We start from the raw sequence: 64,730 nt of genomic DNA, 5'->3' as shown, positions 1-64,730 counted from the left end.
TAAAATATATCAGATTTGATATAGAAATATTCCTATAAATTAGCAATGTCTTTTGGCCTTTTTTATCTTGTACCTTTTTCCTTGAAACCCCCAAATGCTGTGGTCTTGACCATGTTGTTTGCCCAGGAGTCTTGGATTCCCTACAAGGTTGCACTGCTAAATTCCTCTGCTATTTGAGGAATGGAAGAAACAGTGGTGTGTGTTTGTGCTAGAGACAGGATGGGAGGCAAATGTATCCTGACACCAAGTACTGTACGTGGCATATTATTTTTTTCTGCTATTTTTCTAATATGCAAGATGATTAATATTATTTTTTAAATTTATTTTATTTTTGTACTTGTTTTTAGGAGGGGTGTCACACATGCAAAGACATCCTGATTACATGAAGACCCACTCTTTGGTGTTTCTCTCATGACCAACACACTCCTTTTAGGCTGAAATGCCTTCAGTTTAGGTAGTGCCTGTAAACAGTTTATCTTCTGAAGATTTGGACAGAAACTTGGCAACCAACATTTGATAGGACAAAAAAAGGAAAACAACTCAAGCATCACTTCCCATTAGGAAGTAAACCATTGTTTGATGGGATGAAGCACAAGATTCCCAGAAGTCACCCTACAGATAGAGTAAATCTGCATCTAGGGTTATTTTAGACACTTAATGAAAAAGATGTGTGCTCTTTTTTTTTTGTTTTATAAACTAACCCAAAGCGCAGTAACCCATCTGCCCAGCCTGGCCGCCCCAGTGCTGCCTGCCTGGGAGCAGCTGTGACCTGAGCAAACCATGAGGGTGAGCAGCAGCTGAGGCCACCGGGCAGGATCTGAGCTCCTGAGCTGTGCACTGAGGCCTGGATGCACTGGGCACAGGGGGAGGGTCTGCAAGACCAGGGAAGGAGCTGCTGTTCTGGCATTGAGCAATGAAGCACACTATAAAGAGAAGAAGTGCAGAACATCTGGGAATGTTCCTACAGCTGTTAGTACCAGTCATTATTAGCAGCCCAGGGCTTTAGTCTTAGAGAACCAGAACTAACACTCGTCTAGTCTTTTTTCCTGGTGTTCCAGTTCAAGACCAGGACTTTTGATGAGCAACTGAAAAAAACATCCCCTGTGCACAGGTACAAACAGCAAGTTCTGTTTGTTTGTAGCTTGGTGCTCTTAACTTGCAGCAAACACTTCTCCAGATCTATTCCATAGTACTATGCCTATAAATTAGACTTAGTTGATGAAAAATGTAAAGGTGGGTGCAGGCAGCAGAAGAAACAGAGGATCAGCAGAAGGCCTATGGGCAGCTTGCAGCAAGAGCTGAAGTGGTGGTAGGATTAACTTACTGAAGTGAGGGGGCTGAACTAGGCCATGGAGCAACACCCATCCTGGTGGTCTCACTTGTGGCTGCTAAAACATGGTCAGGCTTCAGTGTAAGACCAGGGGAAGGGCACAGAGGGCACAGGAGCAGGCTGGGCACGGTAAAGCTGTGTAAGGGAAAACAGCAGAGCTGCAGCCTGGGACATACAACTGCAGGAGCTGCTGCATTATGGTCAAACATATCTGGTTCTAGTGAAAATGCTGCCAAAATATTGCTTTCATAAATTCATCAAGTTCTAAAGGGATACCATTGAGTTCAGAAGGGGAAGGCAGGTTTGCAACTTTAAAAGTTTCCAGTAGGAATAGGGCTAAAAATAATGGCTGTGCCTGAGAGAATAATAGGGACCAAAACATTGGGAAGGGGTGCTCTCAGCATGCAGAACTTTGTTCTATATCTGAGCATTATGTGGGAATGATAACTGACCTCAGCAAACAACTTATTCTTCCATTATTGTTTTGCTATAAATACTGCAGGAAAATAGCATTCAAGTGGGAAGAGCATATAAAAATCAAGTAAGTAAATTTTAGAATTAAGTGGTAGCTGTTGATGTAGACCTTGAAAATTGTTAGAAAAACTTTCAGCTGAAGACACAATGACTATAAAGTGCAACAGATATAGAACTGAAGATGTTTTATTCATATTTGTAGAAGAATGTACACATAAATATGCGGGAAATAAGCATTACTGGCTGACAGGTAGAGGGCCAGGTCTGTGTGTAGCACAGAGGATGGTCCATAGGAATCAAAAGAAAGAAACCCAACCTTACTCTCACCTCTCATGTCCTGATCCACTTATCCATCATGTCCTTCAACAGAGACATTTTAAGCATTAAAGGTAACCCTCATCCTACTGAACTCTTAGGAATTTTTGCTGGGAATTATGTTCCAGTGTGTTTGAGGGTTTGGACCTGAGCCTTGCAGATGAAAGTACAAAAACACTGCAACCAAATAGCATAATTAGCTAATGTTTCCATATTCTGAACTCTAATTTAACAACTGTCTCCAAACATTTGATATTGATTTATTTAATGCAGGTATCTATCTATCTGCCAATTCAAGCAACTTTAGTTGGATATTAAGGGTCTAGCCTTCCTCTAAGTTCTTTGCCAGTGATGGAGCTGTAAATATGCTAATCTGTGCACCATGAAATCCAAAACGTTGTGCTACTGTTCCCCATCCTACCCTCTCCTTCCTGCTAGCCCTCACTGCTTCTGCTTTCTAGACTGCAAAAGGCCACTAGTCCTTTAATGCTAGGCCTAGTAGACACCTCTTGGTTTGAGCTTGGTGTTTTCCTGAAGTTCAGGTTCTTCCTTTCTCCTGAAGCAACTTAATGTATCTCAGGGATGGGGAGCAGGGGGAAAGAAAGAGCAAGGTCCCACTCCTCTGTTTTCTCCAGGCAACAGCCTCAGTCCTGTCTGACTCCAAGGAAAAAGGCTCACACAATGCTCTTAGGAGGTCTATGGCAACATATCTTTTCCCAGAAATAGGTGAGCAAAACTGTTGGGAGAGAATGTAATAAAAAAGGCAAGGAGTGTCTCAGAGACAGGTTTGGGAGGCGGTGACTGGGGAGTGGGAAGGGAGACCTTGTTTTTCAAAATTGTAATTTCAAGCTCTTTGTGGACTATGGCAGTGAATATCCTGATTGCCTTTGAACTGCTATTCTAAGGACTAGAAATCACTAAAAGCCAGATCACCCAGGATTGGGAAGTGATCATGGAGGGGCCACAGTTAAAACATGATTTCCTACCACTGCCACTGCAAAATCTGCCTATAAGGAGGATCCAGGTTTGAGGACAAAAGCTGTCCCCAAAGAAAAAGCAACCTCTGCTTTGGAGATTCAGAACACATTTCAAGGCACCCTTTCTGCTGAAGGGGAGAGTGCATGCTCTTCCTCCTAGGACAGCAGCACCCAGGAGGCCAAAGAGCAGAGGTTTCACATTAAGGCATAACCCTTCTCATGGTTACAGTGCTTTAGGTTACACGAGAGAGTGCTGGAGTAAAGGAAAAGAAGATAAATTCAGGCTGTCAAAATATGTTCTGTGCTGCAGGTAAGGTATTAAAAATTGTTATCCCAAAGGTGAAATCCTTTCCCCATTCTTCATGTGCTTTAAATTAAAAAACTCAACAGACCGACACAAAAACTCAACCACCACCAACCCTATTACCAAAATCACTGCTTTAGCTTTTCTGCTTCAGTAACACAACTGGAAGTTATCTTCTTATGCATCCAGTGACCTCACACCACACAGGCACTCTTAATCAAGCTCTTATTTGCCTTAAGTCTAAGCAATGTATTCACTAAATATTTAAGGAGTTTGTGGAACTGTTCCCAAAACTCAGTTTTGTCAGTCTTAAAAGCTTATAACACTGCTCATGACAGTGTGATTCCACACTCAGTGTTTAAGATTTCTTAAATAGTCTCGAACTGAAATGCTTCTCATTTCTCTTATCCAGAAGCAATGTTTAAAAAGCCACTGTACTGGCTTTGGAGCCTTGGGGTCCTGGTAGGCACCAAGTTGAACATGAAATTTTTTTTTTTTTTTTGGTCCAAACCCGTCTTAAAATGGCTTATGAGACCTTAAAGTCATTTCTCTCCCTCCTCAGTTCAGTGGCTAGGAGAGAGGTTTCCTCTCAGCTCCCTTAATACCTCTCCCCAGCTGTCACCTTATTTGTCTTTTGAGTGCTGGGCATCTCTCAGGTCACAGTGTAAGAGCTTTGCCCTCTGTCTGCAGGAGAGGTGGTTCTGCAGGGGGAAGAGCTCACAGCAGCATCAAACCAAATGCTGGCTTTAAAACCTTTCCTTCAAGCCCTCAGAGAAAGCATCCATATATTTACAAGAAGTTTTATGCAGGGTAGCAAAACTGTAACCATGATAAAGGAGTGATTAGTGGATGTCAGCCACCAGCAGCCACTGTCAGGGTTACTGAGGCCACAGAGACAGGAAAGCATCTGAGCTCTTACAGGAATTAAATAAATGGGGTACAAATTGTTGTTAAAGAAGGGCTGCTGGGCCCTTAACAAACACAGTGGCTGCAGCAGTGCTTGGCTGGGAAAGCAAGGCTTGCAGCAATGCTCTGAATGAACAGCAATAAGAATGGAGGTCCTTGGATCCACACCTGACCTTACTTTCACCAGAGCCAACACCTGCATGGAAATAAATTAAAAAAAAAATCCACAAAACCCTGTACTGAAAAATCCACAAAAATCAGCAATCCAATTCAATCACAAAGATTTAAGTTAACATAAAACTATTTCTTGAGGACATAAATATTCTCCCTTTCTTGTGCAGTCTATTAACAGCCCAGCTCTGCTATTACAAAAAGGGCTAATACAACAAACTACTGTAAAGCAACAGCACTAGGACTGCTTGTATGCTTCTCACTCCGTTACCAATTCCTATAGACAACAGGCTACAGAAAGATCTTACACAATTCAAATGGATTCATCTCTATGCACCAGAGGCTTCTAGGAATAACAGATAAAAACATGATTTATTACGCTGTACAAAACTGGATTCGGAACAAGCAAGTGCAGAATTTGGTACATGATTTATTTTTTCTTACATTACATATTGTTAAATTTCATTGACAAATCCAAAACTTCCACAATTTTTCCTTTACCTGCTTAAGCCAAGCAATTTTGTTCTACAGGATAGAAAAAAAAATAGCTTCCTGGAGAATTTATCATCTGATTAACTTGGCAGAAGGTGCTCCAGCTCAGACTGACTTTCAGTGTTTCCCATAGCTTGTCAGGTTACAACCTCAGTTGGTAGCATAGTGTTCTGCCACTGTACCAGTCTAGGAACAAGCAACTCCATCCTCATGAAATTTCAATAGTGTCTTCTTCTTAGAAGATGAAATTAATACAGTTGCACTTCTAGACATTCCAAACAGTATAAATGAAGGCTGTAGCTACCATCAGAAAGATTTCCAGTAGCCCCAGATTGGTCTCATGAGTTTTGCAAGATGTGCTAAGACAGGTTAAATGTTTAATAAAGTCCTTAAGAAAAATAAATATTTTTTGCATAATGTATGTACAAAAATTGGTCGATTTCCTTCATTCATATAGGTTCAACAGCAGATATAACCACAGTTATATTTTACTCACTAGCTCCTAATAATGAATGCCACCTTCATAATGATGTAGTAAGAGTCTAAGAGAATATTGGCCTATCCTTTATAATAGTGCAAATTATATGGAGGTGTTTTGAAAACCATGGCTTATAGAAAGAAGGATTAACAAAAAAAACCCTCCTTTGGTCCCTGCAAGAGTAGTTTAATTCTTCCATGAAACTTTCAAAACTCCCCTACATAATTTTAACCAACTATTAAGGCGTCAAAAGCATAGATTTAAAGTTGAGATTAAAGTGGTCTTTCTTGGACTTGAAAAAAAGTCCACTGGAGATTTCCTGACAACGAAATTTTCTTAATGTTTCTCCTTTCCTCCTTGCTATTCTGCACAAAAGCAATATGCCAAATGAACCTCTCTGATAATCTCCCCCATGTATTTATTTAAACTACAATAAAACATTACACTTAAATATATTGCACAAAAAGCGTAACATATCCTGCCTGACTCTTCACAAAAATGGCCACAAACACAGGAGAACAGCTACTGAACATCTCAAAATTTGAAGAGATCAATAAAATGCTGAGGAGATACTGGCATGAGACAGGTGTTTGGATCACTGGCTGTGCAGGGGTGTCCTGTATCCTGAAAAAAGGAGAAAAATAACTAAGTACTCTTTCCATATTCAGTCTCCCTTCACCTCCAAATTTAGGGTAAAAAACCCCAACAAAACAAAAAAAAAGCCTAATCCAAAACAATTCTCTCCTACCAGAACCTGAGCTGGAGCCCTTGAAAAAGTATCATCTTCCTTATTCATTATTTTTCAATAAGCATAACAAAAAGGCAAAAAGACAGCAGCTTTAACTGAACCTAAATTATCTATTTAATCAAAACCTGAAGTCAGCTATTGCTTTGGGGGAAAACGAGTCCCTTGCTTTGAAAATGATGGGCAGCAGATATTTCCTCAAAAAACCTGAACAGTGTGTTTGAATTCCTTAAAAGCTTTTCCACCCTGCTACATTTACCCCTCATCTTTCTTTTGTCTTTCATGCCTATCTTTTCCCCAAGTGAAATGAAAGCACTGCCTTAAAACAGCAGTTGGCACCTAGGCAAGGTAGGAATAGAGAAGTAAGACAAGGTGGAAAGGCTTTGCTATTACAAATTCACTAAGCCTGCAGTGCTTTCTTTCCTCTTACAGAAATTTGACCTCAGCAGACCGCTCTGATTATTTAAGATTCAAATTCTGCTTTGAACAAAAAGTTGTAGTTTGCATCTTATTAAAACTCCCTAAATAAGGGAAATGCAGAGGTGTAATGAGAAGGAGTTCCCAGACAGTTCAATGGAGAAGTTAAAAAAGCTTGTCAGTGTTGTTTTAAGGCTCAAAAGTCCTCACCAGGCTTTAAGGAGTTTCTGTCCCATTTCCACCAATGTTGGTGAATGCACCATGTGAGGCAAGAAAACTAGATAAATACATGACAAACAGGCTACTATGGTCCTCATTGCTTTTGTTTCCATAGGAAATGAAATTACATGCCATTCTGTTAACAGAAGGAAAGAATCTCTAAGTGTTTTTCTTTCCCCACTGCCACATTCCCACCCGAAGCCTTTTCAACACCAAAGTGCACCAGGTGAAATACATTCTAAATACTGCTCAGCTCTTCCAGTGAAAATTATTACTGAATAGATTTATTATCTGTGTTTTTTCATTAAGCCTATGGAGGACTACAAGAATACACCAGGTGGTATCACCACCTCATCCTCCCACTCTTTAATAATTGCTTTAACATCACCTGAGAAACAGTGGTTAGGTTCATGACACAGAGGGAAAAGACAAACAGACATAAAAAGACAGACCCAGGTAGAACTGCCTATTGGGGGAATCTGCAGATGAGAAAGAACAGATGACCAAGACCAAATCAGAAGTGTTAACACTTTCATCTTGAGATGACATCTGCAAGGAAGAGCTGCACCACTCCAGAAAACCCTCTTAAAGGAAGCTGCTAATGGACTATTATCTTCTCTACCCATTGCCATGTCAATGTCATGTCATTACTTTCCAGCCTCCAGGAAAAAATACCATTAGAATTACAGTTCTGTGAAACAAGGTAGGGTTTATCCTCTTTCTTATTTGTGCTCCTGAATATTCTGAGTTTGTAACATGCTGCTTTCTCTGCACATCATTATAAAGCATTTTTGAAAGTTCTAACCAGTCAGGAACTACAGGTGCAATAAAAATCTTAGGTATCAGTTATTGGTGGTTTTTAGTTATTAAAAAAAAAAAAATTTACAGTGAAAAAAATGATGAGGACTGAAAAGAAGAATCACAACTTTCTTGTAATTATGAGTATTCCTCATTTCAAGAGAAATACATTTTCTTGGGAATAATAAACTAAATGATAAAATAAAACCACTTAATAAAGTGTTAAAATCATTTGATTTCAAAGTTTCAAAGCTAAAGCAGACTTCTTTCAAAGCAAGAAGAGAATTCCCCAGGAGGAGTGTTTACTGGCAAATGTAGTTGTTTTCCTCAAAATCTAGCATAGCTAGACATTAAGAAGCTCTGTAAAAGTATTTCTTCATTCAGAAGGGAACAATATAATTGCTTCCCTTGACTATCTCAAGTCATATGCAGCCAGTTTTGGGGAATTTTTTTTCAGAGAAATTCTCCAGAAAAGTAAATACAACTACAGCATTCCAAGCGCAATAAAATCAATTTTAGTACCTTTGTATGGAAGTTATCTGAGGCACATGTTACTCTTCAGATTTAAGTACTAAATTAAATACACCAGGGAACGTAGGAAACAGTTTATAATAACACTGAGTGCAGAGAAACCTGTTTCTTAGCAAAATCTATCTGATCCTACTGACACCTATGCTCATTAGAAATTGAATTATGGCTCCTTTTTTAAATGGTATTAAGAGGGAATATGGCAATAATAAAAGACAAAATGATGAAAAGCTGAAATGGGAAGTCATCACTACCTTTATCTAAAAGGGAACAAGAAACAAGCTATTCCTGCTGTTGAACTGATATGCAGAAAGAAAAATCAAAACAAAGAGCATCAGACAATTAGAAAGGAACACATTAATCACTTTGACATTATGGAACAGTCAGCAATGAAAACAGATGAGACACAAGAAATACCTGGAGTAACAGAGCAAGGTGGTAGTCCTTTGAAATCGTGAAGAAGGAAGCAGGAAGGAGAGCCATAAAGTAAAAGAAGCAGAGTTAAGGTTTATTTAAGCAAAGGTTGATAAGCCATTTAGAAAAAGTCTTTTATTCTTGTGGCAAAGCACAAGCAGCTTTGTGAGAACCAAAATCAGCACAAGGGGCAAGAAGACTAAAACCAAGTGTTATGCAAAGTGATTACACTGTTTTCATAAAACCCTGGAAACTGAAAGAAGAAAAGATATATCAGCTTCTGTGGTCATGTCTGAGATAACTGAGAAGTGCTACTAATTAAGCTCAGGAAAAGAAAAGAACTTGCCACAATTGCAATGGTGCCTAGTGGAACAGAGAAAATAGTATACATGAAAGCACTCACAGAGGTATCACACAATAATTAGTCATTACTTCTGCACTATTGAAATTACGTGTTTTTTTTCAGTTTCATCATGGACAAATCCTTTAGCAAGAAGTCATTTTGAAAACAGATGTTCAATATGAAAATTTTCCTATGACTTCCTCCTAACACAGAAGAGTACAGAAGTCACTGTACTTCCAACAAAGAACTTGGGAGACTCCTATGTGCTATATGTAACTGACTTTGGTTACAGATTTTAGAAAAGTAAAGGAATACAAATGCCTCTTCCTGAAAAACTCCTAAAGACTTGTTTAAAAATCCACTATGATTACCATAGTATACTGAAAAAGTGAAAAATCATTTCCCTACTTCATCAGTTCAGTAGGTAATTCAATTCAGCAGCCATCAGTCCCTTCTTTTGCAAGGCCTTCTTTGAAAAGAACAGAAAACAGAGGGCTCCAAGAATTTCCTGCATGTAGCCCTCTCACGTTGCCAATTTCATAAATTGCTGAAAATTCTTCTCATCACTAGCTAGGCCTGTGCTTTTGGTCTGTTTGAGACCCTTGTGGCTTTGGCTCTTAGAAATTCCTAACTCAGCACACTTACTCAAAACTACAATTTACTTGCATCAAGGATGGGGCCATTAGTGTAAGTAGTTTCCCCAAGTAGTCTCATGCTTATGCACCACTTCTCTGTCTCCAAAAACAATTTATGGAGAGCAGTCACGTTCCTTGTTAGCACAACTGAGTTAAGAGAAATTAATCATTCCTAGACTTCTTCATGCCCTGATTGCTTTAGCACTTTTTTCTCTGCAACTATTCCAATGGTTCACTTTGCTCTTTAATGAGGAAAGAAAAACAAAAATAGATCCCTTATGAAGAAGAGTTCAGCTCTGCCTGAAGTTCTTCTGAATGACCTTGGAAGTAAAAGTTGCCTGACTTCTCAATCATACCATTAAACAAAGAAACAAAATTTTTACATATTATCAGCAATCTCAAGAATACAGGGCTTCCATTTGTTTCAAGATTCAAACACTTGTTACTTTTCCTCTGTAGTAATTGTGATTTCTCTTTTAAAATTTGGATTTGGTGGTAATGTTTTTGTTATTTTTTTACTTTGTTTATTTTTGATTTTTCTTGCCATGCATTACAGATATAATTGTATGTCAAGCACACATATACTCATATTTAACAATCTTTCTAATCAAGGATAATACTGAAACTTGAATAAATTTTCAAAGCCTGACAAAAGTTCTGATTAAGGAATGTTTTCACCTAGAACAGTATTTATCTAGAATTAATAAAGTAGCTCCTATCTCTTTGCCCCTCACCCCGCCTTATTTCTCAGCTCTCTTTAGCAAGCTTGGGAAAAGATACAGACAAAAGTGTCTGAAAAAAAGGCAGCACTATTTTTTTCCCCATATAACTGAGAGCCAGCACAACTTGACCCACACTGCCCTGTAAAAAAGAGGGACAGTATTTCAGATGAACAATTCACTTGTCCTTGCCAATAAGGGTGCCAATTATGCATAAATCAATTCATTTAACAATCCACTGCAGCCTGATCATCATTTATTTTAAGACAGAGACAAGGCTTAGATGCCAAGACTAGAGAAGGAATACTGCAATGTAGGCTCACAGAATGATCAGGCTGAGAGGCACCTCAGGTCTCTAGCACAGCCTCCTGCTCAAAGCAGGCTAAGCTGTGAGATCAGACCAGGCTGCTCTGAGCTTCATCTGGTCAGTTCCTGATCACATCCAAGGATGGGAACTGCATCAGCTTTATGGTCAAACTGCTCCCTTGCTTGGCTGTCCTTGTGGCAGGCTCTTATGTCCCCCTAAAGCAATCTCCCCCACCACTCCTCACATGGCCAGTCCTCCAGCCTCCCTGATTATATGACCCTCACCTGAACTTCACCCAGCTTATCAGTATCTCCCCTGTGTGGGGGCCTCATGGCTGCAGCATCCCAGATGGTCTAATGAGTGCTGCATGAAAAGGGATAATGGCTTTCCTCAACCTGCTGACTGTGCTCTTGTTGAAACAGCTGATCCCAAACACCTGCTCCAGTATTTTTGTGCAGAAGCACACAACCAATCTATAACTGCGCTGTCACTTTAAGACCTGCCCTTATCTCTAGGATGAGGCAGCACTGGAATGGTGATCTAGGAGGTACTGCCCATCAGTCCAAAGTAGCTTTAGCACTTCCTGTGCTGTGTTTCAAAGAATTTAAAAGTCCAAAATGAGCCCTATTATTCCAGCAATAGATTGGAACAGGTGTCTTGTCACCTTGACTGCTATAACCTACTACTGGAATACTACTGCAACCTGCACAGGTTCACTGCCTCTTACTGTCCCACCATCTCCAAAGTTAAACATTTAATTCCAAACACATTTAGAGTAATTCCTAATATTAGAAATTTGTACTTTTCAATTATACTAAGATCAAAATGAGAGATATTTAGTGCAGAAAGCATTAACTCTACAGTGTGATGGCAAGCAATCTAGAGAAATCTCATACCACAAATGCCCACCTAAATGCACCTGTGCACTTACCTTTGAAATTTCCCCTTTCAGAGGGAGGATATACTCTACATATTGAGCTACATGCTAAAGACTTATTCCATTGTAATGAAAGTTCTTAGTCATTCTTGACATGGATCTTTCAGAAAATGCCCAGGCTTTTCACAGTAGAAGCCAATTCTGGCTACCTGCTCTCCTACTATTAATTTTGCAAAACATTACTACCTGAAAGGGTTCCCATGATATCAAAAATACTCAGCTTCAAGATCACATCATTAAGGAACATGCTATTTCTAGCAGGATTTAGCTTATCCTGTTAAACAGCCTAGGTTTTTTTAAGAAAAATTAAAAAGCCTCACACTGACATACAAGGTCTCATAAAAATCACAGAAAGATGACACAAGAGCAACTAATTGTTGTTTAATTGTAATTAATGTAAGAAGAGAATGCCCTACTGAAATTAAAATCCTATAAGACAACATATGCTTCATGGCAAACCTCAAAAGCAGGGTAAAACACACTCTAGATGAAGTTTTAAACATTCCTCCAAGCTTCATATGGGACAGAAGCAAAAATATAAAAATATGGAGCTCTATGCCAATGTGGTAGGTAAAAATGTAGTAATTACTTCTCATTAGACATATATTGATTACCATGGCATCATTAAAAACACTAACTTCAGACTAGTCCCTCACAACTTTCCATAAGATCAAATTAATAGAAGAGTAACTCTTTTCACATGGCACTTTTCATTGCAATTCTAAGTACTGAGGTTATCAGATAGCAAGAAATAAGAAGGCAAGATTAAGAACAACTTTAGAATTTAACACAGGTTTTATATGGAAGTTTTATATATTATTTTAAAGTTAGATATTAGTTACCCAATCACCTGCCACATGAGAAAGCTGATAAGATGACTATATTATTTTTCCTTACAGATGATCACCAGTAGCTGTTTGAACCTATTTCTGATTATCTGTTCCAAAGCTCTTACCTTCCAAAACAGAATACTACAGTGTCGACAGAAATGCAAGGTGTCCCCGTACTGTTCCTTTATTGGGTAATATTTTTGAAGTGCAAAGTACATCAGCTTCCAGTCAATGTGACCTTTCTCTGATGGAATCAAATGCCTACAAAACTAGACATAAAATTAATATCTTCCTTTAAAATTGTTGTAGTCAATTCAGGCAAAGGACAGGGGAAGGTGGGGGGAAGGTAGTTAAAATGAAGTTTTGTAACTAGAATTCTTTGAAGTCAATATTATGACATCATGCACCTCTGCAAAGCAGTGACAGAGAGCTGGCCACAAAAAAGATGGAAGGCAAAGACTAAAAATAGGAGAGTGCATATTTGCCAAGAAAAACTAGGCCATACACAGCTGATCTAATTCTACTGTCTCAAAATTATTCTAATTATAGTCAAGAAGCATTTAACAAAACAGTATTTAGAGTTCTATGCAATTAATTTTATCCTTTTAAAAAATCTCAACCACCCAGGAATGAGATTTAAAAACATGATTGTGCATTACAGATAGTGGTTTTCTGTTAAAGCATTGTGGATTTAAATAAAGCTCTTTAATTTTAAAAGCATATATATGTTTATTTTTCACATTTGGTTGTGATCTTTCTAGAAGGATAGCAGCAATTAGAGATTAGGTCCTCAAGAAGTATATCAATCTGCATGCAAAGATTAGCTGCTGCACAACAGCTATTTCTCCCCAGCTTGAGAGACAGACAAGGTTTATTAAGTATGTATTATAAAAGACTTCTGTTCCCCTCAGTGTGGATTAATGCTAATACATTTAAGGCTTTCCTCATTCAGAAAACAATTCCTGAATGGGGAGAGAATAGAAATGCCTTTCTGATTTCAGCTATACTTTATTTTGTTTAATAATGGCTGTCATTTTTCTCTAAAAATGCTCTTCAGATATCAATTATGTTTTCATGGTTGTTTCAATGGCTCAACAAACACACTGCAGGGGACAGAAAAAACCAGCCTCATGTGATTCTGTGGCTTATCAAGCCTGTACACTTTTAATGAGAAGAAGCAGAATTTGATATGGGAATATCATTAGATAATAATTTAGTAAGAAGTTGAATGTGAGCATTCAGGAACACACTGGAAACACTCTGTATAACAGTACTTCATAGGGCACAGGGACAGCTAATTTCACTGAAACCCTTCAGGATCTTTCTCCCTGCATTACCCTAGTATAAGAAGTTCCTCTCTAACAAGTTTTGTCACTGTTCAATAGAGCTTACCTCATCTACCCTCAAAATCCACTCAACTGCTACATAAGCTTAAATTTGTTATCCTTGTAACTTGACCTTGAATTCTTCTAGGCTGCTTCTGAAGATGGGTTTTCAGTTTGCTTCTATTTTTTTCCACAGTTCATTCTAAAACCTTTCACATCTCACACACACACAAAAAAAAAAATCTTATTTGGGTCAATGGTGCATGGGTTAATTGAGCTTCAGTTCTGTCTTCCCCATTACAATAATACTTAATCTGGTAGTCAACAAGCAATTTCAACCTGCCAGATTAAAGAAGGGGTACTTTGGCTTCCTCCAGTACAGAATGTACTTGATTTCAAAAGTTCTTACTCCAGGTCTGATGAGGTGCCTTCCACTTTTTTAGGTTTATTTTCACCTAGTCTGATTTTTCCCAGCATTTATTAATGTCAGAAAATGAAGACAGTTCTGGAGTCATTCCTAGATTCACTTAATGCTCTTTATGAGGAAGTGACAGGAAAGTACTGCTTCTCTTTCTGTTATTAATTTCAAAGCATTTGTTCTCATCTTCTTAGCAAAGATTCAAGTTGGTTTCTCCAGAATTTTCATGTAGCTTATAAGTTTGAGAAACCTGTCTGCCTACCTTAGTTGGTAAAGCAAGCTCTACTTCAGAGGAACACTTTAGAGGTATCCTCTACAACACTGGCTTGGCAGTTTTTTAAAAAGCCCATCTTGCAATCATTGTGCAGTAATCATTAGTATTCTCTGTATTTGGGGCTTCATTCCTCCTAAACACTGCATTCTGTGAGTTTAAGATAACTACAGGCTGTTTCCTTGCATTCACTTTCAAAAATAATGCAAGGAAACAGCCCAATAGTTATCCTAAACTCACAGACATACTGAATTGAACATGTAGGAGGAATCAAGCCCCAAATACAGTGAATACTCACGATTGCTGCACAATGATACACTTTTATCTCAAAAAGAGCAAGTTCATGCTCCATTATTAGTATATGATATCAAAAAAGCTACATTTATACAAATAACAGAGTTTCTTACCTGCTTTTCTGCAAAGTGGTACTGGCAGAGCTTTTTCCACAACTGTCTGTCTTCACTAAGCATGTACAACGTTGGGGTCACTTGACCCAGAGTAATAATGTCCCAGCCATCAGAGAATCTGTATAAGATGTTATTCAGCATATGGAGAGGGAGATCACTAAGTGTAAGTCCATTGTTGACTTGCTGGAAATAAGAGTTGAAGGCTTTTAGCTACAAAAACATGACAGTATGAAGTACAAATAAGATTTGTTACTTTACAGGCATCTGAGGTCTTAGTTTAGTTTTTTCAAATCACTGAGCAACATCTATGATTAATGTCTGCCCACAATTGTTCTCTAACTGCTGTTGAAAATTAATTTAATGTACAGAAGAAGCAAAAAACTGTAAGCTTTATAATTCATAGCTTTCCCACTGTTAAAATAAACATATCCTAAATTCATTATTTAAATTTCAAATAACTTTTTGAAACACTTCTTTTCTCTCAAAATAATATAATGCAGTCTTGAAAACTAATATCTAATCTCTAAAAACTACAATCTAACTTGAAAACTATAATTCCATCTATAGTGTGCTGAAGGCTTAACTATAAGGAAGCCATGAACCAATTATTTCTAGCTTGTTGGATCACTATAGTTTCTCAATTTTTATTAACAAACAAAACACATATCAACTTGCCTTAAGCCAACTAGAGTACAGAATAGAATATAGAATACAAGACTGAAGACCAGAGATAAAAAATGAAAGCATTTTGGAAGTTCAGGGCAGAAGAGAATGGGATAATTTCTGAAGTCTAGAGAAAGGTCCCCCTCATTTATAAATGAGAAGATCTGCAGAGGGAACAGATGAGAGCACTGAGAATGTTTTCATTAAGACTATACACCTCTGTGAACTGCAATGGGGTAAGCAGCAGCACAGCTCCTACAGGATTAAAGCTGGAGCCCACAGTGCCAGGTGGCACAGGCCCAGCGGGCTGGAGGCCACGTCCCAGCTGGCAGGGAGGGAGCAGGAGCAGCTGCCAGCCCCAGGGAGCAGAGCTGCCCTGTCACAAGGTGGGAGCAGCACAGCAGCCCTGCAGCCATGGGCTCACTTTTCTGTCTGCTTCCATCCCAGCCATTCACCTCACTTATAGACCAGACATTCCGTGGAGTCATCTGGTACAAGCACTGCAGGAGCAGCAGCATTCCTCCTCTGAGGAATGACTCTGTGAGCACTACAGATGCAAGATTCCTCATGGGCTACTTCAGCCAGTGTAAAACAGCTGCAAGGGAAGTGTCATGCTGGAAAGGAACAAGCGCAGCAGTGCCCACACAGTCTCAGAAGTGTCTGTGCTGTGGCTGCCTGGTGCATGGAAACTGCTGAGACCAGGTTTCTCAGTTCTCCTTTCTATTCCAAAAGGAGCTGGATTATTCAGATAACCAGCTCACACAGAAAGGACAATTTCAAAATTTCACAGCTGGAAGCCAATAGATAAAACACTTGTATGAATTTATAGCGAGCATTATCTTACAGTATTTCTTCCAGAAGTAACCCAGTCAGATTAAAAAAGTTGTCTGCTTATCTTTAGAAGTTTCCACTATAAAACCCTGGAACAATGCATACCACATGCTTTGAACACAGTCACATGAGGAGAATCCAGATGCTGAAGTCATTTTTTTTTTTTTTTCTTTACAAAGCAACTGCGCTAATGAATAAATCTGTAAAATTGCTACTTGAGTTGATACACCTCCAAAATGTTTTTTAGATATTTCTTCAATAGTAGAAAATTTATTTTGGAACTAAAAATTGGGGCTTTTTCCCCATGTCTATCTGACAAACTAGAGACAATTTTTTTTATAACTTATTTGAGTGGGAAAACCGATTCTATCTATACATCTCTACTATAAAGCAGAAGTACAGACACTGTAGCAGTTTTCACTAGAGAAAAGCTAATAAAACATTAGAAAATTAAGATGATGTCAAAGAGCTAATTTCACATTACTTCTTCATGAAACAAAACAAGCAAAACTGTTTAAAATGTATTTGAAACTTGGTTCACTTACAAATCCTCATGCAACATTCAACACAATTCTCCTCCCCCAAATATTAATTAACATGATTTAATAATATACCTTGTTCATCTGAAGATTTTTTAGTTGTTGTTGCCACAGAAGGATAGTTTCTAACCGGCAAATCCAAATATTGATGTTGCCTACCAACACAGATTTTCCTACTCCCCTAATCAGTATACAGAGAGTAGAACTCAGATCCTGTAGAAGATCTTTGATCAGTCGTGGATTATATTGGTCTTCCATAACTGGAAAACAAAACAAACCAAATATAATTTTGGTTGACAGAGTTAACCAAGCTAACAGCTCAAGCTAATCAATGCTCCGTTTTTAGATGAATTAATTACAACTCAATTGTTTGTGCACAAATAACTGCCCTAATTCCCACCATGACATTCATTGGTGCTGTTCCTTATGTGCAAGATCAATAATGAACAATATCACAGGCAAATTCGATGCAAAAATTCATGCTATGCATTTAATAAGGTTAATGCTAAACAGGTAGGTATAAATCAAATTTCTTCAGTTCAAAGCATACAGTATAACATCTCCATTTAGTGTGGTTACCAGAAAAAAATAAAAATAATTATAATGTAATGGCTTTTTCTTAAAATAATCAAAATACATGTTTTTTGAGTCTCAGTACATCATGCATACTGAACCCCAAACATTTTATTAAGCTAAAAGCTTTTGCATTTTCTGAGGAGTATAACTTAACAGTAGCCAGTAGTTAAAAAACAGTAGTTTCTTTATAGAATCTAAATGTCACATAATTTCACCAACCTGTTTCAATAGACTTTATTCAATAACAAAGAGAAAATAACTTACTGCAATCATGGGATGGGAAATATGAAACATGGCATAATTAAGAATGCTATTACTATGTCTTACAATGTAAAAATGGTAATATGATTAAAAACAACAAGAAAAAAAAATCAGTTGATAGCTTCGTTACACAAACTAAATCTGAACAGTTAGATTACAAATCTTTAAGTCTTACCCTTCTGCACAATTTTGTCCAAAATGTTAAAGTAGTTCTTCTGTGCTGCACCACTCAGTGAAGTTAACTGGGATTTTGCAATTAACTGCAAAAGCTATGACAAAAAAATTAAAAGTCTGAAGAATGACAGAAGTGAAGGATGGTTTTAAATGCACATTTAGTGCATACACTCACCTACAATAGCCTGCATTGGCATTTTGTGAAAATATTACTACAGATTTCAGAAGACAAAGTAAGACATGGGGAAACCTTTGAGCATTCCCACTGGCATCCCATGAACAATTTCTGAAGGATGCACATTTTCAAAATACTGTACAAATGGCAAAGCACGTGACATACTTTATGAGCTTTAGTGAAGCGACAGAAAGTCTATTTTGGGGGCTCACAAATACAAATGTGAACTTGGATGTGGCTGGGTCCTGAAGTCCAGGAACATCACTCTGATACCAGCTACCAGAATTACAGCTTCTGAGTGAAAGTATCATACTGGTCAAACTGAAGCGTGATGGATTTAGTGTGCTACTTTCTACTCCTGGAGTGGAAATACCCTATGTTGCCTAAACTAGGCAAAACCAATTTCTGTATTATACCTACATTCAGGTCCCTGGTAGAATAAACCACAGGAATCTAATAATGAGCAGTGTACAAACCATATCAGTAACTTTCTCTAAAGTATTATAGTAAGGATCTCCTAGCTGTCTACACATCTGTCTCTGAAACCACTGTGAGCAAAAAAAAGTGAAATTAGGGCAAAATAATCACAACATCTTAAGTTCTTGCCTCCCATGAATGCCAAGCTATAGCTACTAGAGGTAGTCCTTGCTCCATTCTGGGACATTTGCTTTTCCATTTCAGATTAAGATTTGTAGGTGATAAGAACCATTAGCTCTTCAACAAAAAATGGTCCCTTATTATGAGAGACTTTGATGTTGTGACACCATTGCAATGTTTAGAGGTGTGGCACTGAGCTTTGCAATTTGCACTTTATAACAATGAGTTCAGAACAAGTGTTCTCAACACATGGAAAGGGAAAGCATGGAACAGAAAACAGCATTCCCTACAGAGTGTTCTGGTGCAAGGTAGCACCAAGTGTTGGCACAGAGGATGAAAAAGACTAAGCTTGCCAAAAATTATATTGTATCTTCATTTCTAAAACACCAATTTGACACTTCACTCAATGATAATCTTCCTTGGGAGGAAGAAAGAATACACCTGTTCTGTCCCTGATTTAATAATGTTACTTCTGGCTCCTCTGCACGATCTCTGACAAAATATTATGTGCTATGAAAGAAAGAAATAATTGTCCTGATGTATTTAAATACGAGCAATCTAGTCTCAAAAACCGTATAAATAGATACCAGGATATCTTTGTTGGCTTTTTCAAAGCCTATTAGCTTGATTAATAATTGAGAACATACCTAGAGGTCTCTGGCAGTCTGCCAGTCACCAAGTAGGTACATTTCTCTTGATTAAAAAAACCAAACAGTTATGTTGCTCAGTCTAAAGATGAAATTAAAGAAACAAATTCCACCTGATTGATTGTAATGAAGATTCCAATTTCAGTGAAAATTAATATGCAAGGATTCAGACAATTGTAGCAAAAGCAAAGTAGCAGAGTACTAGGATCTCACACACTGATACATGCAACATGGCTTGTGTTGTCTACTAGAGATTGTAACTTTGAATAGATCTCTGTTAACTCTGAAACATCGGGACAAAACCCACCCATATCAAATTCAGCATATCAGAATTTAACAGCTACAATGTTATCAATGCACTACAGCACCAACAAATACAAAAATCTAACTGATCCTACCTTCTCCCCCTCACTGCCCATCCTAGAGTCCTGGACAGACATCAATATTACTTTTAATAGTGAATGACATCTTTTTAGTTAGTTGGAGAATAATCTTGATGGTCTGGGATCAAAGGAGAGCTAGGGTAGAGTTTGGTCTTTAAAAATAGTATTCTTGCTATCAACAAACAACCACTGCCTCAGGGGAACTGATGCAAAGACATGATGAAAGTTTTGTATTTGCAAAACAATGCTAAATTTTAAAAATTCCGAATGAACTCTAAAACATTTAAAGGACTTGGAAAATCTATCTGCTATTTTAAATTCTCTTAGATTTCTTAGGGTCTGCTATTAGCAGAATAATGGTTTGGATTGCAAAGCCAAATTTCTGAATTTTCAAGTACTGCTCCTTCCGCAATGATCTTAAGCCTGGCTGACTAAACCAGCTTTTTATATTTCTTGGTGAACAGAAGAAAAACCAGTCAACATGCTTATACTGGACTTTGCACTTTGACTTGATCAACTGTTTTGAGCAACCCAGTTCAGGCACTGCAGTATCTAAAACAAATGCAAAATTCTAGACCTGCATTCCTTTTACCTGCTTGCTATTCCAGTGAGACACCCAAGGTTGACACCATTTATACCAAACCACCTTTTTTAAGTGCTTTGGTTTTCCTTCTTCCTACTGTTCAAGGCTGAAAAGTCTTGGGAAGGATCAAGGCTCTTGATTCTGCTCCCAAAACATCATTAGAAAGTCATGTTCTAAACCACAACACATACATATACCAAAAAACCCCCAAATCCTGCAGGGGAACAAACCAGGCAGGCACCCTAACCACTAGCCTGGAAGCAAATCCTTTTTGATTTGTTTCCACATCTCTTGTTTTTCTGAAAGTATAATACATTGCCTCATCTTCACAGGGATGGATAGAATGTGTTTTCTCTACAAATAGTCCACAGGCTAGTGGAAAGGATGTTATCCTGGTATGTTTATTTAATTTTTATTTGTGTCTTTCCAAGTTCAGGATGCATTCCAAGACATACAATATTTCTGAACAGTCTCACCATTGAACAGGTCTAGTCCTGATATGACTCAGATTTTGAGCTTCTCTAGGAGCTGGGACAAGCACTTTACTACCTCAAGTTAGATAATAAAATAATCCTGGGGCTAGAAAGAGATCAGTATCCCCAAAACAGGCATTTCCAAGTGGGCAGCTGCTGAGGCATTGAGGTAATTAAGGCTACAGTCTCAAGTTATGAGGAAGTTAAAGATAAATGCATAGATATCTTGTCCTTGATAAAAAAAACTGGAATGAATCACAGGACTGGTAAGAAGTTACAGAACATACAGAAATAGCAGAATACTTATACATCAAGTATTCTTCTGGAAACTTATTTGAAGCATATTTGAGATGCAGCAATGTATATTTAAGATTAATAACACTTTACTATTTTTGGTCGTATAGAAATTATTTTACCTTTAAAGAGAGTTAATTATCCAGACTGATGAACAACAACTGAAACTACCATCAATGGTAGGTACCCTTTTAAATGGCACAGCACACTGGCCATCACCATCCTCCTCAAGCTATGGGCTTTCAGAGAGCCATATAATGAGTTTTCACCAGAGAAAATTTACTCAGTTCGAAGTTGCTACTTGCATTAAAAATTACATACGATCAGGATATTTCTACAATTACCAATCATCATCTGTTCAGTGCAAAAATATTCCTTTTGTACATACAGGCACATCAGTAAGTGCATTTTTATAATATACATATAAAATGAAGAGCTTACTTTGACCACGTAATTGAACCTCCTGATGTCCTGAATCGCACTCGAGAAGTCCAAGCGGTTAAAGGCTTCTCCCAAGGTGCAATAGCCATGTCTCTGAGAAAGGTAAAAACACACTTTAAATGGAAGGAAACAAAGACAAAATTGAGCAAAGCATTCAGAAAAGCATTCTGACATGCAGCTGATGCTAATGGATACCACGCTCCCTGGAAATACAGTGCCTCGGACTGAAGAGTCATTTGTTCTACAAGAAATTAAATGAAACAAGATACACTATTTGTAACTATCAGGTATGTAGGCAAGGCCTTTCAATTCATACTAAATGTGTAATCTGGCATCACTGGTATTTGATTTCCCTGGGAATCTACTCTTGCATGGCCACAATGCTGGCACTCACTCATGGCTATCACAGTCCCCATTTGCCCTACACAAGGAAGGGCTTGCTTCTACAGCTGTCTGAGCCTAAATTATGAGAATTATCTGATTCACACTTGAGGGTGAGAACACAGTGAGTTGCTTCTGGGATCAGAAGAAAAAATGGTCTCAACATCTAGAATTTATTTTCCAGGTGCTAGAAGCTTAGGCACATTTTTTTTAACACCAAGAACAAAAGCAAGTACATTTTCCCTTGGTACTTCTCCACATCCTAAAGTGAAAATGGAAGTTTCAGAGGCTTTTGAGAACAATTTAAGGTGGTAGAAGCAGCCCAAAATGACATGGGATTATGTCAACTCAGTATATTTAGAGCCCACAAAGCCACACTGGAGCCAAGGACCAAATACACTGAGGCTAGGAAAATCTCTGACTGGTAAAAGAGTCTCGCAGAGCAGTGTGCTATCATGGTTTTATCAGCCCAGGGAAGAAGGATAAATAATTATTTAAAGCTCATTCCTAGACAGACTTCCTTGGTAAATTATGGGATGTTGACAAGTTTTGAAGCACAAATAATGTTCCTTTTTGTGTCCCAGTGAATCTTACCATGCCTGTACCCCAGTGGGATAGGACAGTTAAGAATTCACTGCAGAGTGGTGATAATTACTGCCTGTTGATTAATGACCAAATTAATTGCACTGCTTGCTCATTGAGCTGATGCACCTCAGACCCAAGAACACTGCACACTTCACAATATGCACACCTTGCTTGGCTAATAGCAATGAATTAACACATATGGTCAACAAAACTTTTACTGAAATTTTTGAAATTGTTTAAATATTTGCAGCTGTTCTCTGGCTAAACAGTTATCATTAGGTCATGCTTAAAACATTAACATAAGAGACATTTCCTTGAACAGACTGCTATGAAACTACAGTTCTACCTTTCCCAGTGTACCATCATGACAAAATTATTCAAAAAACATCTCCAATTTCATTTCAGCCACACTTGATTGGTTTTCTTTAATTTCAATGCTCTCCCATAGCATGTTTCATATGTTTCTTATCAAGACCTCCCTATCTTGTCATTTTGCCCTAAAAAAAAAAGTATCCAGCTTGGGAAGAAATGCTTCCTAGTTGCGAGACCATTATTTCAAAATCAAGAAAGATTATAACCTGGAAGAAAAACTAGAACCTCCAAATTATGCTTTAGATTAGCTTAAATTGCTGCTCTGGATTTTTCAGTTCATGTATTCTTATTCCTTGCTACTTTTTCAACTTACTACTCTCAGCTTTTAAATTTATACAGATAATTACTTGAAAAATAAGTGCTTAATTCTAACCATCTCTGGTTTATTTTTTTATACTAAAAACCCAAATAAGCCTGAAAGATGAATGGTCAAATATTAGAAGGTAACCAAAATATTTTTCTGCTCTCTCAATGGACAAGGAACAGAAGCAAATACTCACACATCACTAGTACAGCAACTTCTGCTGTAGGGGAAAAAATAATCCCTCTATATATGGGTTATGAAGGACATCAATGCATGATTTTAGGCTATTTGTATTTTGGCCTCAATTTACTTTTGAAACCTCAGCTTAACCTCATCATTCAAAGCCACGATGAGTGGTGACAGTCTGTTGTCCCCCTGCTCCTTCTCACTCTAATTTAAGACAGCACGAAGGGAAAAAGCACGTTTGAGACTTTTACAGACCAATCTAAATAACCTAATCTAGAAGATAAAGCAGAAAGAGGGCTGTGAATCTGGTGGAAGGCCTTAAAGTACCCTTCAGATGTAGACAGGCAGTGTCTTGGTCACTGGTCTAGAAGGTCTGCAAAGACTTGCAGAATGTCCTTTTATGTAAGCTCTCCTCCACAGCATGCCCTTCCTGAGTAAAAAGCTCTGTATTGTCTCTCTCAGCTCTAAAATGCAAAGCTCCTTCTACTTTTGCCTGCATGACTACAGTCATCAGTCTCACCTCCTTCCCCCTCTCCTGGCTGCCATCACCATGTGGATATAAAACCTCCTTACTGGTGTTCCAGTTCCACACATCCCAGATAGCCATGGCAATCATCAGCACAGGAATGAAACTCACACTTCAAGACAGTTTAATCTCTACATACAATGGATGTGTTTGAACTTTCCAAGAGGTCAGTCCAAGAGCTTTCATATTCCCTTTACAGTTTCATGATATAGTTTATATCCCAAACTGAAAGCATGTGGACTTTGTTGAAAATAACGATCCTCTTTGTAAAATTTGAAACTGATGTTTTACTTACTTCCATTCAAATTTACACCAAGATCCCAAAATAGGTGGCTGCCTGCAAGCAACTTCTTTGGAGATATTTCTCTGGTCTTGCAAATACTTTCCATTTTAGTTCAAAGAGACAGTAAAGATAGATGGGCTTGGATAAGTAGTGAAGAACTGTATGTCTATCCTTGCAAGCTCTCATACATCTACCACAAAGACCTACCAAGAAGTCACTTTGCCAGCAGCCTTTGCCTCACCATGTGCAGGAGTCCAGCAATGCCAATGAAGAGAGTTAAGTATAGCCCCTAAGACCACATGGCAAAATACTTTTTTCACTATACTGTCTGTCAATTAAGAACCACAAAGATTGTAGAAATTCACCCATGCCATGCAGACTTACTTCCTTGGTGCTTTCTTTATGAACATAAATCCACTTTTCACGGTAAAAACCTAAAATAAAATCAAAATATAATAATTTTAGGCTTCCACATTAGTTAATGCATTCCAGAAACTCAACTAAAGATACAACTTTCAATAAAATGCTTTGTAAGATAGTACAACAGTTTTAATGGAGAAAGTTTATAAACGATGAAAAAGATAACTAAAATTGTCACAAGATATGGACTTCATGAAATTAAAAAGTTATATTAATGCTTTTTTAAAACCACAAGAGCTGGCACACAATTGGGAGATGAATAACAACTTCTGTCAGCTGTGACCAATCACTAACATAATAGTGGTCCTACATAACTCCTGACTTTTTTTTAATACAACAGGCTCCTTAGTGTTTGAAAGTACAGCAGATATAGACAACACTTTTGTTCCTGACAACTCCACCCCTCTAATCCATTTTCTTCCATACAGGTGCCCGTTCTACATTGACTTGGTTCAACTAACTGCAGAGGACTGCAGGGAAGGCAAGCATACAAGACTAATAAAGGCAATCAGGCTGACCTTCAGCTTTTACAAGTCTTTCATGTTGTCAAATGAGACATACAAGCCCTTGAATCTTCTGAAATACCTGAAACTCAGACAAACCTGGAGAAGCTTTCTGGAACACCATCTCTCTAACAATTCTGGGGTGGGGATATACAAATAACAGATCATTCCAAGATCAAAGCATTAGAAATGCCAAGTAGCTGCTAACCAACTTACCTTTTTCAATGTAGTCTACCAAATTCTCTGCATCAGTAATTTACTTGCTGTCATACACATTTGCAGTCCAAAGTACAAGAATCTTTTGCAAATGAGAACTGATAAAATGGCTGTCATATCTTAATTTTTTAAAAGGGACTTGTCTCCAAGAAATTCAGGACTGATAAAATCTTTATCAAGAGATATGGATATTATGACAAAATATATTTATTTATGATTCTGGAGTTGGTTGACTAATTAGAACTTGAAACAAACAAAATAAACCATCTGCTTTGGGAAACAGAAGCTCCCATAAGCATCCAGAAGAATTTAATCTAAAACTAGTCCACAAAACAGAACAGTGGTTAGTATCAGAAGACACCTAATACTCAGCAATTACTATTCTTAAATGAATTACCTTTGGGTCTTTGGGAAAAAAAAAAGTCCAACACAATAAATGATCAATAACACAGTTTCAGTTAAGACATATCACTTTTGACTCCATAATTTGTTGTCAATACAGAGATAGGCATAATTTGGAAGGCTACTCTATAAGGTGAGTATAATATGACTATTATAACATTTCTCTGAACCTACATGAGTCTTCTAAAATAAATTAAAAACCCCAGCCTTACATTGAGAATCTGTGTTATTCCTAAAATGGTCTTTTTTCCTTTTCTTGGCTGCAAACTCACAGTCTTCATTATTGTACACTTCTTCATTCTCATCATCTCCAGTTATGATACTGAAATAAAAACATTAATTAGAATAGCAGTAATTAAATATTTAGGATGCATGCATCTTACAATTTTCTGCATTAAAGTCTACCAGCTGAAAAAAAAATTAAAAATCATGTTCTTAATTAAGATGCTCTGCCTCATTGTCTATAGCAACATGTATCTGGAGAGAAGCTGTCTTCTTTTCTTCCCAGAGGGGTTGAATTTTATGCCAAAGTGATTAATACATGAAAGTATCTTCCTAAGAGGTACCTTGAAAATCATTACTGACATTCAAGAAGGACTACTAAGGAGACAGTACTAGCTGGACAAGTGTAAAACTCTGCAAAGTTCTGGAGTACAAAAATCCATTTTTAGAAGTGGGCCAAGCCTTAACTGCACACAGGTAAGAAGTCTGTTAAGAGTCATTGCACATCCTTGCACAGGCAGAAAGCCAGCAATGAACGACATCTCTCTTACTACTGTCTCCTTTGGGGCAAAGAAAGTCCTTCTTTTAAGACACTTGTGATTCACAACTCTGTACATACTACAGGTGTCATGGCACTGTTCTACCAATGATTTGTACAGCATCAAGAGCCAAGTGGTCTGTCACTGCCAGAGACTCAATTCCACCTTATGTCACTTCTGACAGTTAACCATGTAACCCAACACTGAGGACTACACCAAATGCTTATGTAGCTCAAACACAAAGTGTGAATATAAAAAAATACACATATAAATTATTGAAAATCTTTCTTAATAAGCTAACATTTCTAAAATGTATATGCATTTAAAACTGTCTGTGCTACAGGAAATCTACACAGCTTCATGAAATTTTCATTCCATTTTTGCAGATAACTATAAGGACCAGCAACAAAGATAACAATGGGTGTTCTCTTTTCTAGCACTGAGAAGGAAGATACTCCATATGAAGGCCACAGCCTTGCACAGATAAGAATAATGAAGTTTAACTGGGAGACATATTTCTGCATTACTGCTGTTTGGCAACAAAGTTGTATTTGAAACTCCTGACATTCGTTACTATTTTTAATCTAAATTGGATCTTATCACTGCCAGTTTGAACTTCAGATTAAAACAACTGAACACTGTAAACTGAAGGATAGAAGCTTTTTCAAAAAAAACCTGTATCTGGGCATTAAGGGACAAAAATAAAATTATTTTAGTCTAATGCTACTACGTTACAGAGTTAAAATTTTCAGGTTTGAACCATCTGTTAAACAACAACGCAAAAAATTTTTGGCTTTTGAATTGTTCTAATCAGTACATGCCAGCTCAGCTTAAAGATACATGAGTTGATTTAATCTTAGCTTCTTTTGTTTTTTCAGAATTTGAACCTAACATACTACTGCATTCAGAGAGTGCTCAACACAAGGTGATTGTGTTATTTCAGTCCTTAATATTTTTAAAGCAGAGGATAAAAACTCAACACCTTAAAAATTCTATGCAACAGTGCCAAATATCACATCTGGTCAAACAGCAAAAGAGTTCAGAGGGAAGAAACCAGCAAGAGACAAAAACAAAAAATCAACACAAGTTATTCGATTATGTAAAATTCCATTCCAGCAGTTTGTTTTTGTGGGGTTTTTCCCCCCAAAGCTATCATATAGGAAATCTCTTACCTCACTAACATTAATTATTATTTAACATATTGGCTGCATCACCACATCATGTGAGAAGCTACGTCAGAATCTGAAGAGTTGCTACAGAACCAGAAATTGAGCCCAAAGCTCCCAGAGTTTTATCATCCTAACGACAGATACAAGACAGGGAGATAGATCCTGATACTCTGCAACATAATCCAAGCGGCACAGAAACCCTCTCATACCCCTTGACCCAGGGCAAGCAATGGGGAGAGGGTGGGGGCCACATTCCTGAAGGCCTGCTTAGAAGAGGAAGGTTAATATGGAAAGATTCCTGCTTTTGTTCCTGGATCCAAGTGTCCCTAGAAAGTAATTTAGGCCAGTAACATACCTGAAGTGACTTGAATCCCACTCCTGACACCCCACTTCCCCAAGCATCATATAAATAACTAAGGCAGCTTCAGAAGTCAATAAATGTAAGGAATTGTGAAGATGAAGACTGTTATTTCAAACACCTTTATCTGGCATTCAAATTTGCCTGTGACATTCCTGGAATTCCTTGAGTCTCTTTAGAGAAAAGACAAATTGGACTGTTACCTCTGAGGATCTTCTAATATGAGGCTTTATTTCCTCATATTCTGTCCCACTTCACATAGTTTTTCCCTACTATAAAACCATTCTTCTTGACAAACCTTTAGTCTGGAAGCAATGAATGAAAGCGAGGGTCCCACAGACATAAGAAGAATGGGACAGAGACACAGAGTTACCCAGTGACTGCTACCATTCTTTCCAGAAATCTGCAGTTCCTTGACAAGTAATAAAGCTGCTTTACTGTTCCAAAAGCAACCCCTGCCCCCTCAAACACCAAGCTAAGATACAAGAAACCAAATCAAGTGCTTCACGTGCCATATGGTGTAACAGAAGCCTTAATTTAGTGTTTTTATTATAATACTGCACGTGACATTTGAGTGCACCTGGCAGGATTTAAATACATACATAATACTGCCAATTTACAGCTATTCTTACTCTCTTGTCTTGATGACACACTTCATAAAAATTTATTCTAAAGCTTTTAAAAGCAAAGTACCTGGTGTCCTTAGAACTATAATATCTTAGATAGATCATGCAACAATTTCAGTTTTTCCAAAAAAAGTAATTTCATAGCAGTATTTAAATAACCTCTTGGGTATGACACTTAAAATGATGGAAAATGTGGCAGGGCTACCTAAGCTCCAACTATTTTCCCTCATCCCCTTGCTTCTTTTCACACGACCCTCAACTCATGCAATTCTCTACAGAGGCACATTATTTTAGAAGTGACTCTCACAGCCTGACCATGGAAAATCCTGAGCTAAGTGCACGCCCCAAATGATTTTGTCATTTGACAAATATATTGTAATGTTATCTGATCATAGATTCAAATCAAAGGACTTCTATCCAGTGCCAAAATCACTCTTGAGAACACTGCGTCTCACAGAATTAGACAAGAGACACTGCAGACTGAACTGAATACCTTACCAGCCCAAGTTGTTCATATGAATCTAACACATAAAAAAGTAAATATCACCTCCTTTACTCCTAAGTTGCAGGCTAATGAAAGACATTTGCATACAATTCTGTAAGGCAGTTCCACCCCCACCAAGCTTCTCTCCACCACAAGGCTTCAAGGACACAGTGCCACAGCGCTGGAAGCATCTATCTTTGCTTCAATTTACAGGCAGTCATGGCCAGCATTCACACCACAGAGCTTGAATGCAGCCCAAGCTGCATTTCCAGCTACCATGTACCTTGAACAAAAGGCACTCTTAGGCAAATAAGTAAGACCTACTGAAGTGATGGTCTTTTTTTTTCAATCTTCCTTTCCATAAAAGATCTAAAGTGCAATTATTCAAGCATTATGCCAAATAATTAAAGCTGTTCCACACAAATGATTATATTTTGTTCTAGCATGGCTATCATGAGGTCCACCAATTTTACTAATTCAGCAGCTGGATTCACAAGGCATTGGATGACTAATCAAGCAAAGTCTGAAGTTCAATTTTAACAAGAACACATTCTTCAATTTAAGTAACTTATGTGTCTTTAAGGTTTATTTCTAAATATGTTTGTGATTAGATCTTTGTAATTTCTGAAGGGAAAGTATTTGCAATGGGTAAAGCACAATGTTTGGTAAGCAACTCTACATTTTCTCTCACAGAAGAGAATAGGAGCAAAACTAGAAAGGGTTTCATTCAACTACATAGCTTGAATTTACTTCTTTAGAAAGGAAAACTGCTTTAACTGCTCCCTAAATATAATACTAAAGTACTAACTTCAGAAGAGATTCTTACAGAATATTTTATTGAAAAAGATTATTCCTTACAATGGATGTAAATGAACAAAATCCTGCTAGAACGGCCAGATTGGCATATGCCATCATCCCTATTCACAGGGCAGCTTAAAGAGAGACAAATAGGTAATTTTGACCTGTTTACTATATGTTTCTTCTACAAGGAAGCACTTTATCAAGTCTCATTTTTCTTTAGTGCTACATCATGTTTACAAATCTCCTAAGCTGAGTTATCTTCAATATACACCATGATTATTTCCAAATACACAAGATGGTACAGAGATCCAGCCAGCAGCACATCTTATACTGCTGTACCACAATGTGAAACCCTACCCATGACACAGAAGAACCCCAAGCCTGGGTATATGCTGGGTACAGACTGGATAGGAAGCAGTTTTGCAGGAAAGGAGTCAGGAGTCTTGAGGATAAGTAGCTGAAAACAGGTCAGCAGTGTGCCCTTGTGTTGTATTAAGCCAACTGCACCCTGGATTGGGCTATGTAAAGTGTACCCTGCAGACTGAAAGAAGCAAACATCCATCTTTATTTGGCATGAGTACTCATCTGGAGCACTGTGTCTAGTTTGGGGCCCCCAATACAGTGAAAACATTGTCATACTGGAACAACTCCAGTGGGGAGTCACCAAGCTACTGGAGCACATGGTGCACAAGGGTAGAGAGAACTGACCTTGCTCAGTTCTAGGAGCTGGTGCTGGAGGGAAATCTAATTGTTGTCAGCTTTTAATATGAGGCTATATATAAGATGGAGTGAGACTGTAAGGTTGGAGAAGGTGGGCAGAGGTAAGTCAAGTGGTAATGGACACAACCTGGGATAAGAGAAATTCTTACTGGAATGAGGAGGGCAGGGAGGAATGATACAACATGGGACAGCACAACAAAAACAAAAAAATAACATTGACAGTAACAGAACTTAGAACAGGAAGCCAGAAAAGAACTTCCATTCTTGGAAAAGCACAAAGCTGAACGGGGCAAGGCCCTGCAGAATGCAACCTCAGCTGGCCTTGCTTTAAGTATGTGTTTCAGCCAGATGATGCTCAGAGGTCATTTCCACTCTAAATTGTTCCATAATGTTGTGCAAATAGACGTTAATGGCAGTTTAGTGGCAAAATTTAATGGTCTTAATGGTATTCAGAAAGACTGATAATTCCTTTCATACTTATCAAACAGTATTAATTAAGCAACCTACATGATACTTATTTTTGAAGCAATTTGAACAATTGCTAAATACTTATTAGATTTCCCTTACTTTGCCAAGTATATTATTAAAGATATAAAAGAGAGATTTTTTTCAAAGGTATTTAGGCAACTTTTATGTTGGAGACTTGCTGAACATTCTTCCATACACAGTTTTGTATCCACAGTGGCCAGACTGTGTGGATAAAGAAGCTCAAATGAGATCAGTGACAGACTAACACAAAAGGAAAAAAGGCATGAAGAAAACAGTAGGTTAAGCTTAATAATAATGCTTCACTGCTTGATAACTCCCTTGAGGACTGTTTTACAAATTTAGAAAACACAGGTGTGTGACTACAGCAAGTCCTAGATTCCCAGTAAATCCCTCTCTAAACCAGATGAGTTGTCTTTTACTGGACTAACAACAAAACACCAAATGTCCCCTTTCCTCATTATGAGCACATTATGCTGGAATTTATGACCAAGAATCCTACCCCTGAGAATTACTTCTTTGTGGAGGAGTTTGTTTTGACAAAATTATTTATATGACACCAGCCTGTGGCCATTTGCCACAAGTTATTACTTTATTTACCTGATCTCTTTCTCACCTGTCCTACAGGAGCACACACAGTCATCTATTGTGTTAGAGAATGAGCATTAAGCTACCACTGATTGTATATTTGGAGCAAAGGCATTTTAGGGCTGCCACAAACAAATCCAACACCCACTCAGCAGAAAACCTTCATTCACTTCCAGGTTCAATATGCCTGTTGCACTTGCAATTTACAAGTGCCACTTTTACCTTCAAATAGTACTCAATAGGCATTGGGGGAGCAGGGCTTTTTGTTGGGTTTTTTTAAAAGCATTTATTGTTTTATTATTTTAAAAGACACATAGGCTAAGAAAGGATCTGGCTGCCTCAAATAAGCAACTCACAAAGCAGTGACAAAAGACTGCCTCCACAGGGTTCTCCTGTCTGCCTAACTAAGAAAACACATGACTGCATTTGTACACAGATGACATCAGCTACCACAAACAGTTGCAATGTGAATGGAAATTAAGTCAATTTTGCCTTCCCACCTGCTATTAATTCATGCAGAATCACTTTTTTTTTTTTAACTTACACAGTGTGGCTGATATCATTCAGCTGATTATTCCCATCCTCAAGTGCATGACTAAAGGTTTCACATCTTTTCCATCCATCTTCTGTTTTAACCCATCTCCATCCAGGGGATCTCCAGTCTTGGCCCAAAAATGGCATGGTTTCTCTATAAGCAGCAAGAAGATATTCTTTGTCTATTATTTATTTTAAAAGTCTCAAAATTTCCTGTCATTATTTCAGTTTTTTCTTTAGCCTTAAAAAGAAAGGTTGAGAAAAGTTGTCTGTAAAGCATCCTTTAAAGATTCAGTGGTTTAAGTAGACTTTTTATTCTCTAATGACATTCTTCTTGTCTTTTAGCATTTTATTAGATCAAGATCATTAGATTTCCTTGTTCTTTGGAGAACAAGGAAAAATATCCTGGTAGCCCATGAACAGAATGATACCAAAAAGAGAAAATTATATCCATTATATCATGTGTAATCTGCTCTGTCATGATCAAACAGATTACTGATTTTCATATGTGACTAATAAATGGTTTTAAAGAGATTTACAGCTCACAAAATCAATGTTGCTCCTTTTGTTTTTTCTAATCCTTACAAATACTGAGTTTGTGGTACAATGTGTAGTGATGTTTCAGGATAGGAATTTTAACATTCCCAAAAATCTTTTTATGTTGTTTTTGAGGTCACCTCCCATGCCAGCCTTTTAAGCTGATACCAGGACAAAAGGAGACTGCAACAAAGTCCATTGTGACACGTCTGCAGAAATTCCTACAAACAGACACAGCTATATTGCTCAAACAGTGTTCTGTTACCAATTTTCAAAAGTGAGATTCACTTCTGACACATTAAGAACAAGGCAGTTTTCTACACTTTGAAGACTATAACCCTGCCAGCTTTTGCTCTCTTCTTCCCATTCATCACACAAACATATTGCTCCTTTAACAAGAGATTTCACATGCAAGCTATAGAGGGAAGATAGCATTATCATATTCAAAACATATGCTAATATATAACACCTTTGGTCCTCACAAACATGCATTTTCTAGTATTTTTTCTACTTGAAAAAAAATATTAGGCCCCATCAGTAAACATCACTATGAATTTATTTAAAAATTTGCACTCTTGACCAGCATTTGCCCAATATATTTTTTAGAAAAGGATAAAAAGCCAGAAGACAAATAGGCTGGGTTTTTCTTTATTTAAAAATCTACACAGTATGCAAAACAAAGTGCATTGCCTAGGCCTCAGGATTGACTAAAGCCTCCTTCCTACTAATAACTCAGCTTTCTTCTGCTCCTAACAAGAACCTTTTCCAAAATTTACATCAACAATTCCCCCAGTTGCAACAAACTTTATTCATGCCTATCTGCTGTTCCAATCCTTTTACTACTTCTTAGGAATAATATGAACCATAAGTTGTTTAGTACTCCCCTCATACTGGTGTCTCTATCACAGAAGGGTTTGGGTTGGAAGGGACCTTAAAGATCATCCAGTTCCAGTCTGGGTGACACCTTCCACTAAACCAGGCTGCTCAGAGCCCCATCCAATCTAACCTTGAATGCTAAAAGGGATGGGACACCCACCACTGCTCTGGGCCAGTGCCTCATCACTCTCACAGTAAAGAACTTTTCCCAAAGACCTAAGCCTACCTTCTTTCAGTTTGATGCCATTCTGCCTTGTTCTGTCACTAGAGGCCCTTGTAAAAAGTCCTTCTCCAGCTCTCTTGTAGCCCTGCTTTAAAGGACAGGAAGACTGCTCTAATGGTCTCCCCAAAGCCTTCTCTTCACCCAGCTAAACAATCCCAATTCTCTCAGCCAGTGCTCACAGGCGCTCCATCCCTCCTCTGGACTCTCCTTAGCACATTCTCAGCCCTCCTATGGTGAGAATCCCAGAGCTGGATGCAGTGCTGCAGGTGGTGTATGAGGAGAGCAGAGCACAGGGGCAGAATCACCTCCCTTGCCTCACTGGCCACACGTCTTTTGGTGCACCCCAGAACACCTCTGGCTTTCTGGGCTGCAAGTGCACATTACTGACTCATGTTGACCTCCTTGTCAACAAGAAGCCCTGAGTCCTTCTCCTTAAAGCTGCTTTCAGTCCATTCTCTACCCATCTTTTACTTGTGCTTGGGACTGCCATGGCCCAGCTGCAGGACCTAGCACTTAGCCTTGCTGAGTTTCAGGAGGTTTGCACACACTCATTTCTGTCCCGTCAGGGTCCCTCTGGATGGCATCCCTTCTCTCCAGCTTGTCAACTGCGCTACACAATTTGGTACTTTCCAAAAACTTGCAGAGGATAAGCTTAATTCCACTGTCCATGTCCCTAACAAAGATGTTAAACAGGCCCAGTCCCAATCCCAGCCCTTCAAGAATGTCACTTGTCACTCCACTTGGACAGAGTTGTTGACTGGAACCTTATGTACCCAGCCAGTTCCTTATTTACCCAGCAGTCCTTCCATCCAATTCATGTCTGTCCAGTTTAGAGACAAGGAATTTGTGTGGGACAGTGTCAAATGCTTCTCACAAGTTCAGGCAAATTACATCAGTCACGGTGTGGTCCCGTATGGCCTCATGCACCAACTCTGAAGTCCCACCGTGGAAGGCCACCAGGCCTGTGAGGAAGGATCTGTCCCGGTGAAACCGTGCTGGCTCCCATCCTCTCACAGCCTAATGACACCCCAACACCCCATTCGTCCAGCCAGGCTCCGCACACCCCGCTCCAGAGCCCTCGGTGCTGCCCGTCCCGCCTGGCCCCAGCGCCTTCCCCAGCCCGCTCTGCCCACCCTGACTTTTAACACCTCGTCCCACACTGCTTCAGCTCCGCACGCCCTTAAGAGCCAACCCCAAACCCCTCAAGCCACGACCGCCTACGCTCAGCCCCAACCGCGCGGGCCGACGGGGCTCACACACACGGCCCCACAGATGTCCTACCGACCCCGCTACCGCCCGGGCCGGGGCGGGCCGCGCTCACCTCCCGGCACCGATCCCGCCGTTCGCACCGCTCCCTGCCCGGCGCTCGGCCCGGGCCCGGCGCTGTTGCCGGAAGTACCATGGGCCGTGCTGGCCACGCCCCAACCCCGCGCTGATTGGTCGCCGCCCGCCGCGCTTGTTGCTACCCGGCAGCGCGCGACGCCATTGGCGCAGCGGGGCGGGGCCGTCTCCGCCCCGGCCGGAGCCCGCCGCGTCACGTGACGGGCGCCCGCGGGCCGCACGTGCCAATGTTTTGGTCGGCGGGGGCGGGGCGTGTGGCGCGCGCGGGGCGGGGCGTGGGCCCCCGGGGAAACCCCCTCGGTGCGACCCCCCCCAGGGAACCCCTAGGGAACCCCCCTGGTGTGACCCTCTGGGAGAACCCCCCGGGGAAACCCCCCCGGTGCGACCCTCCGGGGAACCCCTAGGGAAACCCCCTGGTGTGACCCTCTAGGAGATCCCCCCGGGGAAACCCCCCCCGGTGCGACCCTCCGGGGAACCCGTGGGGAACCCCCCTAGTGTGACCCTCTAGGAGAACCCCCCGGGGAAACCCCCCCCGGTGAGACCCTCCGGGGAACCCCCCCCCCGGGGAACCCCCCCGGTGTGACCCTCTAGGAGAACCCCCCGGGGAACCTCCCCAGTGGACCCCCGCATGACCCCGTAGGGAACCCCCCCGGTGTGACCCCTGGGGAACCTACCCGGTGTGAGCCCTCCCGGTGCGAGCCGTCTCTTCTAGGACCATCGGGACTCCCCGGCATGACCGGCGTGTCCGGTACCTCCCCGCCCCCGCTGTGCCCCGGGTGTCCCCGGCGTGGTCTCCCTCTATGTGCCCCTGTGTGCTCCCCTGTGCCCCGGGTGTGCCAGCGTGCCTGGAAGACCAAGTTTATGGAGGGCCTTGTTTCTTAAAACTTTAAATCATTATTATATGATAGTATAAACATTTCAGATTTCACTTAAAATCAATTATTGTCACCTGTTTGAATGTGGAGAAAACTATAAAAAAAAAAGTCAAGGCATTAATAGTAAAATCAAAGTAGTATTTTCAAACATTGTAATTGGTCCTAAATTTTGTGCTGTAGAAAAAGGCTTTATTATTTTAATTATTTGAATTATGGGATTGACAATACTACAATTACTGCATCTTGTCCCTACCTGGAAGCAATCCTTAAACTTTTACTAGTCTTTCACATAAGAAAATGGAGTTTATGAGCTTAGAAAATAATTTCAGTGTCATAACAGCACAGAATTCAGCAAAGACTCAGACTGGAAGGGCTTTTTTCCTGTCTTTGGTCTTGAAAAACTCACGAGTAGTTATATTTGGTCTGGGATTCATTGTGTTCTCAATATGTTACTATTAATAATTAAACTAGAGATAGGATTCCTTTCTTTTCTTGAAGACAGAAAAAAAAGAAGTTGAAAACCTAAATATTTTTCAAGACCTCAATATCCTGGCAACAATATAGCCATGGCAAAGGTGCTGCCTTTGCACAGCCAGAGCCTGTAGGCCCCTCTCTCTGCCATTGCCTGACTGAAAACAGTCCCAGCCCTGCACTGGAAAATTATGTGAGTCAATATGAAAAATTCTACACCACCACTCTGCCAGGAGTGCATCAATCTCCTTTTCCAGCCCATGAAAGGTTTGTTTTTTTTTTTTTTTTTCTCTTTGGCATCTGGATCTACAAAATTCCTTCATAATGTGCCACAAATCCCTTTGTCTCTAGGATCCTTCTACATTCTCTGTCTTTGAGGTGTCCTGTGGTGTGTGGACGTACAACAGTGCTCAGTTGACTCATTGCTCTGGTGGGGTTTTTCCTTTAGGGCAGGCTGGATTTTACTAGCAGAGCTTCATGAGTGAAACCTCTAATCCAAAAGTGACGCACTTCAGAAAATATGCTGCGGTTCTCTTGTGTTTACCTGAGGAGTTAGCAGCTTTAACACCATGAAGGACAGTAAGCAGGTTACCTCTTGGAAAAGTGCAGCATTTTGGGGAGGACTCACACTGGAGCAGTTTGTGGAGGACTCTGGCTGAGAGGAATTCCATGCTGGAGCAGCATGAGAAGGAAGGAGTGGCACAGGCAAAGCATTATGAAATGACCCCAACTGCAGTTTCCCATCTCCCTGTGCCACTTGTGGAGGAGAGGAGGAGGCAGAAAAGTCAACAACAAAGAGTACAGTTGAGGCTGGGGAAAAAAAAAAGGGAGTTGACAAAAAGGTGCTTTTATTTTTTGTTCTGTTTCTCACAGTGCTATTTTTTAAATCACCAATTTTTAATTCACAGCAAATTAAATTAATCTTCCCCGAGTTGATTCTGGTTTACCTACGATGGCAATTGGTGGGTTATGGTTTTTGATGGATAGTAATTGGCTCTCTGTCATTACCTGGACCCAGAAACTTTTTCATTAATTTTTTCCCTGGTCCTGCTGAAGAGGAGGAGTGGGAGAGTAGAGGGGTGGGCGCCACACTTCCTAATATCATAGAATGGTTTGGGTTGGAAAGCATCTTTAAAGATCACCTATTTCCAATCCCCCTGCGGTGGGCAGGGCCACCTTCCACTAGATGGAGATTAAAGCTCCATCCAGCCTGGCCTTGAACACTTCCAGGGGTGGAGGATCCATCCCACTTCCCTGGGCAGCCTGTGGCAGTGGCTTACCAGCCTCACAGGGGAGAAGGGCTTCCAGGTATCTAATCTAAAGCTACTCTCTCTCAGTTTAAAGCTTTTCCCACTTTTTTTATCAGTACCTGCCCTTGTAAAAAGCCTCTCTGTTTTTTTTGGAGGCTTTCTTCATTTACTGGAAGCTGTAGAAGGTCTCCCTGGAGCCTGCTCTTCCCTGAACAGCCCCAGCTCTCTCAGCCAGTCTTTGTGGCCGAGGTGCTTCAGCCCTCTGAGCATCTTCGTGGCCCTTCTCTGTCCCCAGAGCTGGATGCAGCACCCCAGGAGGGGCAGAGTCCCCTCCTCAGCCTGCTGCTCACACCTGCAGTCACACCCACTGCTCACACCTGCTGGTCCTGCTGCTCACATCTGCTGCTCACACCTGCTGGTCCTGCTGCTCACACCTGCAGTCACACCCACTGCTCACACCTGCAGTCCCACCTGCAGTCCCACCTGCAGTCCCACCTGCAGTGACACCTGCAGTCACACGTGCAGTCCCACCTGCTGGTATCAAGCCCAGCTGGGGGATGTTACCCTGGGTGAATGCCTCACACTTCATGGAGGATACAACAGGGAAGGAAGAAACAGAGGAACTCGTATGCTTCCAGCTTTTTCCTTTTTTTCTAGTACAGGTCCTAGAAGGACAAGGACAAGTGTGTCTTCCCAGATTAGGCAGTCACACTCTTTGACTTGTGCTTCAAATTTAATAAAGTTATTAATAGCTGAGGTACATAAGTAATTGGGTTTTCTGTGACAACGCTCTCTCCTGCATATTTGCTGCTGCTCATCCCCAGCTATTACAATATTTCACCTGCTGGCTTCAGCATATTTATATTAATTATACAATAGAGGGAGCTGGAAGAATGTAATTTTTAATTTATTTTTTAGTAAAGAGCCACTTATTACAAGACTTTATGTATATGTGGTTTCATTCCAAGTGTCTAAAAGTCTTGTGATTATTCAACAAGCAGATGCAAAGCAGTTATTGCCCAGAATTACTACTGAGCTGTCCTCTCTTGCAGGTGAAATTTTCTCACTCTGTACTTCAAAACCAAAGTTATTTTGCTATATAGTGTTTGTGAAGTAATTCTACTATTTAATGTTTTTGACACCGTTCCATCTCCGTTTTTTTGTAACAAAATCTGATAAATTTTCAAATGACAAAATTTAGAGATATTTCCCATGTTAAGAATAGTTGCTATCTTGAGAGTCCCATGCTCTGACCTATAAAAAATTCATTGAAGACTGAGAAATTTATTCTAATTTTTTTTTATGCGTAGTTCATGCCTGTGTTAAAAGTATACAAAAGAAAGCATGTTGCTCACTTTAGGGGGGGTTTCAAGATGTAAAATAACTTAATAGCATGTGGAAGCTTTTAAGACTGTTTTGATCAACATGATATAGCTTGAGCAGTTCTTGAATAATTTAATATTGATTGACACTATTCCATTTCACATATTCCTTATAAAGTCCTATGGTAATTTTCTTATTCTGGTGTCACAGCCTTCTATTATGTTTTATTTAATACTAAAGCAGTTTAAACCTTCCCAGTGGAAATGGAACAAACTGATCTGCAGTGTGGCTGTTAGTGCTTTTGATGGTTTCAGAGAGATTTTAAAGTGAAAATTTCATTAAACCCAGATGAGTTTTGCAACTGGGATAGTTACCCTTACTGCTGATTGCAGGTCCATGTAGATGAGGCACTAGATCACCACTACATTAACATGAAATTAGGAGAATAAAATGGTAATTCCATCTTTCCCATTTTTTGCTATTAAATTACTGACTTTATGATTTCTTTTTAATAATCCACAGCAAGGGTGAATTCTTTAAATGAGCTTACACAGAAGGAAAGCCAAGCTATTTTACTTTAAAATTTCAATTGCTTGTAAGATCTGGGGCACATTACTAAAAGCAAAACGAATGTTATTTGGTGTAGCTTAGGATAACCTCATGGAGCATCTTGTCATTAAGATTCATATTTTCTTAACTGTTTGTTTTCTTAGCTGTTTGGTCTCAAAAGATGCATTGTAGGAATGTTTATATGTATTTATGTTTACATGTAGTATGTTAATAGGAATCGCTTCCAATTTTTTCTTAGAAATCACCTGAAAATGAGGGTTGTGGTAGATGCAAATGGCCTTCTTTCCTTTGGGAGAGTGGTTTTCATTTTGCTGAGTAATCTCTCTACATATTTAAAAAAATAGAATAGTTCTGACAAATAATGCCACGGCCTGATTCAGTTACTTAGCAACATTTAATGCTAACAAACAGAAACAGGAAAGTGATGCGGGAGCAAGAATTGATGATCAGAAACATCTTGTAAGAGCTTTGTAAGGAAAAAAGGATACACAGATATACAGTAGGTTATTAATGATTACACTCAGAAAAGTAATTATCTTTGGCAGATTTGCAAATCAATGTTAGTTGAAGAATTTTAATATGGGAGATGTATTTTATAATAATTCACTGTTGAATGTAAAAACAGATTTACTTTGGTTGGAACAAACACTATATAGCGGTGGGAAAAGAATTTTGAAAGCTAATAATTACTCTGTGGAAAAAATCAGTTACACTTTGCTGGGAAATAACATTAAGGGAGAAACTGAAGAACTTTCAGTATGGCAGTAAAAACCATGATTTTAGATAACTCCAGAGAAGCAATCTGAAAAAGAGCATGTACCATATCTTGAGACAAATCTTTAATTGAAAGCCCTGGGACACGAACAGAAATTACACTATTTGATCAATGGCAGGTTGGATACTGCAACTAACTAAATGTTCATTTTCCAAGAAATATGTGCTTTGCCTATTTTAGAGAAAGACAACTAAGAAAGAAAATTAATTTGTTTAGGAATTTGCAGTGTGGGGTGGAATTTCATGGCAGTCCAAGCTATAGAAATTGATAAGAAATTACTCATCAAAACAAGGTTTATTGCTTTTATGGTAATGAAGGATGGCAAGAGGTTTCTAACCTTCTTGAAATCTTTAATCTGAAAAAACCACCAATTTTTAGAAGCAGACTTTCTATATTGGTAAGTTACCATCTGTTTTCACTGTATTTGTATGTATCCATAGAACCTTTAAATTGGTTTGGATTAATGATTTCAAATATGTTCCAAAGAGAAAGTGATTTCTGCAGCAAAAGCTGGGAGCATAGAACTCAAGGAAAAAATGGATCAAAGCTGAGGACAATGTTGTAATAATTAAGATAGATATACAATTAATGTGTAAATGAGAAGATATCTAACTATTGAAGGAGAGAGGGATTTTTTTCTCTCTCGCTTCTGTTGGCTTTTTTTTCATAGGAAGATTTGGAACAAAGAAATCTAATTTTACAGAGAAGTTTCATCAGTATAGGAAGAGAAGCTTAGTCAGTATATATGAAAGAGTTGAATCTGACTGCTGGGAACTGAATGCAAACTAGTTAATGTACCTAGAAGGATAAGACAAGAAGAAAACTATTAGCCTGCTATTCTATAAAATGATATGCACTGGTGTTTGCTAAAAGGCTCAGCTGAAGGAGATGGCTAGCACAGCTGCTGGTTGAAAAGGGTAAATTTTCAAAGACTAAGAGTAAAATAGGGTTTGAAAGAGAAAGATAGCTGGAATGTTTAGAGAAATTAGATGTTTATTAGTTTGGCTGGCCCTGATAAATTGAGTTACATAGCTAGTAAGCAATCAAAGATGCTAGAATTTATATAGAAAACATATAGAGGATTGGAGAAGTGTGACAGAACTACAAAAGAGCAAATACTGTGTCTATTCTAAAAAAAAATGACAATAAATCCCATCAATTATAATTTGTAAATTTAACTTCTGGTGGAAAAATCCAATACTAATATGACTTCTATAGTGAGCTGGAATACAGAATTAAGTGTATGCATGTTAAATTGGTAGATGGTAGGAAATAGACAAGATCTCTAGGAATGTGGAAAGATATGCTAAGAATGAAAAATGACCTTGGAGAAGTGGTCTGAAACAGAATGAAATTCCCTACAGACCTTCTTTTGTATATCTACTCATAATTAAAAATTCTATCCATAGGGTGCTTTGCTCCCATTTAGCTATGCCTATGATACACGTGGTTTAATGGGATAGCATAAACCCAAACATTATTACTTATCCTGCCAGTAACTGTCTTTATCTCAGCAGCAGAAGCTGTATCTGATACAACAGCAGTTATTGTGATAAAGCTGATAAGTGAGGAAATAAAAAGGAAAGCATGTTGAATTTAAAAGAAACCCCAACCCTAAAGCTTACTTAGATGTACCAAATGAAATACCTATAAATAATAATTTTTTTAGTCAATTTATGTTGTGGTTTTTGGAAGCGGTAGAACAGAATCACACTTTCTGATTTATCAAGATTTTAATGGAAGCTAACAAACACATTTTAATCTTCTCCTGGTTTCTTCTAGGGTGGGAGGGAAGAGGAGGGCTGAGTGAGCAGCTGTGTGGTGTTTCACTCCAAGTGGCTTGAAACCATGACACTATTTCATCTACATGGGATGCAGCATCTTAACTTTAGCAGTTCAAGTTACTCTCAGCTACTGTGCTTAGCTCAGTGGTATCAAAGAGCTGTGGTTCTGGCTTACAAAATGTCCTGTTTCAGGTTTGTTTTTTGAAGCAAACTGCAAATGCATAGTAAGGAAAAAGAAAAGTCTTGTACAATAAAAATTGTGATTATAGTCCCTAAAGTCAAAGTGTCTTTCCACTGGCAGTGCAGACTCCACAGAAATTTCTAGATCAAGCTAACTGATTTCTTACTTCAACTGTTTTTATACTATACCTATGGTTTTTTTTTCAGAACTGGAATATCTTCCACTCTTACTGGAAGTCTTTCTCTGGTGGATTTGTGCATGTTGAACTGAACATTTAGTTTATTGAGATTTTAGTAAATTTCAGTTCCTATGTCTTTCATTTGAGCAATTTTCAACAAAAGGTGCAGAGGTGGGAAAAAGGCTAGAATGGGATATAGTGGCACAAGGAGGAAGAGGACATGTTGAAATAAAAACAATTGCTTGTGTAGAGGTAGGTGGTGGAATAAGGGGCTTGGAATAATCACACAAAGAGCTCTGGAGCATTGTAAGTTCTGCTGGCCTGTGTGTTTACTTCTGTGGGGTGCAGGTTTTACTCTCATGCTCATCTTTTATGACAAATGTAGTTAGTACCATGCATTATGTTTATCACCTCATGGTGCAGCTGTGTGGCCAGAAGTGATGTTTTAGCAGCTTTGGGACCTTGAGCCCTTGCAGACATTTGCATATTAGACTGAGCTTTACTGGCTGCTTTCTTTGAGGGGTGTTGTGTCTGCCGTCCATAGTGGCAGGCAGATGGCTGCTTGCACTGTGTCATCCCTTGCAGGTGTCCTGTAGGGGCTTTGAAACCTCACATTTCCACTCCCCTTTCTCAGGAGGCTCTGAATTAGGATGGTTGTCTCTTCAAAGCCCTTGGACATTCAGCTTCAGCTCAGGCTGTCCATGGCTTTGGCCAGAGGGACCTACTGTCATATTTAAAATGCGCCATCTCCAGCAAGTGGAAATTAATGCTTTTAATCTAGTCTTTGTGTACATGTAAGCTTCCATATTAGACTCTTTTTTTGAGAAATCAATTTTGGTTATAAATAACATAATTGTCTTTGTTTTCAATAGAGTAATTTACAGCACTGCTGAGTGAGAGGGGCATCAATGAACTATCAGGCTGACCCAGAGATGAAACAGCAAGCAAGCTGGCAGAACCTTTAGTTGGTAGGGCATTGGAGTGATGGGTTCAGAAGAATTTTATCTTTTCTTGGAAAAATGCAACTACAGGTGATTTTAATGAACAAAACAAAAACCTGAGGGCTGACTGTTATAGAGGTTACTGTATAATATATGGTTTATATATTGTATATTTACAACTAATTTAACTACTCAAAAGTCTTTCAGAGATTAGTACATGGTCAGTAATTTTATGCCTCATCATTAGTAGTCCTCCTGATTAACCATGATAATCCACTGTGATCTGCAATAGTTCCCTTTGGAAGCACTAAACAGAGGAAGCCTTAGAAAGGAATACATTTTGTGAAATAGGAGCACAACATACTTTAATGATTATTATTCATAGCCTTGCTCACCATGTAATTATAATCCCTAAATTCACATTTCCTACTAAAGAATCTATTTGGGGGGAGGGGTGGCTGGGAGGAGGTGGTGAGTTTGTCCAGGAAGCTTTAGGGGTTGGAACTCCTGCATTTGATCTCTGCTTACTGCATTAATATGAGCACTACTTCATAAGGCCCCCTGAAGTGCCACTCATCTCCCAAGGGAGTCAAGGAGGATTTTGACCTTTATTTCACAGGAAATGAAGCAGGTTTTTTTAATATGGAAGAAAAGCAACTACATAATATACAACTACAATTCTAAACTTTATACTTAAATTCAGTGCCAGTCCAGTACAAAAAACAGTCATGAAAAAAGCTGAGCAAATTTCAGATTTGTTTTCTTGGGTTTTTTTTTTTTATTCCCTGATAAGGAAGAGACAAAAGCAGCATTTTATTCACTCACAGATAGATATCTGTATAGCTCTTGAGACCATTCTATTAAACACAGCATGGCAAAGTGGCAGTCCATCTAAACAGTTCTCAGAGGTTTTGAACCATTAATTCTGAGTGTATATTTCTTCATATGCTGTTTTGAAATTTTTATTATGATTTTATAGATATCTTAACCATAAAATCTATGGATGTAGACAGGAACTTTTACAAAATAGTCAAAGGCCTTGTGAATAGGAAAAATTTTTTTCCTGGTGCATTTCATAGAAAAAATAGGATTGCCATTGAACTAAACAGGCATTTTCAGAAGCTCATAGGCCTGGAAGACACATAGATTCAATTCATATATTATTTGAACACAAGCAATATGCAAAGAATTAAATCATTTTTGCAATGTATTAAGATAAAACTGCCTCATTAACATATGTATTAGACTAGAGGAACAGCAGGAAGTGATCAATGTGCCTTTCAAGGTGGAAATTTATGCTATCAAATACCAATAATGGGAATAGTCTTGCTGATAGCGTTGGAAATGCTGACATTACACAACCTACAGTTATCCCATGAGTTAGATTCAAGAATCACTTAGATGTTTTTCTCCTGCAAGCACTGGTTAAATGAACATAACATTTACTGCAGCAATGATTGCCTGTCCATACCAAAAGGATGATTAAATGTCTTTAAAACTCTGAGAACTGAACAGGAATCATATTTCCTTGAGTCTCTCTTTTCCCCTTCTATTTCTTCTGCTTCTTTCTTTCTGCTTTGACTTTGCAGATCTCAGAAAGCAGAAGTCCCACGCTGCTCCTTGGCAAAAGCCAGAGGACTTGTGCTCCCCCAGGGAGCTGGGGGCATCTCCTTCAGGTATTTATGGCTTCTGTGGAGGCTTCTGTTCTTCCCTTCTGACTGGACAGAAAGGGTGCCATGGACTGGGGCTGGCTCCTCGCACTGTGGCCATTCTCAGCTCTTCTGGTGGTGTTTAACATCTAGATCATCCTGTAGGCCCTCTGAGAAAACAAATTGGTACCTGCTGAGTGCACCCACACTGCCATGAAGTGGAGGTTGGCAGTCACTCCTAGTAATGACAAGCAGTAGGTCTTTGGGATAAACTGGAGTGTAGGCCACCCTGTAAAGCACAGGTAAAGTGTGGCCAGTGTGTTTAAAGATGCAGCTAATTTGTTTAAACACAGCTCAGTTACTTCCTTTGTATTCTATGATTTTTATAAATGTCCAGTTTTGTGATGTCACCAGTTGTGAAAAGTGCTGGTGCTGAAGGGAGTTTTGTCTAGGTGATGGCAGCAGGATTGCACCCTGTAGAGTTCTGTTCTGTGGCATCTATTTCATTTGAATAAATATGCTTACAAGAACATATTTATGATTGTACTAATGATTGCTGCTGTTAACCTATACCCTTGCATTAATTCTTCAGCTTTGGGAGGATAGAGCAGCTGCCTATAGATTATTAAAGTTAGGACATAATTCTGATTTACCTGTCTGAAAGATATTGCTTATTGTTGATTATTGTTGCTGCTAAATTAAAAACAGTTAATCGCTTTCCTGTGCTCATTTATATTGAAGAGATCATTTCCTGATTGAATTTGCTGGCAGTTCCAAAACATAAATTCATGGCATGTACTATTTTTGTGTCTCTATTTTATAGCATGGTTACATTTTATTCATTTAATTAAATAAAAAATAAGAGTAATTTATAACTTCGATGCTAGATCTTTCAGCTGAAGAATTAGGATCTGTACAAAATGTTTTTGGCATAGCAGAGATAAGAGGATCAGGGAAAAGTGGTTTTTTAGCCCTTAAAGCTGGACTAGGTTGAGTTACTATAGTGACAGATGAAGTTTCATCTGGATGTAACTACCACTTGGAATGCTTTTTCCTTTGGTAGTCTCTTCCATGAGTGTTATGGAAGCTGCCTGCTTTGGGGAGTATTAATCCCATGGCAGTAATAAAGTGGTGCTGCAGAGGTTACGTCTGTGAGGTGAACTGGGCTCAGTAATTTCAGCCAGAATTTGTCAGAGTGAAGACTGGCCCCAAGATACTGTTGTTTTTCAAAGAAGTCTGTGCCAGTCTGGGAATTAATTTTGTTTTAATGTCAGAAAAATTACTGAATTAAAACCAATTTGCAATTATTTAACCTTACTTGAGGATATGCATTTAATTTAATGCAGCGCTGACCACTGATCTGATTTATTCAATATTATTTTTTACAATTTTATGTAGCATGTACATTCTCTGAGCATTATGTCCATCAGGAGATAGAGAGCAAAACCTTCAAAGCTTCCAACACTACCAAGAAAGTAATGGACCCCACAAGGCAGCAGTCCTGCTGGTGGGAGGAATAATCTGATGAATTCTAGTGGCAGCAGCATTAGTGGTTGTAAAACACTGAATTTAGAGGCTAAAAATGCATTAGGCAAGTGCTGCCTGCTTTCAGTAATCTATCACAGCAGGATCTGTCATGCATCTCCTTTTCCTTGGATGACATTGCCTTCTAGCAACATCAGCACAAATATTTGGAAGAAGATAGAGAAACATATGGCTTGCAGTACTTCACTGGCAAATTGCTTCAGCAGAAAGCATGCCTCTTCATTTACCTTCCCAGCCAATGCTTAGAGTTAATCACAGCCACCAAGTGCCACTGCTGTGCCATATGGAAGCAGAGCTAACTGTGTTAACAGAAATTTAAACACATGTGGGGAGAGTCACAGGAATTATGAGTTCTGGGAGTGTACATTTAATAGTCAGACAGGAACACTTGACAGAAAAGAGAGGAAAAAGTTGCACATTTCTTGAATCTTACTCTTTCCAAGACTCTCTTTTGACTTAAGCTTTCACCTCATATGCTCCTTCACGAGTTGTTGTGCTCCACAGTTCTTAACTACTTGATAGAGTAGGCAGCAGCAATACTGAGAATACAGTCCTGTTCTCAATGAAATCAGTGGCAAGACTCCAGTGGACTAGGACAAGCCAAAATTTCTCTTTCAATGTAGGTTCAATTCTATTAAAACTGTTGCCTTAAAACAAAAACCAAAAAACATCCTGCTGTCTTTGTAAATATCACAGGAAAATACCACAACTGGATCCCTATTCTTCAGTTCCTTGCCATTATGATGAATTATTGGGTTGCACTCTGCTTTGAGTTTCCAGGTCTAAAGAGATTGTCTTGGCAGCTTTGCTGTATCTTCACTTTAATCAATGGTGTAATCAAATTGTCCTTCTTTCTCCAGTGTTCTGTCGACCTCTCTTAAAATGATTAGAAGAGATTTAAAGGATGCTAGCTGCCATCAGTGACAGCAAGCACATAACTTGAAAATCTCATTACAACTTGTGAGGAATATTCAAACAGGGCTATTTAAAAGACAGGCTTAAGTCCAAATTTGGACAGTTAGTAAATTCCTTCCAGACCTTATGAGAGTGAGATGAAGTAAGATTCATCCCATCCACTTTTAGCCATCTCTAGTTTAGATGTGTTCACCTGAGTTTGCTACCTGATGCTGGCTATATAGCTGGGGAGCACAGAGAAGTAGTCAATTTTAAAACACCTGTTTGACCTGTTTTAATCTTCTGCTTTAGTGTGAGATGAATTCCTCCCTGAAAGTACCAGTGTCTTTCCAATGACTGCAGAGGGAACTTTAAAGGTAGAAGTGTATATGATAAATATGTCTGGTTAGATGAGATTCATTTCCTCTGGGATCACCTTTCATCCTGCTGCAGGACATCCCATATTCCTTGCAGTTTTTGGGGAAGAGTTTCATTTCCCACCATAGTTCCTGAGTACTGTCCCATGCCTAGGTGGCCCAACAGAATTGAAGTTAAAGAATGGATCCCTGCCAGCTGACCTTGGAAAAGATGTGCAGTAGACGTGGTCGGAGTTTATCACAAGTGATTGATCAGGAGAAAAGAAAATCAAACTAATTTTAATGACTAGTAGAGACACACAAATATGTGCTTATTTTTTTTAAAAAAGGGAACTAGAATATTAAATACACTGTTGGGTTTTTGACACTAGATGGCAACAGTATACATTAGAAGTACTGGACAGTCAACCAGTAAAAGTTAACTTTACTCAAGGAATTGAATGAAGGAGAATCCCAGAAATTATTTTTAGAATAGATTTTGAATGAAATTAGAACAAAATAAAGCAAGTTTAAAGTACCACATGTTTCTTCTATCAAGATATAAACCCTGGAGAAGCTAATTTAAATCTACTAGAAAAGCTTGTATTTACTTTGGGTTAGAATCTGCCCTTCCATGAAAGAGTATTTATTAGATGTTCATCAATCTAAACAAAGGTTTTATGTTGCTTTTACTGACTGGCTGGTTACAGAAAGTCTGATGGTCACAGGCCCTGTCCTTTGCTCCTCGACTTCCTCAACAGATTGTTGTATGCACAGAGTTTGAGAGCAGTTTTCTTTTATCATGAAACACATTTGTAGAATATTAGGATCAAGTTCTCATTTGCAGCTCTTCTACTGAGTAGTAGTAGTGAGATTATGCTACATAACTAATTTAATTAGGAAAAAAATACTGAAACACTGCAGCAAGATTAAATTGTGGTGTTAATTTAAGAGGAGAGATCACAGCTGTACTTCTCCTTTTACAGTGGTCTTAATCTTTTGGTTTTGTTGGTATCATTAGTCAGTGCAGAGGAAGAAGAGGATGTGACTTTCTGGCAATTCTTTTTCTTTCCTGATGTACTTGAGCTACCATGTTTGGGAGATAGCATGGATAGTCCTGTATAGGACTTCCCAGCTGCTCAGGGAAACATCCCCAGCCCTCACTGCTTGTTGGTTTAGATAATTTTTTTTAATGTATCTTTCTCATTGCCAGATTCCCAGTGGTGTTGTTTAACATCCCACAAGAGGAGCCTGGAGCTAATATTCTGTGGTACTGTAATACAACTTCTACAGTAAATGAGAACACTAGAATTTCAAAGAATGGAATGGACTATCTAAGGGTTAAAAAACACTGAGGAAAGTTCTTAGACTATTAATGAATATATCCTTTTGATATTGCTACTATTTTGAAAGAAAAAAAATAAAATCCATCCATTTGGTAGAATACTCTTCTGGTCTGTGGAGCTATCATTTTAGTATTGCTCCTGTTTTGAAAGAAAATAAAAAAATATTTATTTTGTAAAATATATTTCTAGGCTATGGATGTAAAGCAAACTGGACATTGTCTGAATTAGCATGCTGCAGAGTTTTCTGCAGGACTAAAACCACAGCAGTACTCATGGCTTCACAGTAAAAGAATATAAAGAGATCCCTTTGTGGTTCAAAGAGAGAATTGCCTACTTTTTCTTTTTTCTTTTTTGTATAAAAGCATGCAGTAGATATTTGGAACACAGGCAACAAAGTTATCTTCCCAACTGCAAGAGCTCCATCTATACAGTATTTTAAGTGGACTCTTCCTTCCACCTTCAAGCAGAAGCTCACTAAGCACCCATATTTTCTATACTCAGGCCTGTGCTATGGTCAGATGGCCTGTCTAACCAGGATTCAGGTCACTGGATATTTCTGTGGAGAGAAATTATGTGGCATCAAGCACAGACAAACTTTTAACCCAGCCTCAAAGGTTCAGGACCTGCAGGATAACTTTCAGTCCTCACATGACTTTGAGGTGAGGTATGGCCTAAGGAAAATATTTTTGGAGAAGAGAAACAGTGACCTTTCTTTACTGTTAGGTGAATATGGTAACTACATATTTCACAGATGTGGAGTATGAGGCAGAAAGATTAAGTGAACAGCTCAAGGCTATAAAGAAAATTTTGTATCAGAGCCCAGATCAGAAGGGAGGAACTGCTGACTCCCAATGCTATGCTAAGGTACCTCTCTGTGTTAAAATTGGCCTATGAATCATCTTAAAAGCCAACAGTAATGCTTTATGAGTCTCAGCACTGCAGATGCTATTAGTCCTGTTGAGGAAGAAGGCACTTCTTTATCAATGTGCAGCAATAACCATTCCTCACTCTTACAAGCATTTATAAATATGCAAACCATTCACAGTCTAAATCCAACAACCTTACCAACCCAGGACTAAAAATATAATATTATTATCATCATTACTAATATTATGATCATTACCATTGTTTTTCAAAATGTAGTTCCCAAAGCCTGTAAAAATGGCTTTGCAATCATATCTATTTCCTGATAATGCTTTTATTTTTCCTTCCTTAAGAGGTATTTATAAGCTATTGTAAACTCCTTGGTAGCAGCAGTGCACACAGAGAAAAAAATCCAAATGTGATCCTTTGTATTTCAGGACATATCTTCATTTGATTCTGAAGGATAGTACCTCATTAGTTTCTGTCCTGTTTCAGATATGAGCAATTTTATTGTCCCTAACTTGTGAATAAAGTGTTGAATATGGATCTGTTGTGCTACAGCTTGCAGAGAATATTCCAGTTGCCAAGCCTTGTGGGATATAACTGGCTTATATCCTATAGAATATATATAGAATCTAAGGATTTGGAATCACAGAATCACAGAATAGTTAGAGTTAGAAGGGACCTTTGGAGATCATCCAGTCCAAGTCCCCTGCCCAAGACAGGGTCACCTAGACCAGGATACACAGGAATATGTGCAGGTGAGTTTTGAATATCTCCAGAGAGGGAGATTCCACAACCTCCCTGGGCAGCAGTTCCAGTGCTCTGACATCCTCAGTGCAAAGAAGTTCTTCCTCATGTTGAGGTGAAACTTCTTGTGATTTATTTTATGGACATTGCTCCTTGTCCTGTTGCTGGGAACCACTGAAAAGAGTCTGGCACCTGCCTTTGAGATACTTGTATGTATTGATGAGATCCCCTCTCAGTCTTCTCCAGACTGAGCAACAGGGGCAGCTCCTGCACTCTCTCCTCATGAGATAGATGGTCCAGATTCCTAATCATTTTTGTGGTGTCCTCTTCAGTAGCTCCTTGACTTTCTTGAACTGTGTAGACCAGAATTGAACACTGTACTCCAGATGTGACCTCACCAGGGTCAAGTAGAGGCTGAGGATCACCTCCCTCAACCTGTGAAATTCCTTTTGCTGAGTTAAGATCAGCGGGATCACCTTGGCTGACAGTCCCTAAACCAGGTGAATTTTGAACCAAAAGCCACATTTCTTTAGTAGCGTATTGGAGTAAACCAGGAGTAACTCCACCTAAGGGTGCCACTCTGAAGGGTGAGGAGGAAGCAGGACAGAAATGTCATGAGGGAGCCTCCCTAGGCAGTCAAAGTTACTCACCTGATTACTGAATTACTTGGTTGTCTATCTCCCTCTGAGCACAGTAAGCTTCTTGGCAATTCTAGATTAGAAGGCAAATTTCCAACGTGTGTGGGATATGATGGCAAACCCCAAGTCATCCATATCTCCATAGCTGTCAAGGCAGACAGCTCAGAGGGCATGCAGAAATCTAAGTCTCTGGCCTAGCACAGAAAAGGCTCTGAGATTTGATATTCTCTCTGAGTCATGAAGAGAATTATTGCTATAGAGGGCTGAAGCTTTATGGGTGATGGGGGAGATTTTCACACTTGAGCGTGAAATGCACTAAAATTGAGGAGAAAAACAATATGATGCTGTGCACAGCCTCACTCACAAGCAGGCATTAAGCATAAAATGGATTTAAAAGAAATCATCAGTGAGCTCTGAAATGGTGCTATTAATTGTTGTGGTGTCTCTGATGTCTTGAACATCCCACCATGTTCTCTCATCCGGAAACAAAAATGAGCTCAAGTGGGTTTTCACTTGGCTTGCAGACATGAACTCGTGCAGATACTTAGCAAAAATCTGTACATACTTGTTTACATTCAAGTAGCATAACTCATTAACCTGATGTCCTCGGGAAATAGCTTTTAATTAATTGTGATTTTTTTTTAGTTCATAAACACAGCACCAGATTTATAACTAAAATGAAATGTGGTATTCAAGGTCTATTTTCACAACAGAGAGCTCTGTAAAAATTGTTTTACCTTAATCAATTAGCAGTATTTAGCCACTGCATAACTAGCCACTTTGAAACTATCACTATTTACATTTATTATGTGTAAAACATCATATTTCCTTCTTCATTTAGCTGTTATCTCACTGATTGTCCTTGGTTAAGTTACTTAAACTTCAGTGGGTCACCATTGCAGGGCTTGATTTAGTATAGGTATTCTGCTTTAAAGCTGCTTTTTCTCTAGAATAACTTTCAACTGTCCCTTCTCCATAACGAATCCCATATGCATTATAAAATTTGACCATAAACAGGTTAGCATAAGGGCATTTAAGCATCAAGAATGTTATACCCTTTAGGAACTGTCATTTAAAAATTTTGATTAAAAATTAATTTTAATTAAAAAAGGTTTCTCAAAAGTAATATTAGTTCTTTTTTCAATAACTTTGTTTTGTAGCTGCTACAAGTTACTTCAAACTTAACAGCTCCGGTATCCAAGTTCTTTATATCTAACCAGCACACTGTGAAGAAACCAGAGTACTCTAGATAGTGCTGGTAATTGTGCAAGTCTGTTCCTGCTGAATGCAGAAGGATCAGACAGGAGTGCAACTCCAGCAGCCATTTTTTCAGTTTTCAGGTGTGACATCTATCCAATGCAGAAGTGATTTTGTAGCCTAGAAATTCGCAATGGATGAGAACCCCAAAATGAGAGGAAGGCTGTTGTACCAGCAAAGAGGAATGTCAGATAAAAATGTGTGAAATAATCCATACCCTTTTCTGGAAGAGCAGAAATATTGCTTCATGGCACTGCCTCAGAGCCTTGCTGTGGTATAACCTCAACCAGCAACTGAGCTACACACAGCCACTCACTGACTCCCCACCAGTGGGATGGGGGAGAGAATTGGAAGAGTAAAAGCTAGAGAATTCATGGGTTGAGAAAAAGGCAGATTAACAGGTTAAAAAAAAAAAAAGTATACATACAAACAAAGCAAAACAAGAAGTTAATTCACCACTTCCCATGGGCAGGGCAGGTGCTCAGCCATGCCCTGGAAAGCTGCATGTAATTATGACTTGGAAGACAAATGTTATCACTCCTAACAATCCCCTGTTCCTCCTTCTTCCCCCAGCTCTTTATGTACTGAGCATGTCCCCATGTGGTCTGAGATGCCCCTTTGGCCACCTTGGGTCACCTGTCCCTGCTGCATCTCCTCCAAACTTCCCACACACCGACAGCCCCCTCACCAGTGTGGCACCATGGAAAGCAGAGAAGGTGCAAGTGCTGGGCAAGGGCTGCTCAGTTACAACAAAAACATCCTTGTATTATCAATACTGTTTTCAGCACAAATCTAGAAGGTAGGCCCATACCTTTGTGAAGAAAATTAACTTTACCCCAGCCCAAACCATTACAAGTCTAATTCAGATAATTTTATCCTGGATATGTAAACTGTTGCTCTTTTTGACTAGTATGATATTTTTTCCTGACTCAGGCTGACTTGAACTGTTATCACTAATCAAACGCCAGAGGTAATTCCAGAACACCCTTGTATCTGTAGAGAAGAATGATGAATAGTTTGTAAAATGTTTAGGCATCCTTCACAGAGGAAAGAGCTGCCTAGGTGTGTGGTGTTTGTATCTTGGTAGGTCTCTACAGTTTATGTATTAACAGCAGCAATAACAACAACACAGAAATTACAATGCTTAAACAGTGGTAAATCTGTGTTGATGTTATTGTGTCTAAACAGCAAAATTTTCAGAAAGAGATTTAATCAAGTACTTATACAAATACAGCTTTATTGTCATTTCATGGAATAAATCATTCTTATTATACTAGTATTGAACTATAAATACAGAATCAATGTAAATAATGTGTGGTATTTTCTGAGTCCCCTGTGGCAGGAAGGAAATTATGAATCTGGCTCCATGTTCTTAGAAGGCTGATATGATATGGTATGATATGATATGATATGATACGATATGATACTTAAGAATAGAGAAAGGATACAGACAGAAGGCTAAAAGATAATAATGAAAAACTCATGACTCTCGCCAGAGTCCCAACACAGCTGGACTGTGATTGGTCATTAAGTTAAAACAATTCACATGTTGGATACCACATTCCAAAGCAGCAAAACACAGGAGAAGCGAATCAGATAATTATTGTTTTCCTTTTTCTCTGAGGCTTCTCAGCTTCCCAGGAGCAAAATCCTGGTGAAGGGATTTTTCCAGAAAATATGATGGTGACAATGCCTTAACCTTGAGATCAGCTTTTTTTGTTCCACTTATTCACTAGAGACTTTCTCATTCCCTCCAGAAATGAGACTGCTATAGATAAGAGTCTTCTTCAGTATTCTGCCTTAATTTGATCCTTAGACATGTTGGAAAGAGCTGTATGTGGTGTGTAATTAAACATTGTACTAAAGCAGACAAACAAGAGAGCTTAATCTTTTCCACATGATGTGGAAACAGATATGTCACTCTGTTGGTGCTGTTTTGCTCATTCTAGGCAACATTTGCTATGACTAGCACTCTTTTCCATGAGAGTCCAACAAATAAAATAATTTGATTATTGCAGGATTTTTATTGTACAATTCTGATAAACAGGATTCCTCCAGTGCTCAGTCTATGGTCTGATCTTCATGCATGCAAACTGTCCTATTTGAGAAAAATATTGGATGTCATTTATAAGAACCTGTACTCCTTTTGTTGCCTCAGATATGTCACAAAAATACAGAGAAATGTTGTTTACTTTGTGCTATTGGCAGTGCTGAACTATTGCTTACTGTAACTGTCAGCATGTAGGAGAGTCTTTTCAGTGCATTTTTCTAAATCTACCTGTGATTTGTTCAAACAGAGAAGCCAAAAGAGATTACACACAACATGGTGAGATTTCCCTTGGAGCAGGTTGCAAAACCCACCTGTTTGCTAAAAGGTTCTTATCACTGCAAATAAATATGACAAAAGAAAAAATCAGACAGTATTTATCAGAATAAGTGATGATTCAGGAGCCAAGTTTCTGGTGAGTTTGATTTATAGAAATCACAGTGAAAATCCATCAGTTTGTACCCTAAAAACAAATGTAGAAAAAAATAGGATAACCAAAATAACATTGATTATGGCATATATCAATTACTAGTCTTAAATTTTCAATGTCTACTCTCACAGTCTTCATTCCATTTTCTTGTATAAACTCAGAAGATTTTTCTTGACTTATAAAGAAAATTTCAAATTAACATAAATTTTTGATTTTGTTAGTATAGCTGTGAGAGGGTTAAGACCTGCATTTTTTTTACCTGGTTTTGAGATGTCTTAACACAGGATAGTGCAAATGTTACATTATTAGTGACAATTTCCATATTTTCCTTGTTTGTTTATGTGGGATTTTTTTTTATGTGAACGTGGTAAATGAGAAGTAAATTCATTCCATATGAAGATTTTATCTAGTGAAGCAGGTTATCAACCAAACTTTACACCACTACCCATCAAACCACTAAACACCTCTCATTTAATTTCTGAAATTTTAAATTCTAAAACCATAAATCCAAGAGAATAATTCCTTCTGGATGTGCCTGTACAAAAATTCAGGAACTGAAAAACTGATTATGGTAAACACTTCCTCACTTTTTTTTGAAAAATTTTATAGAAAGTTAGGAGAAAGAGGGAAAGAGAAAAGGGATCCATATAAATACCTCAAAGCTGGGTGTCAAGAGGATGGTGCCAGACCCTTTTCAGTGGTGCCCAAAGACAGAACAAAGAGCAATGACCATGAAGTAGGACACCAGAAGTTTCACCTCCACATGAGGGTGGCAGAGCACTGGAACAGGCTGCACAGGGAGGTCACGGAGCCTCCATCTCCAGAGACGTTCTGTGGGAACTCAGCACATCGCTCCTGACGTCCAGAGCTACCGAGAGAACCCTTGGGGGGCTCGGGAGCCTTGGGATGTTGCCAAAAGTGCCTGGTAGCTCAACTTTGACCCTTCGAGAGACGTGCCACCTGTATATGGGGATATGAGAATCACTGGAGCTTAAAAGGTATAGAAAAAGTATAATTACAGGGCAAAACACAGGTTTTAGGATTTTGGTACAGAGGGGTAATAGAGACAAGATGGAGGAATTTAGGCCTCCCTCGTTGTTCTTCTTCCTTCTTCATGTCTTCCATTTTCTGTGTGATGCAGATATATTTTGATAGGTTCTTGGTGAAGGTACACTTGGTAATAAAAATGATAAGTGTTGGGGACAAAAAGTAAATAAGATTTACCTAGTTTTTGTTATAAAAAGATGCAACTGCCCTGTGGGCAGTCAGAGTGCCTTTGGCTGCCTTGCTGGTCAGACCCCGGCTGGGCAGAGAGAAAACTTTGTAGATAAGAGATAATAAACAACCTTGAAGACCAAACCTGAGAGTCCAGTCCCGTCCTTTCGTCCTTTGAATCCCGATCAGAGCGAACCCATCTCACCCTTGTCTGGGCAGAGACAGACAACAGCCAGCCCAGACAACGTTCCAAACCCCCCTGGACATGTTCCTGTGTAACCTGCTCTGGGTGACCCTGCTTGGCAGGGCTGTTGGACTGGATGATCTCCAGAGGTCCTCTCCAACCATAACGATTGTTATACACAATGCAGGACTTTCTACCTGGTGGCAGCCAGGTTAGAACAGAGGAGGGGGAAGAGGCTGCTTCTGGAATAAAAGACTCATTCTTACAATGTACGCAGACACACGTTATCATATCTGTTGAAGGCTGTGAAAGTAGGAAATCATGAGTTTCATCATCTTTTGGATGCTCTGATGAATGTTAAGAACTGCATTCATTACAGTAGTTCAGACCTAGCTAAGCATAAAGGCATCTTCACAGCATCTTTCATCTTTACCTTTATGCTCTCTGTATTTTCCCTTTCCAAAGGTTGTCACTGAGCTCTAGATGATGTGTCCCTTAGTGAGGCAGCAGGTTCTTGTTGGTGGCTGTATATGCCATCTTCCTGGGCTGCAGCTTGTTCTCTTACAGCCTTTGACAGGTAGAGCTCGGTCACACTTGACTCACAAGCAGCAGCTCAGGCACTGGGGGAAGAGAAACATCCCTCAGCTCCTGCCAGCTGTCAGGTTAACTCAAGCAAATAAATTCCATGTCAGGTCAGCGCTTCCTGCAAATTCATTGTTGAGAAGAGTTAATGCTCTCCTCAGAGGCAGGAAAGAACTCCACCAAACCAGCTCTCCCTTTGATCGTGTCAGTCCCTTTTTCTTGGCCAAGCTGCTGTGAAGCACTGAATGTGTGAATGCAGAGACAGAACCTGGACTTTGGGCTGTTCTTCTCAGCCTCTGGTTCCTAGGCTGTTATCTCACTTGATGAATATTCTGTTGCTGACAACTGAGCTATTAAATACTAGTTGAAAGAAAAAAAATAAGGCAAATTCTCTTTTAATTAATTGGAGAATTTTTGTCATCAATCAATGTCATAGTAGTCTTTTATCAACAAGCATATCCTTATTAATACACCTATAAAGCAAGGAAATACTATTATTTCTGTTTCACCAATAAAATGTAACTAGAAAATATAAAGTGACTTGCCTAAAGCCACATCAAAATAGTAACCAAAGCATGTTCAAAATTCTTAATTCTTGAGTCCAATCCAGTTCCTTCACAATGAATATTCTTTCCTGTAAACAATTTTTATTCCTCTAACATGTACCTTTCTCTCACAATTTCGGTGTTTTAGACAGTTACTGAAGTTGTAACTGATACTTCTGGTTGTTGCTCTTTAGCTTATAGTTTAGTTCTCTATCATCTTAAAAAATATAACAATTTATAACAAGAAATTAAAATTAAAGTGGAAAACAATACTGTAATGGAAATGTTATTTTTAGCTGACATAAGATCTTCCTTTAAAGCATGCTGAGGCAGACAGATGTATATCATATTATGCGTTCCTGTTTAAATAATTTAAGAGAAACTTAATATCTTCTTATCCTTCTACAAAAAGGTATATTCAGTATTGACATTTTAACACTGAGTGACAGATACAATATAATCAAATGATCATCAAACTTCAGTATTCCAGGAAAAAACCCACATCAGTAGATCAATGAAATAGATGCCATCTGTGAAGGGCATTCAGAGGATTCTTTCAAAGACACCTTTCACTCCTGACATTCACAGAGCAGTTCCTTTTTCCTGCATAGCACAATACAGGACTTTCCTCAATGCTCAGCTTTAGGCCCAGATGGAAGTTCCAAAATTCTGTTTAAGCTTTGGTTTGCTGAATGTTTCATTAATAACATATGTAGATTCCAGTTAGCTGCAAGGACCATGGAAGAGAAGAAAGCTGCAATGTAGCTCTATACATCATGACTCCAGCCCAGGAATGAGATGTCCTCCACCTTTGAGGAGGTTTCCATGTGACCTGGAAATCTCCTGAATTAACTTTTAGGATGGCTTGTCTTGAGAAACATAGACTCAATCCACATTAAATTAATGCATCTGAGTGAAACTAATGGAAAATATGTATTTTTAAATTTTTTTTTACCATACCACCAGAGTATCTTTGTCCCCAGAGTTGGAAATTTCTTTCTTAGCCATAAAATCATGGACACATTCTTTATCTAGTGATCAAGGCACTGGGAATAAGTTAGTGTGAGTCCTGTGTTTCAGTCCTTCGTGCCAGAGCTGGTTCTCTACTGCAATGTAGGAACATCACTGAGTGAACTCTGCCTGCTCTCTTAAAAATTGGATTCTGAGGTGCTTTTCAGGCCTTAGTACTTCAGTCATTAAGTAGTCTGTATACATTGCCAGAAATATTACCTTATGTATGGAATGCATTGTATGTCTTCTGCTAATGTCTCTGCCTAGTCATGTGTATAAATATGAGTGAGCTGTGCTTCCAGTCTTGATTTTTAATTCTGCAATTTCCACAGTATGCTCTTTGCTAAATAATGAATCAACTTCAACAGCAAATAGTAGGTAGTGCAGTGTCCTTTCTTCAGCACTCTCTCAGAGAAGAAATTAATTGAGGTTTCCTGCTTTCTGAACCATTCCTACTTCCACCTTGTTTGGAATGAAAAGAGTGACTCCTACAGTATTTGGAAAATAATTATGCTTGTGCTAAGGAGACAATGCTTTTGTATTCTGGTACTACAACCCTGTGGCCCCCAATCAAGGATCCAGCTCCAGAAAAAGGGATGCTTCTGTAAAGATCTACCCTGATGGATTCCTACTGATGAGCTATGGGAAGTGTATTTAATTTTAAATGCTCTCTATAAACATTTACCTCTCTTCATAGAGATTACAGACTAAAAATGTGGATTCCCATTTTCAGAACTTGCTACCAAATGTTTAGATTCCAGCTTCCTCTAACAGGTCTAGCCCATGGGCCTTAAACTAGAATGTGAAAGTCTGTGAACTTTTCATGTATCGTGTTTCTTTTTCAGCTCCCTAAATCCAGGAAGTCAGTAAAATTGGGAAACACGTTTACATGAATATGACTCACTCTTTTAATTAAAAAATTGGCAAAATACAATAGAGGGCATGCCTTTTTGTAGAATTCATTTTGCAAATTGTATTTGATTGCTGCCAAAATTTCTGTCATTACTGTCAGTTATTTAGTCCCTTTAGCAATATTTCTTTCAGTCTACCAGATAGTAAGGGTTTATGTTTCTAGTCACATGGGAATGATGTGTCCAGGTAACTCCCTTTGTTATGAACTGGAATAAAGGGCCTAAGCCAGGTGTGTATTGCATCAGATTTCATTTGGATTTTTAGTGATTGTGGCCAGCAAGTTGAGGGAGGTGATTCTACCCCTCTACTCTGCTTTTCTGCGACCGTACCCGGAGTGCTCCATCCAGCTCTGGAGCACCCAACAGAAGGACATGGACCTGCTGGAGGAAATCCAAAGGAGCACCACAAAGAAGATCAGAGGGCTGGAGCGCCTCTCCTATAGAGACAATCTGAGTGAGTTAGGGCAGTTCAGCCTGGAGAAGGGAAGGCTCCAGGGAGACCTTTAGAGCAGTCTTCTAATACTTAAAGGGCAGGCTACAAGGAAAGCTGGAGAGTGACATTTTACACGGGTCTGCAGGCATAGGACAAGGGGGAATGGCTTCAAGCTGAGAGCCTAGGTTGAGATTAGATTTTAGAAAAAAAATCTTTACTGTGAGGGTGGTGAGGCACTGGAACAGGTTGCCCAGAGAAGCTGTGGATGCCCCATCCCTGGAAGGTCAGGGATGTTCAAGGCCAGGCTGGATGGGGCTTTGAGCCACATGGTTAAGTGGAAAGTTGCTGCTCATGGCAGAGGCATTGAAACGAAAGGATCTGTAAGGTCCCTTCCAACCCAACCCAGTCTGTGATTCTGTGATTATTACTTTCCCAGGAAAATTGCCTACACATAGTTCTCACATAGCCAGAAGAGAACAGCCACCTTTTAAGCTCCAGCTCCATACATTTTTTAACCAAAAATTCAGTTACAGATGTGGTTTTTTAACACAGACCTCTCTGTATTACCTCAGTATTGGCCTCTGACAATCACATCCCTATTGAGTGTTACAATTTGTCTCACCTTTACTGGAATTTGTTCAGGCTTTACTTTGTGCTTTTCTTTCATAATTCAAATGATGAAATGCTAGAAAAACCCGAGCTAAGAAAGATCTAATAAAAGAAGACCAACAGAAGCAACTGATTATTCTTCTACTTTTACACACAGATGATACTCAGATGCTTAATACACCTCACTTAGATGAAAATGTCCAGATGAAGAGAATCATTGATGAAGGTTCTGCAGAAGCAGAGGCTTCCAGTTCATGGGAGAAGAAAATGACACATCCAAGGAGAGACCTACAAAAAAGACCAGAGGACTAGATAATGTGACCTACAAGTAAAGGCTGAACAAACAAGGGTTATTTAGATGAAATAAGAAAAGGTTATCAGGAGAAAAAGAGAGGGAAAGAAGGGTCAAACTTCAATTAAGAAAACTCTTCAATGAAGATCAAGGATTTAATTTGTTCTCTTTGTCTATGACGTATATATGCCGTGGGATGCAAGAGCTTAAATTACATCAGAAAATTCAGGTTAGACACCAAAAAGTTTTTTAACAGTTCAAGTAGTAAAGGGATGGAAAAGCTGCCTAGGGAAGGTCATGGCATCTCTGTCTTTGAAGAGCTTTGAAAACAGATTAGAGATATGTCTGCCAGGAATAATCCTGGTTTAGATGTTCCTGCTTTGTTGTACAGTGCTGAAACACAGGAAATGAAGGTCTTCTGAAGTTGCTGTGACTCTGAGACTAGCAGGAATAACAATGCACTCACTTCATTTCTGTAAACTTGTACTTTCCAGACACTCCCTGGTGCTGAAAGCACAAGATTGTCCAATGGGCTAAGCAGAGCTTTTCATAGTGCTGGCAAACCCTTAAATTTGATGTAGTCATTGCTAAGGAATCAGGAGAGAAACTCAGAAGGCTGGGTGATGTGGGCATGAGGTAACTTCATTTCTTTTGTGGAGAAAGAAGTGAAGAATAGTTCCAGCCTTTGGCTGCAGGGGTAAGTGGCTGGGCAGAGGAAAGGCAGCTATCCCCACGAAGAAGGGCAAGTATTCCTTTGAGGGGGAGCTTGTTGAATTCAAAGATGTTAGAGTGCAGGGTGAGCCTTACACTGACTGCTGGCCATTTGCTTAGGAAGCTCCAAGCACTCTTCCAAATAAATGCAGGTATCAGGATTCAAGCACACCAGTACCACAGAATGATAACAAGCTGCACTGAGAAAAAGCAACAGTGGCCTGGAGGAAGCATGAGTGAGAAATCACTTTGTACAAGAGACCTTAATTTAAGTTGATAAGAAACATAAAAATTAAAAGCTAACTTTTAATTGCATTGCTGCAAACTTTCTTTTAGTGAATGGCTTTCAGGTTTATGGATTGAAAGCCCAGAAGGAAATGCAGCAGCAGCAGCAGCAGTGTTCCCAGTGGAGAGAGGACTTCTGGCACAGTTTTAGCTGACTGTCGAGATCCATAGAGGAGTTGGAAAGTTATCAAGACACTCCTGCTTGTCATGAAAGCAAAACACCTCAGACATGATGAATGGTCTTGTGCAGTTGTGACAGGTGGGGACTTGACCCAGTGGGACCTGAAGAAGCTCATCAGGATCCCTGACATGTGCTGTGAATACAAATCTCTCTGCTGCCCTGATCAATACTTTATCTACCCTTAAGATGAAAAGTGGTTGTATGCCATGCAGCTCTGTGGGGCACTAACAACAACAACAACAGTAATCAGGAAAGTGGAGCTCCAAATAGCTGGGAAATGACACACTAAATTTCCTATTCACAAAAAAAAAGAGGACTTGGTTCAGTTTTTGAGCTTTGCTAAGAGAAAATTATACAAAATCTATTCTTAAATTGTCAGCACAGACTTAAAGCAGTTCTTAGCTCATTGCCCATATGCTCACCCTTCCCAGTGATAACTTTAACTCACTGTGAGAAACATTGCTTTATTTTCACAGCAAGAGTTGTGCCTAGACTCAAACTAACAAATCTTCATTTTTCAGGGCATCTGGGGAGAACACAACTTTCACTGATTTCATAATATATAGGAACTATCTCTAAAGATAGGGGTTTGGAGTTGTTTCATGAAAATTCATAGTATGCAAAAATTTTGAAAGGTTGTCAATAAACTGTGAAGGTGCTTTGCATGTTGTAAGATCATGTTCGGGTTATTATTATTAGATAATAGATCTCATTATTTTTTTATTTTATTATGTCATACCAGATTATTATGAAAATCTATAAGCTGTATGAAGGGCAGGAGGAACTTCCTACCTCTAAGAATAGTGCTGCTAAGATATGTGAAGGAGATACAATAAGCATCACATTCCAATCATTGTCAGAGCTGGTGCTCAGCATTTAATCTATTGGTATTAAATGTAGAGACTGATGGAGCATTTCCAATCTCTGGGGAAGCTTATTTAACATTGTTGAAGTTATTTTAAAATAAGTTGAGAAATCTGTGACAGCTGGTCAAATTTATTTTCTGTGTACTTCACTGAAATGAATCTGGCCCAGATAGCATTTTCAATTTCTTTTGAAGTGTGACCACAAGGCACAAGCTGGAAGGGAGAAAAAAAGTCAAGATTTCAATCAGTTTCTAATAATATAGTGAATAGGTCTAAGCTGTGAGATACCACTCTAAAAGTAGTAGGTGTGATGGTGAGGAATTTAGGAACCTTGTCAAAATTGGATATAATGGCTTGTTTTATGAATAATCAATAGAAAAGTTTATTTAATGGGATCACACTTTGTTGTTATTTTTCTCTTGCTAAAATGTATCTCACCCTCTGCTGCATTGTGGACAATGGTCTTCAGAGTCATCAAACTTTTTTTTCTTGTTTGATAATTTGGTAGTTTGATAATTACCTCTTTAGACAAGATATACCTTTAAACCCTGAATTTGGCAGGGCTCTGAGAGCACTAATAGCCTTTAATGGCCCTCACCAGAATTACCTGGAGCCTCCACCCCCACTATTTTGCTGGGGGCTTCATTTCAGCTCAGTTGTGCAGTCCTGGTCCTGCCTCCAGGATGGATCCTGGACCTTTGCTTCAGCCTTTTCTCCAGTCCTGTCCTTAATTACCTATTTAAGGAATTTCTCCACTGTCTCTGTCCTAATGGTCCCTGAGTGGACCAAGGACCTGATCCATGTCCTCACTGTGCCAGGGGCTGCCCTTGGGTGTTAGCAGATCTGCAGCAGAGGTGCTGTGCGGCTGTGCCCAGGGTGGTGAGGGCACTGCTGGATTAGCAGTCACCCTCAGCCCCAGGTCTCCTTCCCTTAGGGAATGACCCCTGTAAAATTCTCTGCTGGCAAAACCTGAGTTTTTTCTGCAAAGCTTGTTGTTTGGTTTTTTCCCTCAGTCTCATACTAGTTAACTTTGAGGGCTTCTGCTTTTACATCAGAAGATTTTCATAGTAGATCAATTAACATTAGGTTATAATTATGACCAAGTTTTAGTATCTACCAAGGCCTAACTCTTTTTTCTTGAGTCACATGAAGGGCCTTTGTGTGCATTGACATTCATCCTGTACCACTGGAGTTGCTCTGCAAGCAAATAAACAAAGAACAGCTAGACCTGTGCCTATTTTCCTAGTAAATACTTCAAATCAGAGAATCATGGAAATACAGTTTGGAAGGGATGTTTGAAGGTTGTTTAGCTCAGACTTCTGCTCAAAGCAGTGCTATCTCTGAAGGCAGGTGGGGATTGTTCAAGGCTGTGTTTAGTTGAATTCTGAGTCTCCAAGGATGGAGAACAGACAATTTATCTGGCAGTCTGTTTGATTAACCCTCACTGTGGATTTTTGTCCTCATGTTTGACAGGAAAGGAATTTCCCTTTTTGCAACTTGTATCCTCTCTTGTCCTTTTACTGTTCCCCTTTGAGAAGAGTCTTGCTCCATCTTCTCTATTAACTCCCTTTCAGAAATGATAGACTGATCCTAGATGCCCCTGAAGCCTTCTCTTCTTAAAGCTAAACAAATGCAATTCCTTCAGCATCTCTTTTCACATCACCTGCTCCAGACCTTTAAACACTGCAGTAATCAGCTGCTG

The 64,730-nt window shown here is 39.1% G+C and overlaps 1 protein-coding gene across 3 annotated transcripts; it reads right to left on the bottom strand.

Moving 5' to 3' along the window:
• Window positions 1–4,877: 4,877 nt before the first annotated feature.
• Window positions 4,878–35,147, bottom strand: FBXO25 (F-box protein 25). Of its 3 annotated transcripts, XM_084203171.1 has the most exons (11): window positions 35,060–35,147; window positions 32,113–32,256; window positions 25,788–25,897; window positions 24,419–24,468; window positions 21,398–21,490; window positions 17,806–17,899; window positions 16,869–17,053; window positions 14,761–14,943; window positions 12,465–12,608; window positions 8,572–8,598; window positions 4,878–6,071 (listed from the first exon to the last, which is right to left on the bottom strand). In XM_084203171.1, the coding sequence occupies exons 2-11, from the start codon at window positions 32,247–32,249 to the stop codon at window positions 5,982–5,984; spliced, it is 1,113 nt and encodes a 370-aa protein (XP_084059297.1). In that variant the 5' UTR covers window positions 32,250–32,256; window positions 35,060–35,147; the 3' UTR covers window positions 4,878–5,981. The 3 variants fall into 3 exon arrangements, with proteins under 3 accessions (XP_084059297.1, XP_084059298.1, XP_084059299.1); XM_084203172.1 differs by lacking the exon at window positions 8,572–8,598; XM_084203173.1 differs by lacking the exons at window positions 4,878–6,071; window positions 8,572–8,598 and adding an exon at window positions 8,616–8,931.
• Window positions 35,148–64,730: the final 29,583 nt, after the last annotated feature.

The sequence above is a fragment of the Fringilla coelebs genome (genome assembly GCF_963513975.1).
Source record: "Fringilla coelebs genome assembly, chromosome: 3".
Taxonomy (NCBI): domain Eukaryota; kingdom Metazoa; phylum Chordata; class Aves; order Passeriformes; family Fringillidae; genus Fringilla; species Fringilla coelebs.
This window is presented reverse-complemented; position numbering and strand designations above follow the sequence as displayed.

Excerpts from the sequence above, each read along its gene's own strand:
- FBXO25 (XM_084203171.1), bottom strand. The coding sequence starts at position 32,249 with ATGCCATTTTTGGGCCAAGACTGGAGATCCCCTGGATGGAGATGGGTT. Across the intron at positions 25,898-32,112 it reads AATGATATCAGCCACACTGT|TATCATAACTGGAGATGATG; the intron begins GTAAGTTAAAAA and ends TTTTTATTTCAG. Across the intron at positions 12,609-14,760 it reads ACCACTTTGCAGAAAAGCAG|TTTTGTAGGCATTTGATTCC; the intron begins GTAAGAAACTCT and ends TTTTATGTCTAG.